This window comes from Malaclemys terrapin, chromosome 1, assembly GCF_027887155.1.
Source record: "Malaclemys terrapin pileata isolate rMalTer1 chromosome 1, rMalTer1.hap1, whole genome shotgun sequence".
NCBI classification, from domain to species: domain Eukaryota; kingdom Metazoa; phylum Chordata; order Testudines; family Emydidae; genus Malaclemys; species Malaclemys terrapin.
This window is the reverse complement of record NC_071505.1, coordinates 167,957,282-168,010,832: the sequence shown is the minus strand read 5'-3', so window position 1 is coordinate 168,010,832 and position 53,551 is coordinate 167,957,282. Positions and strand designations below refer to the sequence as shown.

The following is a 53,551-nucleotide window of genomic DNA, read 5'->3' as shown; positions in this document are numbered from 1 at the left end:
TCCAAGTAACTTAGCTCCTCTCTCTTCCCTCTCTTTATCTGATTACAAAGGGCGGGGCGGGGGAGGAAAGAGCAGAAAGCAAGCAAAAAAAACATAGGAAGAAGCCAGCAGCAAGGGAAAGGCCACTGCCCAATCCAGGCTGTTGGATGTCCCTCTGGAGCCTCTCTCCAACTACTTCAGCTTGTCTCTGCGTGCATGCACATTCCATTTAAGCTACATCAGTGACTTCATGATAGCGATTTACATTCCTCTAGTCTCTTTTGTTCGGAAGGATCATAAAGTACTTCACAAACTTTACGTAACAGTCACTTCAACTGCTACTCAAATGTAGCCACCTCTGAGGAGGAAAGGGGCAGTTATTTAGCAGTGTAGAGCATCACTGAGCAACTACTTTGGACAGGAAGCAAAGAGTACTGTAGCCAGTTGACAGGGGCATTGAGGAAGACAGAATGTAAGTACCTGTGATGGAAGTGGGGGATGATGCTTGGATTAACACTGTTACTCTTAAGAGAAGTGCCGTGGGAATTTTAAAGATCACAGGGTAGTCAGCATCTGGTGGAAATCCTGGGCTCTCTGATGTCAATGGCAAAACTCCCATTGTCTTTAATGAGACCTGGATTTCACCCCAGGCTTCGCTCCTCATGCATAACATGATCTCTCCCACAACAGTGCCCCTCTCACATCATCCCGGTATGTTCATTCTGTATGGATTCAGAGGAGTCAGTTTAGCCTGGTTTACCCTTAAGAAGCTGTGTCCTGATGGTGTCTGAGCAGCAGCCACATTAATGTGATCGGTCACCCAGAAATCCATAGACACACCAAATGGATCCTTCCATTTCACTTTGAGACAAGGACCCACTAGGTGCTATATCTCTCTGCACTTAGCCTCAGCCTGGAAGCCAAGGTTGTGATAGGACAGGGAAGGTCGTTAGATGAAAGTTTAGATCTCCCCAAGAAGAAGCCTACTTTTGTACTGGACCTTTAAACCTGAATCTCCTCCAGGATTAGTGGAGTGGTGAGGGAGAGTTCCCCCCCCACACCCCAGGCCATCATACTGGAAACAGTGTGAATGACTGCCCTTGTTTTCCAAGAGGTCTCAAAACTCTGCTTTCAAAGCAAGGATAAGACTAAAGAGTAAACTAGCATGACAGTCCAACCCGTGTTTAGGAATTTAAATACATCCACCCCACTGCTCTTGGGGAGGTTTCAAGGAACTCTCCTCTCGGAGTTCTTTGTGATTGTCTCTGTGTTACTGAGACCAGTCCTGAAAATATGGCCAAATGCCATTCACCTCCATCCAGTTCGACTCATTCATCTTTGCAGCTTTGGAACAGGTTAATGTGCTCTCACGCATCTTGCTCCTGCGTCATCTGTGCTAACCCCCTCTCCTCCCTACACAGGACAGCTGGCTTTGTTCTGACTCACAGGAAGCAAGTCACAGGGTCTTGAAGTGATTTCAGAGAGCTTTTCGGTAGGGGAGAGAAGGCTGCATCAGTTCGCCATGAACGTGAACATACTTAATTTATGCACAGAGCTCTCTAGTTAAGTTAGCCTCAGTGACTGAGGATTTGAGTCATTACTCTACTATATGTGAGATGCTTTCAGCTATTATCTTTGGTGTGGCTGGAAATCCTTTGGAAGAAGTGAATGGAGCATTGGAGAAAGCTCATTACAAATAAAGTTATTTGCTAAATGCTGACTATTAAACTTAAATGTGGGCCTGTGCTGACCTAACACAAAGCAGTGCACAGGTACGAATGCCTTTATGGGAAGCTGCAGTTAGGGTGAAGAGGTGAACTGGGGGATGAGGGAGTAATCCTGACTCGCATAACACAGGGCAAAGAACCTCACCGTTATGGACCGGGGTATAGACAGTCTGGTCTAGTGGTCAGAGCAGGAGTCAGGTCTAGCAGTCAGAGCAGGCGGCCAGGATGGGGAACGAAGCTGAGGGTCAGCACCAGAGTCAACTGCCGATTACAGGAGCCAGGAGCCAGAGCTTGTTCAGAAATCTCAGTCAGGCACTTCACGTAACTCAGGAAGCAACCAACTCAGAGAAACGTCTCATGAAATTGTTAGATGCCAGTCCCTGCCTAGCACAGAAAGAGCAGGGTAGGTAAGAGTTATTAGCTCAGTAGCAGTTGGGCTCAGGGAACAGATGACAAGCAAGCCTGCCCAGTAACCCTTAGAGCACCGAGAAGTGTATGCTCAGCCTCAACTTTCAAGGCCCTAACCCTTCCCCACACCTAGCTCCCTTACCCTTAAAAGCCCCCACCCCAATATCACCCCTATGCTGCCATTCTTCTCCCACTTTCTACTCCCTTCCCCACTGGTTTCACTGACACTTGATGCTGGCCAAATCACATACACACGCCCAGTACTGCCTTCCCACCTAATGGTCACAAGAACAGCTGGCAGCCGGGAGGCACATCACACAGGCAGAGGGTTTCCAACAGGAGAAAGGCGAGGCATGCTGGGAATCAACACAGGGAAGAGTTCTGCCCTGCCCCAGCTTCCCACTGCTGGAAATCCTTGCTGATCCCAACAGGTCTCTGCAAAACCCTTACATGCAATCTATTGGCTGGTGTCATTCGCTGTAATTTGCTGCACCCCCAAACACCAACACCTCATGCAAATAGGTGGGAGGAAAGAAATTTACATGACATCACGCTCAATCCTTCATGCCTGGGTAATGCACAGTCTAGTGCTAGTGTGTCATTAAATGCAAACCCAGAATGCTCAGGCAGGCCTAGGCAAGCTGGTTGTAGTAATGCAGCCACCCAGTGTTTGTGAGGAAGAGTGTTTGCTAGAGCTATTCAGAAAATACCAATATTTCCTCATAGGTTTTTCATCGCAAACTGTCAAGAGTCAAAATATTTTTCTTGGCCAAACTGTTCTGAAAAAAAAAAAAATCAATCAGATTCAGAACCATCCAAAGGAAAAGGTTCAACATTTTCTAAACAAAAACATTCTGAGTGGATTCCTGCTCCCTCCATCTAAAAATTGGAAATTTTCATTGAACGTATTTTCTTGCAAGAAAAAAAAAATAAGGGAGTGGGGGAGGGAGTTCAGCTGTAGTTCACCTGAAAAGCCTTTTTGGTCAGACACATTCAGCCAGCTCTATTGTTCACGAAGATTCAGTTGTAACTAACAACCTGAAAGAGAGGGAGGGGCAAGGAACAGGGAAATAGGGAGAAAAAAAAACAGAAGAGGTCAAAGAACAGGGCATAGCCACAAAGGCTTGTCTGTTCAGGAGAAGGTATGTGTATGTGCTATGGGAACGTGACGTGTGCACCTGTAGGAGAGCTGCTGTTTGTACAGTGTTCATGGTGTGAATTTATGCTAGAGCAGTGTCTGTGCGCATGTGTGTTGTGGGGAGAAAAGGTGCACGAGCCTGGAGAAGGTGTGAATGGGTGTATTTATGATGTACAGGCAGGCTAGTGTGGTTTATATAATGTATCATACATATGGTGCAAGGGCAGCTGTATACAGGATGGAAGTGTGCCTGCGAGATGCATGTGTGCATATTGGGCAATGGAAAGGTGTGTTTGCCTGTATGGAGGGAGATGCAGACACAGTTAACGCGTGCATACATGGGGAAGTGCCAGGGGGAGTGTGTGTTGGTCCATGCGGGCATGTTGGGGAGAGTGCACGGGCCCACAGCAGTATGGGGACAAGGGCATGAGGTGGTGCACGTAAATGTGAGTGGTATGTGCAAATGTATGTGTTTGAGACGTACACGTGAGTGCATGAATTAAGTAAAGAAACAAGGGAGGTTCAAGTATGCGGGAAGTGTATTGTGTGACAGTTGTACGTATGTGTATGTTGAGGGGCTGCCTATATGCTATGAATGGCACGATTGGTAGTGGCCAAACCCCCACAATTTCAGAGTCTGAATTAGATTCGAATAATGTACGTCTATTCTGCACTACATGAGCTTCCTGTGCCTGCTAATTTAGCTTTGAAAGCTCATGTGCTACAGCCTCTTCCCCAGCATTTTAGCTCTTTCAGGTCTAGTCCTGGCCAGAGCTCAGTAGAAAATGCAAGCTTTTCCAACGGTGTCATCAGTTCTGTTTGAACACAAGTCTAGGAAGCCTGAGGTGGTGCCTGGCAGAGGCGGCCAAAACCAGGGCTGCTGGTGGGTTGAAAATACTGGCCAGCTGGAGTTGTGCTTTTGTGAAACCAGAAGCTGTTTGAATCCAGATCCCGTTTTATTCAAATTGCAGGCAGCATTTCAGCTAAATGGTTTTTGTTTTGGGCCGTATCTAGTTGTGCTCACAATTGCCACCATGCATGGTGTGTTTCAGCTGTATAGGTGCCCATGTATCTACAGGGTGTTTTTATACCAGGTGTATATTTGTAGATGAAGTGTTAGTCCATGCAGGTATAAGTGCACTTGTGTTTAGACCGTATGTGTGTGTGTCTCCCAGTTAGGGTGACCAGACGTCTCTATTTTATAGGGACAGTCCCAATATTTGGGGCTTTTTCTTCTGTAGGCACCTATTACCTCCCACCCCCGTCCCGATTTTTCACACTTGCTGTCTGGTCACCCTACTCCCAGTTGTGCACGTGGGATAGAAGTGAGTGGAGGGGACAGGGAGAGATGCATGTGTATGTTTGATGGAAGTAGTTGAGAGAGTATAAAACAGGGGGTTGTAGCGGCACAGTAAGTACATGTCAGTATTTTCCTTTACAAAAGTGTCAAAGCAGGACATTCCCAGGCTAGATAGAAACTGCTCAGAATTTGACTCCAGGCTGCTCAATAGGCCATAGTAACGGTTTTCAGAAAGAACAGGTGTTACACACCCTCTTCTGGCCTCATGGCTGCACCGCATCTGGGAGCAAGCCTCCTAGCCCACATCCATGAGCCCCTCCCAGCCCCATGAGATAGACTCATGGTAGCAGGGCTTGTGCTGGGGCAGTGGTTCTCAACCAGGGGTACACGTATCTCTGGGGGTACTCAGAGGTCTTCCAGGGATACATCAACTCATCTAGATATTTGCCTAGTTTTACAACAAAGCTACATAAAAAGCACTAGCGAAGTCCGTACAAACTTGTTTATACTGCTCTATATACAGTACATTGAAATGCAAGTATAATATTTATATTCCAATTGAGTTATTTTATAAATCTATGGTAAAAATGAGAAAGTGAGCAATTTTTCCGTAATAGTTGCTGTGGCACTTTTGTATTTTGATGTCTGATTTTGTAAACAAGTCGTTTTTAAGTGAGGTGAAACTTGGGGGTAGGCAAGACAAATCAGCCTCCTGAAAGGAGTACAGTAGTCTGGAAAGGTTGAAAGACACTGTTCTAGGGCACTAAAAATTGCTGTAGAGACTTAGGGTCTTGGGCTAGTTCTCAGACTCTGAAGCCTGGGGGTGGGAGGAGCCCAAGCACCAGCCTGAGCCACATCAACGCACTGTCTATACAGCTATTTAGAGTGCACTAGCTTGAGGGCCTGGGGACCTGGGCTGAGAGGCTTGCTTCCAAATCCAGTGTAGACACAGGCAAGGGGGTTTAATCATCAGGCTGCTATAAACTCCACAAGAGCAGCTATGAAAAGGGAACACCACACGTTGCCTTCTGCCCGTAAACAGGCTTGGGATGACAGGGATGCTGCCACTCATTATACAGCTCTATAAGGAACACCAGTCCCCATTGCCTGCAACACTGTCACCTCACTATTTCTTCTTGGCTCTGTGTCAGCCAAGCTGCTGGGCTTTTTTAGCCTCACTGTCCAGGTTTCCACTGCATCACGGTACTTGGAGCATAACCAAAAGCTCTCCCCAAGGCATCTGGGCTGTAGACTTCCCTGTGCACAATTGGGCCACATATTGTGTGTGGGAGCATTCAGTACAGACGATTTCATTCTGGCTAAGCTCGTCCTCTGATGGGTGTTGACTGAGTCCATTCTTGGAGCGCTGCTTTGTGAGCATCCTAGAGCGACCAGATGTCCCGATTTTATAGGGACAGTCCCGATTTTGGGGGCTTTTTCTTTATAGGCTCCTATTATCCCCCACCCCGATTTTTCACACTTGCTGTCTGGTCACCCTAGAGCAACCTTGTGTTTGAGGGGAGAGACTAGCACTGCTGCTTTGTCTGCGTCAAGTCTGGGCCACTCGCCTGCTCATGGTGCACCTTCCATATGTGCTGCAGAAAAGGATGCATGAGTATGTTTGATGGAAGTAGATCAGAGCATGTAAAACAGGGGGTTGTGGCGGCAGAGTAAGTACATGTCTGTATTTTCCATATGTGCACCTTCTATATGTGCGCAGCAAGAGCTATTAGTTCCCAGTGAGATCAGTTTCCTGTACCCTTAGATGGATTATAGCCACTGGTAGCCAATGCCTCTTAAGAACATGAGTAGAAGCTCAAAATCTAGTTAAACAGGTCCAGAACAAGTCTCCCCCCCATCACATGGAGACTGCCTTTATGTGCGTGAGCATGGCTGCATAGGTTTCCCAACATGCATGTAAGCTTGAGAAATACTTCAGTTACCCTATGGAGGAGATTGCAGCCTTGCCAAGGACCAGTTTTGCGACTGTGCTCTTCAAGCACTCTTTAGATGTACATCTTAAAGAGTGGGCCAGCTTCTTCTCCATGCTGGTGTAGCCCCATTGACTCCCTTGCAGTTGTATTGGTCTTAATTGAGCAGGGAATTTAGCCATTAACTTAATGGTAGCACCTGTTAGCTGTAAGAGCGGTCTTCTATGGACTCACCATTAGTCAGCGGCAGATTTAGAGTTATAGGGGCCCTGTGCTCAGCTTCATTTTGGGGGCCCCTCCTTGGGATCCAGCCAAGAAAAAGAACATTCTCGCTTATCTCCCCCTCCCCACCCCCGTTTTTCCATTCTTTTTTTCATCCTCCTCCTCCTCCTAGAAGTAATAGGAAGTACATGAAAATAAAGTGAGGTACCTTGATTGTTTTTGTAGTCTAACTTATTTTTCCCACAGACCACTTGAAAAATCGCTGAGGGTCTCGGCGGATCACTTAATGATTTCCAAATATTGTTTGTACCATTAGCTAACTATTGCAAAGCACTTTGGATAAGAGCGCTTTATAAAAAAAATGTAAAAAAAACATTGGAGTGCAGAGTCTGACCAGGATTTAGGGTGCAGGAGGGGGCTCAGGGCTGGGGTAGGGGTATGGAGCACTTACCTGAGGCAGCTCCCATTTGGTGCGAGGGGTGCAAGTGAGGATGTGTGTGGGGGGAGTAGGAGTTAGGGTGGGTAGGGGTGTGGGGGGCAGGGTGTGTGTGAGGCGTTGCAAGAATCAGGGAGAGCAGGGGGCTGGGGGTGCATGAGGGGGTGCAGGAGTCAAGACTGGGGCTGCAGGGTCTGGGAGGGAGTTAGGGTGCAGGAGCAGGCTGGGGGTTGGGGTGCAGGGTCTGATTAGGAGTTAGGATGCAGGAGGGGGCTCAGGGTTTGGGCTGGAGATTGGGGTGTGGAGTGCTTACCTGGGGCAGCTCCCATTTGGTGCAAAGGGTGCAGGTGGGAATGTGGAGAGTGTTTGCAGGAGCTCCCATTTGCTGCTCAGGGTGGGGATGTGTGGGGGTGCAGGAGTCAGGGCTGGGGTTGTGGGGGTGCTCCGCCCTGCCCCCGATTCCACCCCCTTCCCCACCTCCTGCCCCGGAGCGCGCTGTGGCCCAGCTCCTCCAATGCCCTGGACACCGGCAAACAGCTGTTCGGTGGCAGGGGCAGTGCTGGGAAAGAGCGGGAGAGGCGAGAACGCAGCACGCTTGGGGGAGGAGGCGGGGGGAGGAGGTGCTTGGCTGCTGGTGGGAGCGGAGCCTGCAGCAAGAGCCCCAGGACCAAGCTTCTACCCATTCAATTGCCCATCACTGGGGCCCCCTGTTGTTGGGGGGCCCCATGCCAGGGCCCCCTGTGTTTCACTGTAAATCTGCCTCTGCCATTAGTGAGTATTAGAAGGCTGCTGGGAACCATCGATAGCTCCTGCTGACTCATTGCCGTAGCAAGGGTGTAGTTATAGCCAGGATGGTGGTGGGCGTGGCTCTCTGGACAGAGAGGATCTTGCCTGAACAGTCCCCGGGGAGAAATCCCAGGTACACTCAAGCTTGGGGAGCAGGCTCAAGCTGGAATTTATGTTCCAATGCCATGGCCCCTAAACTTTTTCAGTCGCACCCCCCAAAAGCCAGAGCAGGACAGGGGAGGAGGAGCTGCGCTTGGGGCAGGACAGGGGAGCTGCTGGTACCTCTCACTGAAGCCATCCCCGAGTGCTCCTCCAGGCTCCAGCCGCAGCTGCTTCTCTTCCCGTCCCCCAGTGGCGGAGGCCATTTATTGCGGGTAACTTGACCTTCAGTGTCTGCTCAGCAGTGCTGAGCAGACACTGCCATGTCCCCTTTCCGACCGGACTTTCTGGTTAAAAAAAAAAAAAAAAAAAAGGCACCTGGCAACCCCGGGGCCAGGAACCATGGCTAGGAGCCAGGATCAGAGCCGGGACTGGAGCCAGAGCAGAACTGGGGGGCGCTCCCTCCCCACCCCCTGGGGGGCTGGCCCCAGCTACACCCCCCCAACATTCCTCTATGCCCCCCGGGGGGCATGCCCCACAATTTGGGGACCACTGTTCTAAAGTTTTTCATTTCTCATTATGTTAACCAAACTCCTGTGATGAGAAGCCACACCGTATGAGGTTGAGGTTTAGAACAAGGTGTGAAAGCCACCAGCTCACAGTGAGCTGTGTGAAGTGGGCTCTCTCCAGTTCCTAATGGCTCAGTGTCCACATCTCATATATTTCTCCCCCAGATGGCAGTAATTGGTTCCTTTGTTAATAGCCTCAGCAGACAGGGCAAGGAATGACTAGGCCATGAACACTGAGCCCTGGTCTACACGACAGCGTTAGGTCGATTCAAGGCAGTTTACTGACTTTTGTCATTCAGGGTGGTTTAATTATGCCAACAGGAGAGCTCTGCCATCAGCACAGAGCGGCTACATGGGAGACTTTACTGTGGTCAGCTGTGCCTCTGTAAGGTCTGTAGTGTAGACATAGCCTAAGTGTCTACACTAAAATTTCACTCCCACTGATGTAACTCACCCGCTATACCCACTTAACTCCATCTCCATGAGAGGCATAGAGTCAAGGTTAGTTGCGTAGTTAGATCGTCACAGTGGACACTGTCACTTGCATCGACTATTACTGTCTTTCACAAGCCATCCCACAATGCCCCACACTGAAGTTCAATTGGTGCAAGCGCTCCTGGTGAGAATGTGCACCGCCGACACAAGGAGCAAAGCATAGACATGCACAAGCAAAGTATTTATTGCAGTGGCTGTATGCCAACCCAAGGTAGGTCGATTTAATTTTGCAATGTAGACATGCCCTAAGCTACCCTCTCACCACTAGCTCTTTTCCCTGAGTGAAGATTAGGTACTTTGGCCGGTGGCTGTGGGTGTGAATATTTACTACCTGGGCTCTGCTTAACCACACAACGCGTAGAGGTCTTCTGCCTGAGATATTTCAAAAGCATATAGGAGATCCAAGATGCCTAATTGCCCTTAGCATTTAAAGGGAATTTGGTAGCCCTATCTCAAGTGGCTTTGACAATATCAGCCTGTGTCAAGAGCGGTCACTGCAGCACCTTTTGTGCTCAGTTTACTTAAAGCTAAATATTTAACTAAGCCAGACGCAGACTTCCCCATAAGTACACAGACCCACTGTCTCTGCCCGAAATGGATGAGCTGCCCAGTATACACCATCATCCAGGAGGGTGTGTGTGAGAGATGGAAAAACACATTCATTGAGCCCACCATCCATGAGTGAGTTTTTAGGCTCTCCCTGCCTGAACACATTCACACTATCCAGCAAGCTAAATCTAACTGCATTGATGAGCAGGAGGTTTTGGCAGCTGGGGCTAAGGCACCCAGAGAAGCATAGGAGGCCACCTTGGATTTGGCAACCAGGAGGCAGTTGAGACTCTTGAGGGTACGTGTCTCCACTTTGGCACCAGCTTTTGGGTAGGGACTTTAAATGTAGGAAGCAGAGAAGGGGACAAGGAGGGATTTTGAATTCCCCCTTTCCTGCCCCAGCTTTAACAGGAGTCTAACATAGAAGTGCTGTTAAGAAACTTGAGATTCTTACCTGTCTCCACTCACATGATCTAGGTCAGGGTGACAAATTACAAAACCCCATCACATGAAAGGGCTGCATCCACTATCTATTGGCTAATGTTTCATCCACAACCCTTGACAGCAACTTGCTGCACCTAACACAGGATAAGCATATTAGCTCAACATTTTTGCTCAAATAACCGGCAGTGAAATAGTTAATTTTGGCACATTGGGTGTTATGCTCCAGAGTTAACATCCTACTGAGATGATGCCGTTTTCCCTTCTCAGAGCTATTGAGTTTAGACTCTCTGCAGACATCACTGTTTCTGTTATTTCATTCAGGGTTTAAAGGTTCTTGTCCAAATTGTAAGAGTCTAGAAACCAGTTCTTTTTTGAAAGGTAAGCTTAGATTCTGGAGCAAGCTTTCAAAAAGCAATTGCATTGCTGGGATACTTGCTCTGTACACAAAGCCTTGGCTAGGAGGCATTCTTCACTGCTTTGTCCGTTCTAATTGTGAGCATTCTAGGGCAGTGGTTCTCAAACTAGGACCGCCGCTTGTTCAGGGAAAGCCCCTGGCGGGCCGGGCCAGTTTGTTTACCTGACACGTTCGCAGGTTTGGCCGATCGCAGCTCCCAGTGGCCACGGTTCGCTGCTCCAGGCCAATGGGGGCAGCGGGAACCGACAGTCAGCACATTTCCCTGAACAAGCGGCAGCCCTAGTTTGAGAACCACTGTTCTAGGGGATGAGGACCTAGTGGATCACATTGTCAAGGAGTATCCCATTTCTAATCCCATCACTCCTAGGGTAGTAGAGGGTGGAAAATAAGAAACTTTTTCTCCCTCCTGTTATAATCTGCCTGATCCACACACACACCCAGCATACAGATTTCTTTGGGTGCCTCACACAGGGGTTTCTCCCTGTCAGCTGTAGAACAATGATTATTTCAGTTTGAAAGACCTTCAGCCTGTGTCCAGCATCCACTGCTGCCTCCCCTAGAGTGGCTGGCACCATAGGCTGGCATAGGTGCAGGAACTAGGGATGTGGGGGGGGGGGGAGGGCGCCGCCAGCTCTGCACCCCCAGCCCCACACTCCTAGCTCTGGGATGGGGTGGAGTGGACTGGACAGGAGTAAGGGGTCTGACTTACAGCACCCCCACTATTAAAAATGTTCCAGCGCCACTGTAGGCTGACCTGGCTACAGGGTGGAATGAGCCTTCTTCATAGAACCAAGAACAAAAGGAGATAGTTAAGTGAGGGTCTGTGACCCTGGGGGACAACTGGCAGAGGGCACAAGTGGATGCACAGGGTTTTACAGGGATGCCCTGGGTCTGGTATCTACATAATAGTTCTCCAGAGTGGCGTGTGAGGTCTCCACCAGGAACCAGTAGACCACTGGTCATCGTAATCATTGCAAGAGGGTTCTATGGGATATAGTTAAGAGATATTCATAGTGGAAAATATTAGGTTCCAAAATTATTGATGTAAATCTTGTCACTTGAGGCAAGGCGAGCCTCAGGGCTAAGTCAATCAGCATGCAGAACAATGGGCATCCATGGATACAGGCTATGTTTGCTGTCTGGGCCAGGTGCAGGCCTAAGGATAATTTACAAAGACAAAAGAACCCCAAGATACCCCAGGAGGTCCCCTAGCCAGAACTGAAACTATAGTCTGTACCTGCATTAAAAGGGGTGGGGGGTAAAAAGGAGGGGCCAAGATTTTATCCTTCACTGAGGAGGCCGGCCGGCCATGTGTCACATCTCATGAAAGAGGAATCACAGATAGCCTGGCCATAAAGCTCTGCTGAGCAATCCTCTACGACAGTGGTGCACCAACGTTTCCAGTCATGCCCCGCCCATTGCTTGTAATCAAACTGTTTTTCACACCGGAAACACAGATGAGCCTGTTCAGTCATTCAGGTTAGTGGTAGAGGGTCTGACTCACTCCAGAGGTCCTGGGCTCTCAACTATTGTTATACATGTTGCCGGTTTATGCCTTAAATATCAGTTATTAAATGAGTTTTAAAATTAATTAGTATAAACATTAATTTTTAAAGGCATAGTAGTCCTACTGTAGGTATGAAACTTACCAATTGTTGACAATAAGCCAGCCTGTGCTTTTATTTGGATGTTTGGTTTTTTTAAAGTGCAAAAGGCTGAAGTGTCTTTGCAGCTTGCCCCCGAGAACCTCTTATGCGCGTGCGCGCGCGCACACACACACCCCAGGGGGGGAGGGGGGCAGGGCACACTGCCAGTTTGCACACCACTGCTCTACAAGGGGGGAGGGATAGCTCAGTGGTTCGAGCATTGGTCTGCTAAACCCAGGGTTGTGAGTTCAATCCTTGAGGGGGCCACTTAGGGATCTGGGGCAAACATCAGTACTTGGTCCTGCTAGTGAAGGCAGGGGGCTGGACTCAATGACCTTTCAGGGTCTCTTCCAGTTCTATGAGATAGGTATATCTCCATATGTTATATTATATTAAGACATGAGTGAATCCTGTTAATGAAGTCCAAGCTCCAAAATTTATGTTATGATTTTATGATATGTAACCATTTGTTTCCATTACTTCTACTTGCTTGAATCTCTACGCTTTGTCAGATAAACTTATACTTGATTTCACTAAAAACATCTCTAAGTGCTGTGTGTAAAGTGGAGCGGTGACCTGAGGGGGAACTGGTAAGCTGGAGTGTACTGCTTCTTTGGAAGAAGCAAATCTGTGAATACTGAGAGTGTCCAGTGGACCAGGAGGTGGGCACGCCAGGGAGATGCTGGGAGGGCTTGGGCTTGGAGTGTGCCTATTGCGAACCTGTAGAGTGACAGCGGGGTCTGTTCAGGCTGAGAGGGGAGTGGTTGTGGTTGCTCATGCCCGGTGGAGTTGGGGAGCTGATCCCCGGGCTGGCAGACACAGACAAGGCTTCCTCACGCTAAGGGCTGGTGGTAGCGAGGTGCCTCACAGCCCAGGATGCCCCGGGTAGCGTCACCGAGTCCTTTAAGGATCAGAGATTTGCTTTTAAACCACAGACAAAGGTCAGCCTCTGATCCAGGCCCTCGACATCTACACAATAAAGGCCAGTGGAATAAAGAGTTCAAAGTTTAAGCAAGCCAATTAATCTCCCAAGTCAGAGACTCTCAGCAGCCTTAAACAGTACAAATAGTTACGTCAAAACATTGCATTTAATCAGTTCATTCTACCTGGCAGGGTTTGTTTCATAGTCTGTTTCCCCTGCAGGAGACAATGGCATTAGTGCCTAAAGAGGAACGCTTTCCGACACTCCCTGTGCTACTTTAGGGTTGAGAGACAGCATATGTAGTGGTCAGAGGTAGAGACTGGATTTCAGGACTTCTGGGTTCTATTCTAACTTGCCATGCAACCTTGGACAAAAATCACAACTTCCCTTTCTCCATCTGTAAGATGGGGACAACAATACTGACCTACCCTAAAAGGGAGGTGGAGACAATTAATTAATGGGGGCTTGCAAAGTGCTGTGCAAGAGCAAAGTAGTAGCAGTATCATAACTGCTACAGGAGTTCAGACACCCGAACCCAGATTCTGGCAGGTGAGTGAAAGAAACTGATGATCAAATATTATGTTTTAAAATGCTGGGTCCAGTATTCTAAAGTCGCTTCTAGCTTTGTATCTATACATTTTTACACCTGCAAAACCTGAATTTGAGCAATTATAGAACTAAATTATGCCTGCAAATCAGTAGGTTAGTTATCTGCTACCTTACTTGTGTGTTCATTTCCTTTTTTGTGCGCGTGCAAAAATTGCTTTTGCAGACAAAAAAAAATGTAGGGTCTCAGAACTGCATTTGCTAGTTAATCTGATTGGGCCAATTTGTAAATTTAGCTCATAACATACAAGTCTTAAATAATTTATAAAGTGGTTTTTACAATAGCTTTTCCATCCCCTCTCCTAAGAAAGGGCTCATCATTCAGGGGTCCTTGTATGCTTACAGCTCTTATCAGTTTATAAATAAATCTGAGGGAATAGAAACAGATGAGAAAAACAAAAATCCTGCAATGTGCTAGTTATGAATGAAAAGGGACATCTCTTGCATTTGCTTTGTTCCACTAGATGGCAGCATGAACATTCTTTTGCACCAGTGAATGAGCAGCAGGAAGGTGAAACATGATGTGATTGGAGCGCAAGTCCCGAATTAATGACAGTGAGCTCAGAACTTAACCATACCATCATGTAGAAAATGCAGTTGTTGTCAGCAAGGTCTTGGCACTGTTAAATGAACTATTCTGGCCAAACTGTTACTATGGCAGACCCCATAAGTAGTCCAGAGCATGGCAGTACCAAATGGCTCTCAGACTAAGTGTCTCTGGGCAGAGACCATACTGGGCCTCGAACCCTGCTAACAGTGGCTGTAGAGAGACTGGTTCAGATTACAATCAGAGCCTAGTGAGGCCTCAAAAGCTCACCCAGGCAGATGGGTAATCAGTGATCAGCTAAGGCACTGAACAGCACCAGGCAGGACAGGTGCTTGTTAATTGTGTTCCAGTCTTAATTCTTGGTTCCTTCTGCAGCTCACCACTGCTGTACACAAAAGCATGGTAGCAGCTTTCTAGAAGACAGTGAGTAGAGCCAGCCTTAGAGGTTAGCAACCAAGCTACAAAAAACTAAGGGCTATTTCTATAGGCAAGTGTCTTCAATGGGGACTGTTATAAGGGCGAGCAGTACATTATGGCTTCCGCTCTAGGGGATGTTAGACCAAAGACCAGCCCTGAAGGTGGCTGCTGACTAGTATCAAGTCTTATTGTGACTGCCAGCAGATTATCAGGCACGAGAGCAAAGATATCCCGTTAGCCAGATCCTAGTTGTGGCACAGCCATCAACTACTAATCTGTAAACTAAGTCTCCTTCCAGGGCACACTGGCATTGGAATGGCATAGCTTTCTATTGCCCTTCATATAACCACATACCAAGCAGCAGGGAATGAGAAGCTTTGAGGTGAGAGAATGCAGAACCATCAGCAAGGAGCTCTGGGCAAGGAGAAGGCATTGAAGCAGACCTCAATATGGATGTCTAAGTCCCATCCAGTCCATGTCTATCATTCAGCCAATACAGGATTTTTGTCTATAGTGCATTCTCCAGTGCTCTGCTCAGCCTAGTTTTTAGAGTCCCAAGTGAAAGGGTCACTTCCAGTTCTATCAATTGCATCCCAGCCCTCTTGTTTATACCAAACCACCTTGTGCCAGTCAACAATCCCCCTCTTGCGTTTACACCCTTACTCTTGTCCTCCCTTAGTTCCTTCTTACCCCAGCTAGACCTATGTAGATCTGTAAATGGTTCCTCTTGATCAATTCATTGAGAAGATTCCTAGGTTTTTTAGGACAAACAAGTCTTACAACTATTTCACATCTAAATGTATGTCAGGGTCAGTATGGACAGCTGCAATGCTCCTCAGTCACACTAATGTGAGCAGTAAGAGCAGTCATATGAAGCTAAAACTAGAATATTGGGGGGCAAAAGCAGCCCTATCATTCCTGTCTGCTCACTTCTGGCAGAGAGACTCAGGGAGAGAGGAGATGTGCTGGAAATTCTCTTCTCTATTTTAAAGAGACAAACATCCTTTCTGTGCTAGTCGGTTAATGCACCCTCCAGTCCTTTGTTATTCTTTTCTGAATTGACTCTTGTCCTCTTTCTGGAAATGAGGTTTCCAAAATTAAACAATGATTCCTAATGGGATCTCGCCATAGCAACAGAGCAGGATAACCATCTCCCTACTTTGATGTGCTCTCTCAGCATACACAGCCCAAAAAAACCCTACATTTGTTTTTCCCCCGCACCTGCAAGTGGCTTTTTTTTTTTAAGTCCAAGATTAATAGAGTCAGCAGCTCCCTCTTCCAGCTTTCTATCTCTCCCCATCTTTGGCCATCAAGCCCCATACATTTCTTTCCAAATAAACCTATATCAAGGCAATCTTTAACAAATACATCTCCATGACATTTTTTTGATCCTATCCCAGACCTGCCTGACAGCTTCTTCTCAGAGATTCTCTTCTCACACATACATCCAACACCCTCTCTCCTCTGTAATGATATGTTCACTTGAAATATATTATCCAGCCACTCCCTGTCTGTGTGCAGCATGAAGTTCTAGGCAAGATGCACTGTCTGGTAACCAGAGACACAAAGCTGGAACTTGAGCTGTGTGGAAACCTGTATTTTTACTTTTTACCATTGTGCTTGCATAATAAATGTCTGCTGTTAAATAAGGGATGGGGGTGTCATGACATGTGAAATCACCTCAAACATGAGGTATCTGGATTCCACTCAACATGCATCTGATGGTTGCCTCTTAAAGACCCCTTCACTCCCATCCTCCATGCAAAATCGGTTTCCCTCCTTGAGCCTTTAATTTTTTTTTTTTTTTTACTTTGTCCTATTAATTCCTCCACTTTTGGTGGTAGCTTTCACATTGAGCTCTTCCCCTTTCAAAAGGAAAGAAAACTGAATTACTGAATTGTAAACTCAGCAAAAAAGGAGTTAATAAAAATAACTTCCCCATAGAGTTAGGAATCAACTCTTCTGTCTGTCTGTCACATGCCATTGCCTAGTCATCCAACTTCTCCCTCAGAGATAACAGTGCTGAGTACTAGTATCTCCAGTGGGACCTACACAGTTACCCTAATAACAACGCTGAGCATTGCTGTCATGCTAACATCCCCGATAGTGGATACACCTTGTTTAGTAATGAGCCACATGAGGAAGCTTCATCAGTAAAAGACGCAGGATGGCACAGAATACAGCAACAATAGGAAGCATAGACACCGGGTTAGTCAGATACCGAACAGGGAAATACTCATCCATATGAAAAAATATCCCAGCCACTCCCCTCCCACCTGTTAGTTCTTAATCACTGTGCCCATTACTAGTAGTATTGAAATAGCGCCTAGAGCTTTCAGCATCCTAAGAGACAATTCCTTCCTAAGAGCTTCCCAGCTAAACAAACAGAAGGGTTAGAGGGAGGAAAAAAAGAACCACAGGTGGTGAAGGGACTTAGACACGGCACAGAACTCAGGTCTCTAGACCCACAGTCTATTGCTCCATCTACTAGGCCATAGCATGGCAGAGCTAAGATTTCACCCAGTACAGAGTGCAGTAGTCTAGCTTTCCTGAGGTCTAAAGCTAGCTCCCGAATGAGAGCGAACTGGCTGAAGTTCAATCCAGAGTCAATGCTGGTGAGTTGGATGGACACATGAAGAAGTCAATAACTGACATCTTTCTTAAGGAGTTCATTCATGTTAGTGTAGTTTGTAGTATAGACATCCTTCTAGTTTCTCTTTGGAAAACTCAGCTGCACTTTTAAGTAGCTATCTGCTTAGTAAATAGCAATACCTCTCACATGGAGCATGTGGCTGCTTCATGGACAGAACTGCGCTGACTTCATGACTACCCTGTAGACTGTCATGGCTTCATGTTTGTTTATTGTAAATCCAGTGCATTGAGTCAAGTCATGTATAGTTTGGCTTTAGAGGCTGCATTTCTCCTGAAACTTGCTATCAGCAAAGGAGACCAGCTAGGACAATCTTCCTGACAATCCTGCAAGCACACCCCTGCTTCCTCTCACTAACAGAGGCACCAGCCCTCTTGGTTAACAAATACCTTGGGTGCTTCTTTTAGTTGAAGGCTCTTAACAGAGCAGAATAAATCATAAGACCCACCTTGGCTGTCAGGCATACTTCTTCTTTTACAGACTAACAACAGTAATGTTAGTTATGTCATCTGATAGCAGATACCCTCCCTTTCCAAACTGGAGTTAGCTGCTAGCGCTGCTCAGCGGCCTAGATCATGCCTAGTAATTGGCAGGTTAACAAGGCCCTCCTGCTAAACAAACTCTGTTGTTTAACCCCAGCTGCTCCTGGATTAAGGGAGACAGCTGTAATGGGGTTGTTTCCCAGGTGGGGTATTGTTGATCCAGAAGGGTTCCTCCTCTGAAACCCAGAAAGTGAGTTCAGCCCATCACTAGTATCCAGATATGAACTCTGGGGACTGGAGAAAGGGCACTGTACTGTTTGCAGGACCCTCAGCTCTGGAGTTCCTGTCCACCATTAGTCAGACAGGGCCCAATTTTGTTATCTTTCCAGGCACATTGCAAGCCCTATCTGTCTCAAAGCTTTATGGTGCCACCCAACACCATAGTTTCTGAGACCCAGATCCTCAAAGGGTTTAGGTGCCTGACTCATATTGACTTAAATGGGAGTTAGGTGCCTGCATGCCTTCCACTTATAAGCAATAGCAAAGGCACTAGTGGGTTTCACAGAGTCTCTGGCACTTCTCCCTTTGCAGGGTCAAAACTGTGTTTAGGGTAAGTTTTAGGGGGGGGGGGGGTTGGGGAGGAGTTGGGAAGGGATTCGGAATAGATATGGGAGGTCATGTTGTCAGCATCACATATGGGGGAAAGGCTCTCTCAAAGTGGAAGGTTTTGTAATGATTCCTAAAGATGGTCAGGCTCTGGGTTCACCTGATCTCCCCTGTCAGTTTGTTCCATAGCTAGATCCCCTTGACTAAAAATGCTCTGTCCCCGGCTCTCACCTGTTTCGTTCAGGGCTTTGTGATCTGCATTGCCCCAGAGGAGTGCAGCTGTTAAGTGGTTCATACATTGAAATACAGGCTTTGATATAGCTGGGAACTGGTCCATTAGTTGCTTTGAAGATTAGTACCAAAGCCTTCAACTGGCATCAGAAACTGTCTGGGAGCCAGTGGAGAGACTTAAACACTGGCCTGGTGTGCTCACAGCAGCCTGAGCCATGGAGAAGACAAACAACTGCATTCTGTACCAGCTGGAGCCTGTGCATTTTCTCTGGGTTTTATTTGAGGGGGTGGTTACAATAAGATCAGCCAGTTTTGTGGGAATTTTTACTGTATTCACTTTTTTGCCAGATTGTTTATTTTTATATTGGTGATGCTTTAAAACTGATGTAAGTTACCCAACTTATGGAAGTTATGTAACTCTGATATGCAATCAGTCATACTACAGTTAGAGTATGTGCCTTTGCAGTTTGGTATCACTGCCAGCACCAACCTCCTCATTGGCAAAGAAGAGAGTAGTGTCCAGAAGTTTTGCGGGTATAGAACCAAATCGAATCAGGTGACTAACCAAATCACACTTTGAGAACAATATAAACCTACATTTCATTATGCTCATCACTCCAGACTGCTGGGAAACAAAGACAGGAAGCAAGTCTATAGGAGAACACACAGGTGTTGTAGTGCATCACTAGCAACTTGTCATGTGGTTGATTGGTTGGCAAGTGCCCGCCAGGTGTTGACATGTGCTAGTTTCCATGGGAAGGCCAGAAGCAGTTGTATCACATGTTATGATCTTTAGTAGCAGTGCAGAATGTGAACAGATGTCTTTTAGTTCAAGTTCCATATTTTCTTTTCAGAATAGTATTTCATTCAAAAGCCTCCCTAAATCACTAAAGGGCTTGAGAGCTCCAAATACTTGGGATCTTGGTGGACTGGGCCCACTGTGCACCTTATTCCTATTCTATTTGTGTTCTACCAGGAAAGTTTGGGAGAAGAAAAGCACCATCCACTCCAGTAGGATTCAGCATCTCAATCTTTGCCCCAGTTACTAGAGTCTTCTCCATAGTATCCATCCTATCCACTGACAAGGCCCACAGCTCTCACTGGGCATTCTCGCTGAACTGGCCAGTCCAAATCCCAAACTTCTGTCACTTGTAGGGGCTGTTCAGATCAATCCTGGTCCCAAGTGCCTCTTGAAGCATCTTTCAGCCTGCGTCTGCTTTTTGGGAATACAGGACCATAGTCTATTTCAGATTAGACTATTTTAAAGCCAGCTAGGCTGGCATCCTGGCTCTGGCAGTCGTCTATGCCTGGTGCTTCCAGAGAAAGTTTAAAAAATCCCATAATGCACCTAGTAGTTGTACATAGAGCGGGAGGGGGGAATTTCCTCCTGAGTCTTTCACATGATCATCATTGGGTATTCCTTTCTGTCTGTAGTTACCGATCAGAGATGGGATAAGACAGAGAGTTCAGATCCATATCCAAATTTTTCTTAATTTTAGGGTGCTCTTGAGGATCCAGGCTTCATCCCATTGTAGAGTTAGGGACTATCTGCAAAGCGTGGATCTAGATCTGAAAGTTCCCAAATTTCAGGGGTGTTTTCAAAGGGCTTTTGGCTCAGGCCCATCTCTACTCCATTTATTACATTACGGTCATCATGTTATCCAGCCCTCTACTTGCTCCCAACAATAGCAGTTGACTCTCTAATCTACTCCAGCCTTTTGGAGAAGACCAGAAAGTAAAAGCTAGAATTAGAAATGGGCAGCTCTGTGTTGGGGTGTCGACCCCATACAAGGCAGAGCAGGTTAAATTAGGATAATTAACCTGAATGAGAGAGAGAGCGTGCATGAGCGATGGCAGGGCATGCAGTGAGCAGCAGACTCCTGGGGCATTGGACTGAAGTAGAGCTAATCTTCAGTACCCTACCAGTCAGTGGGCCCTGTGACAAGCTCTGATATGAAAGCAGAAAACATCTCCCCTCTATTGTTCTGTAAGTCGAGAGGCGTGCGGAAAACAGAACCTACAAAAACTGCTGTGTGGAGGTTTTCTTATCTCTTCCTGCCATCTTGAACAATGCATTTCAGATAAAGGTGAGAAAGGCTGAGGCCTTAACAACAGCACCCAGAACCAGAGATGCAAAAGCACTGGAGGGGTGATGGGCTTGGTGCAGCTGATGAATGAGCAGGCAGAAACCTTGAGTTAACCACTTTCCTGACCCAGTTTCTCACTCCCCGGTCCCCTCTTCGCAACTTGTACCTCAAACGCAAACCACTTGCATATTAGTGATACATGTGACGGGGAAGTGAGAACTGGCCTGCAGTGCTGTGAGATGCTAAGAGCCTTTACCCACACTGATCACACTTAATGCTAATAAGGACTCAGTACTGGGTGATGAAAGAGAACTTGAAAGAAAAGAGAAGGGCTGAAACGGTAAGAGAGGTGGGCAGGACAGGGAGGTGCAGACATACAGCACAGGAGGGGGGAGAAAAGAAGAAACTAGGCAGAGGAGACACAAAGATCTTCCAAGACATAAGAGCAGATCCTCAGCTGATGTAATTCCTTGTAGCCCTTTCTTTTCAGTGATACAGACGCTAAAATGACTATCTATTGTGGGTACTTATCTGGGTCCCATTACCACAATATCTGAGCACCTCATAATCTTTAAGGTATTTACCCTCACAGCACCAATGTGAGGTAGGGCAGTGCTGTTATCAGTGCATGTTACACAGGAGGAACTGAGGTCTAGCGAGACTAAGGGACTTGCCCAGGATCCCACAGGAAGTCTGTAGCAGAGCAGATAATTGAACCCAAATTCCACATAGCCCAGACTAGTGCTCTAATCACTGGCCCATTCTTCCTCTGTACAAAAATACACGCCCCTCCCCTCAGCTTCAGTACCCTTAGGTAAGGCTGACTGCGTCGTTGACGAGAGCTGATTCTGTGGCATCTACGCTCAACAAAGGGATGGGGGTGGATTTTCTAAAGGACCTAGGTGGGCATTGTCAGTGGGACGTGTGCTTTGGAAATCCCCACCCATGGTCGGATTTGCTTGTGTAGGGCCCTGGGGACTGAGGCCCTGGTTTCAGTCCTGGTGTTCACTTAGGTGGAGGGAAGGGACGTCCCTACCCTAGAGGCATGATTAAAACAATGTTAGACAGAGTTTTGTTTGAAAGGAAAGTTAAAATGGGAAGTGTAGCTCCAAACAGGACCATGGGGGGGGGGGTGGCGGGGCTGTTCAGTTTCACTCTCTGACAGTCCTGCTGTGCCACTCTGGCAAGCAAGAGAGCGTGTGGGAACAGGAAAGGTGACCCAGGAATTACCCAGGAGGGTAAATTTGCCTTCTTTTCAAACACTCTGCCTGGAGAATTCAGAGACCTCAAGAGGAATTGTGGGGGACTGGTCATGGGTACTTGGCCCAGCTATGGGGATCCCATGGGAACATTGAGGGTCATGCATACATAGTTTGGTGGACTACAGGGATTGGCTGCAACTGTAAAGGAAGAAATCCCATCTTGGCTGTTCCTGCTGGCCTGTATAGGTGGGCTGCACACAAGGGAAGCCTGGGAAGGTGGCTCTAAGGGGGAAAACAGATTTCAGAACACACCACCAGTTACATTCTACCCCACAGATGCATTTGGTTGCTTGCCAATGTCCAGGTCTCCTTCCTTAGGTAATTGCTAAATACAGTACATGTCATAAGAAATCTCTCTGAACTTATGTCAACACTGCAGTCAGAAGTGGGACTGCACCGTATGTAGATGTACTCACCTTAGCTTTGAGCTAACTCACTCAACTAACGTCAGTGAAGCTGCAGTAGCACGGGCTATCCATTTACACACATACTCAGGGTCCTGTGTGGGCTTGTACAGCCTGTGCTGCCGTGGCTTCACTACAATGGTTAGCTAGCTGGGGTATGTCTACATGTGCTGCAGTCACACACCTCCGATTGCGGTGTAGACATGACCTAAGAGATGTAACAAATTGTTTAAGTGTGACCGTGATCAGAAAGTGACTCAGCATATGTGCTCCCTGCAGTCACACTGGCTGAGTTTACTGACCAAAACAAGAAACTCCACCCAGCCCTAGAGTCTATGCAACTTGGGCATTGAGATGGAGTACCCTCTGCCTCCCACAGCATCAGGAGAATCCCCAGTGTGATTCTCACTGCTGACTCTTTGCTAGTGCTGGTAGGGTCCAAAGCAGGTGGGGCACCACTTGGTGGTGTGGATGGCAGAGCAAGATTGCACTGCTGGCAGTTAGAAGTATCAGACCAGATTCCCCTCTCTGTAATACAAATTTTATGCCAGTGTGAATTCACTGAGGTCAATGGAGTTACAGTGGCATACGATTGGTGTCACTGAGTGGACAATCAGACCCATTCTTTTTTGACTTGTAAAGTGAGGTCATGGAATCCAGAACCACTAGATGGAAATACACCAGGTCACTTCACAGAGTCACTTGCCTGTCCATAGCCACAGTTTGACGGTTTTCAAGCTATTTGACAATTCAGTTCATGTGGCACAATGCATTTCAGCTGCAGATGCTGCGAGTGTGTGAGGTTCTTCAGCATCTGGCCCAAAGAGGTGTAGGTGGATGGGTAACACCCACAACGAGACATGCAGCAGTTCCCCCTCTCAGTGACAAAGCCCAGCTTCCCTCTGGAAAGTGACTCTACTAGCCAGATTCCTCAATGATCCAATGTGAATTAGGTGACCCAGTTCACTGGCTCATCCATGGCAAGCATGGGGAAACCTACAACCTCAACAAACAAATGACTCATTGATAGAGGAGCATGTCTTGTTGCCCCCTAAAGACACTGCAGCAAAAGCGGAACCAAGAAAGGCCCCAGGGACTTCCCAGATGCTAGGACTTTCTCATCTCTTTGTTATGGCTCAAAGCCAGCCAATAACTCAGATCTGAAATACCTTTGTGAGTATTGAAAGCTAAAATTCCTCAGGCATTTTGAGGGGTTCATTTCAAACTGTTCAGTTAATTTTTAAAACACAAGTAACACTCGATATAGAACTCAGGAATATTCAAATACCTAGGCAGTGAACAAAGAGAGATTTAAGATGGGTCCTGAAAGAACAATGTCCTGCCTGCTCTTCATAGATGTTACAGATGCCAAAACACTTTTTGCCCGGATCACCTTGACCAAAATTTCCCCTCCGCTATTGCCATGCAATGCGCTGTAGGCCAGTAGCTTTCTGTTCTCCAACCTAGAGGTGGCTGCATTTCAATGCAATCATATCTCTAGGACCAAATCCTGCACTCCTTGTTTAGCTCTTACTCGAGCATAAATCCCACTGGAGTCAACTGGAGTTTGGCCTAGTCCAGAAGCCTGAAGGCTGGAGCCCATAGTAAGTGTGAGGCTTTGGAATGAAAGGCACTATAGCAGAAACCTGTTAAACTCTTCGAACATCTTCAGTGGATTACACCGAGGGACAAAGGATGAGCCCTTTATCCTCCCCTCCAGTGACTCCACTCTCTCCCTGTCCAGTGCATTGGGCCCTATACAGCCTTGCACCACAGCACCTTTGCAGGAGATGTATCAAACCCCTATGCTGGCACCAGCGTAGGGATGGATCTAGCCCCCCTGCTTCCCCCTTTTCCCCCATTTTTTAGTGCTCCGTGTTATGAAGCTGTATGGATTTTCCAGTCAGCGAGGAGTGTCAGGCCAGGGCTGCATCTTGCCCTATGCCTAGGAGACTTGATGTGCAGCAATTTACAGGAAACCTCTGGTGCGCATGCAGCCTGTGGTTCTGTGCTTCCTGCCAAGTGTGAGCTAGTTTGTAGTTCTCTGCCTTTGCCGCTGGTGACAGGCAGCACTCGGAGGCTGGGGTGAGAACAGAGGCCCCGTAGACTGCTGTTTTAGAAAAACCAACTGCATCACAACTTGCTAACTTATTGGGAAACGTACTTCACCCAGAGGTTGAGCCCCAGCCCTCAGCAGCTCAGGAGAGGACACTGCAATCAAGCACAGATCTCCCATGTGGCAGCATGAAGAACTCACTGCTGGTAGGATAGTTGGCCAAACCCAACAGCACTCCTAGCCCCTGTACCAAGAGACCAGGGTATCAGACTCAGCTCTCCTGCACGGCCGAGCACTGAGAGCCACTGGGGTGGTTTTGCTTGCACACTTAGCATCATGCAACCCAGGGAGCGAGAGAGTCAGATTGGACTTGAAGCAGGCTCTTCCTCATGGTCGAGCACAGCACTAGCATTTTGTATACACAGGGCACTTCTATGGCACTCCCAGGTCCCATCTTCCCAGGCAGTAAGTATGTTAGTGGGGTCTCTCCCCATGGCAGTGGACAGCCTTCACCAGCCACTGGAGCCAACTCAAACCTCACCTTGCAATTACCTTGATTTTTTGGCAATCACCCCGAGAGAGAAGTGACAGGAGAGGGGAGATTGAGGGATAACATGCTCATAAAGCAAATGCTACAGCTACTTGTCATTTTGACCCCAAAATTGCACTAGGCATCAGGGATGGGCACAGAGGGTCCCCCCCCCCTTCCCCAATCACTGGGGATGTAGGATGGGCACAGAATGAACCTTTCACCCACCTTGTGGCCCAGTTCTCCCCATTCAAGATCTCCCCCACTGACATCACGTGATAAATGGCGATCAAGGATGAATGCAACATGGACCTTTCATTTACTCTGGTGGACAGGAACGGGCATAGCTAAACCTCTTGAGCTCCAGGACAGGAACAGTATGCCCCCTCAGGACACAGTCTGGGCCCACAATGGGGAGCTGGGTTGGACACAGAGTACCCCCACGCTGTCCCTGCTGGCCGTGGATACCCAAGGGGGCATAGAGTTGAGCATGACAGTGTCATTCTGTGCTGTGGCCACTGGGGCTCACACATCTTCTTTTGCCGCCTATTGATAAGTATGTGAAATCCAGATAGCCAAACGCCAGGAGCAGCACAAGCTAAAGCCCCATCATCCACTCTCTAATCTTTATTTATGCAGTACTAGGCTGATATCTCATATACAAAATAGAGTACAAGCCATTTAAAAAAATAAACCTTAAATTAGTCAAACCATTAGCACACACTGCAGAAAGCTGGGCCTGGCATGAGTAATATTTCCATCCAGATGGACCAGCTTCTGAGGAAAAAGCAAAGTACAACAACTGGCCCCTTGGCGGGACATGCAGGGGCCTCCTTCCCCACATGTCTCTTCCCTGCACCTGGCAGGTCATAAATGAGCACATTTGTGGAGAGAAATAAGGATACACCTTTTAACGCCACAGAAATACATTGGAGACTCGGAGCCTGAAAGAACTACCATACATTCATCTACCTTACGTGGCACCAGTAGCAAGCTCCAGCCAGTGCTATTGAGAATGGCTCTCACGTCTCCGTCCCTGCCCCTTGCTCAGTGTGCTGTCACCAGCACCAGAGGAGCTGCTTTAACTAGCCAGACAATACAGTGAATAAAATAGAAACATGGGGCCTCTGCTGACCCAGCTGATCAACCTGCGAATCAGAGAAGTCATGAGACTCGCCAAAGGTGAGAGGCACGGACAACTCGTGCCTCCTGATGCTGGGGGGCCACAATCTAAAGGGGAGGACACATGACAGCCCCACATGTCTCCTCTGCCCAGCGACCCCCCGGCCCTGCGCCCAGCCTGCAGTCGCCATGCTCTCCCTTCCCCACCACAGTTAGCTGGGAGTGGGTGGGCTCTGCCCTTCTCCTGCTGCACCTCCCCATGGCACATTTGGCCACTCTCCCTGGGGAGCGGGACAGAGCCACTTTGCGGGTCGCTGTTCTGTGTGGCAGGGCAGCTGCCGGAGAGAGAGCCCGGCTGGAGAGGTGACCGCGGCAGCAGCTCGCTCCCCGCCTGGGCCTGGCTACCGTGGACAGGGGCCGAGCAAGCCGGAAATGTGCCCCGGGCCGGGGGGGGGGGGGGGAAGGAGGGAACTCTGTCTCGCTTGGCCCCTGTCCCTGTCTGCTGGGCCCAGGTGGGGAATAGGCTGCCACCACCACCTCCCCAGCCAGGCTCTCTCTCTCCGGCAGTGGCTGTGCTGCACAGAGCAGTGACCCGGAGCAGTCGGTGTGAGAAGTGACTGGTCTCCTCCCCTTCCCTCCCCACCCAGTCCCGGCTGCCAGGGACAGAGGCAGAGCATGCCGGGGCGGCAGGCCCATCAGGAGAAGGACAAAGCCTCTCTCCCTCCTCCCTGCAGTCCAAGCAGAAATCTGTGGGGTGGGTGGCGGGGCACTTGCCCCTGCATGCCCCCCCATATGTTGCCTATGAATAAGCAAGAATGTCTTTCCTAGTACACCAGGGGTTCTCAAACTTTTGTACTGGTGACCCCTTTCACATAGCAAGCCTCTGAGTGCAACCCCCCCCCCCCCTTATAAATATATAAAAATGTGTTTTTAATGTAACACCGTTATAAATGCTGGAGGCAAAGTGGTGTTTGGGGTGAAGGCTGACAGCTCATTATCCCCCATGTAATAACCTTGCGACCCTCTAAGGGGTCCCGACCCCCAGTTTGAGAACCCCTGCACTACACCCAGTGTCCCAGAGACATGTGGTGCTGACTGCAGACCAGCCGAGCATGTCCTCCTTTGTCAAAGAAAGAATTACTGGAACCGCTGGGTCCCCTGGCCTGTGTCAATACAAGGCTATTTGCTTTCAGAATGCTGATGCAGGTGTCAGATGGATTACGTGGTGTTGCCCTAAACCAAGTCCTTCACAGAAATGGAGCAAACGAGGCCTCCTAAATCCCTCCGTGGGAGAGGAGCAGAAGACAGCACTGCAGCATTTCCAGACTTTCCTGGAAGCAAGTAGTATCATAGAAAAAGCAAGAGGGTGAATTCCTCCTCTCTGGTACACGTGACTGGCTCCAGGTGGCACACCAACTGTAATAGCTGCGCTGGCCACCACAGCTGGGCCTCTTTTGAGAGCACAAAGTGGCCATGGGATGAGAGAGCCAACAAGGTTCAGAGAAAGTAGTTATTAATTAGACTACTTGGTTTTGGTTGGTAGTACGTATTACTGTGCAGGAATCTCACACACCAATGGATACTGGCTCCTGTCACGTGACAAGTACATCTGCCTTGGGAACCCTGAACCAGGGCATGTCACTGTAGCCAAGAAATAAAGTTGCAGTTTCTTGCCAGCACTCCAATATGTCAGGCCTTCATTACAATTAACACAACTATTTTCCTCTCCGTGTGATCAAATGACTGGCTGCAACAGCTAGAGGGGTGTTTGGATGGGAGCGCAGGTAAAGGGAGAAAGAGATACACGTGATGAAAGTCATCTCAATAGAGTCTTAGGCCCGTCCTCCCCCCCGTCCCCTCTCCCCCCCCAAAAAATAAATTAGACCAGAAGTTGGCAAGGAGAGGTACAACCAAATGAAACAAAAAGGAAGCAGATTTCAGGACTAAATGTCCCACATTAGCATGGAGTCACTTGAAGAAAATGGCCAAGGTAGTGACCTGTGATCACCTCAAGTCTCCATCGTGGAACGCCTTTTCATCAGCCATTCAGTATAGACAGTGATCTTCCGCAACAAAAGCGGCCAATCTGGGGGATTGCTGGCTATTTGCAAGGTTATTTTTGTGGCTAGTCCCACCAGAGCAAGTAGTGAGACAGGTTCTGTTCCTCCAGGACAGATGCTTAAGGTCTCTCTTTCATGTGGCTTGGAGATTTCTGCTGAGTGCGTGGCCTGGGCCGGGGAGGCCCTGCCTGGTACTGAGTTTGAGACTGTGGAGGGGGTCTCTGCTGCTGGCGTGGCTGCTTCTGGGGAGCGTGAACTGGAGTTTTAGGAAGCTCCCGATATTTCGATTCGTCGCTCAATTGTCGAATTTGCATCGGTGTCTCTTCATCTGCAATTACAAAACCGCCAAGTAATTAGTTTATGACTCAGCATGAGTCATGTCACCAATACAAACAAACAGAAGATAATCCTGGCTGGTTACAGAAGGAGTCTGCAGGGCAGCCTGTGCCTCTCTTAGTTAAAGAAGCTGCTGAGATCTTTCCTAGGCCCTATTCCTCTAATGGGGTCCAAGGTTTTCACTGCGCTGGGGGTCAGTATTAGCAGAGGTATCACGCAGAAGCTAGTGTCTTTTAGTTATCTGGAGATTTTGGAAATAAACAGAATGGCAATAAGAAAAAATTAGTCAAAAAGGAATGTGGCATTGTTATTTATGGTGAACAGCTACTACCTAGGGAAAGAGAGACTCGGACACTGGCAAACAGTCAAATGCTTGCATAGTTTAAGTGGTCTGGCGTTGGGGACCCTGTTTATTTCAATGAAATAATAAAACCTGGATTTGCCATCTACTCCCAGACTACCCCATGGCCCGTCTGTTGGCTGGTAGGGGTCACGGTGCTCATAGGGTATTTCAGTCAGTTCCATCCCCGCCTATCTCAGGGAGCCTGCTCTGCTGGGCAGCTACAACAGCTTACCAGCCAGGAGGAAATATGCCAAGGAGACTGAACTCCTCTTTCATCTTTGGAGGTGATCCATTGAATACAGGGCTGAGACACATCAGTAGGGGGCAGTGTAAAAAAAGTTTGCCCTGCCTCTGTCTGTGCTGTAACTGTTCTGCAGGTAGATAGAGGACTCCACACACAAGGGCAATCAATCTTGTACCTTTTAACCATATTAAATGTACTTCACATAGATGAAGTAGACTTTATCCACTATTACCATTTCTGAAAGGCCAGTGACCATGTATGATTTGATTTAGGGACTGAGTGACCCACTGGCTCAGAGACTGAACTGATCCTAAACTTCTGTTGAACCATTCCAAAGGACCTAGTTACCTTGATGGTAACTAACACAGAGTTAAATGCACCTTAACACTCAGTGAGGACAGGGACAAGCCAATTTTAACATTGTGTCAATGGATCATAGGTAAATCTTTGGTTCCAGTAAGGTTACCCATGACCAGCTGGCAAGATGTTAAACACAACAGTCCCTGTCTACACTAACTGCTAGGGCACAAAGTTAATGAAATATGGTAACTAAAACAAACTGTTTGCCAGAAGCTGGAAGTGAGCAACAGGGGATGGATCACTTATAGATTCTAGGACTGGAAGGGACCTCGAGAGGTCATAGAGTCCAGTCCCCTGCCCGCATGGTAGGACCAAATACTGTCTAGACCATCCCTGATAGACATTTATCTAACCTACTCTTAAATATCTCCAGAGACGGAGATTCCACAACCTCCCTAGGCAATTTGTTCCAGTGTTTAACCACCCTGACAGTTAGGAACTTTTTCCTAATGTCCAACCTAGACCTCCCTTGCTGCAGTTTAAACCCATTGCTTCTTGTTCTATCCTTAGAGGCTAAGATGAACAGGTTTTCTCCCTCCTCCTTATGACACCCTTTTAAATACCTGAAAACTGCTATCATGTCCCCTCTCAGTCTTCTCTTTTCCAAACTAAACAAACCCAATTCTTTCACCCTTTCTTCATAGGTCATGTTCTCAAGATCTTTAATCATTCTTGTTGCTCTTCTCTGGACCCTTTCCAATTTCTCCACATCTTTTTTAAAATGCGGTGCCCAGAACTGGACACAATACTCCAGCTGAGGCCTAACCAGAGCAGAGTAGAGCGGAAGAATGACTTCTCGTGTCTTGCTCACAACACACCTGTTAATACATCCCAGAATCATGTTTGCTTTTTTTGCAACAGCATCACACTGTTGACTCATATTTAGCTTGTGGTCCACTATAACCCCTAGATCCCTTTCTGCCGTACTCCTTCCTAGACAGTCTCTTCCTATTCTGTATGTGTGAAATTGATTTTTCCTTCCTAAGTGGAGCACTTTGCATTTGTCATTGTTAAACTTCATCCTGTTTAACTCAGACCATTTCTCCAATTTGTCCAGATCATTTTGAATTATGACCCTGGCCTCCAAAGCAGTTGCAATCCCTCCCAGTTTGGTATCATCCGCAAACTTAATAAGCGTACTTTCTATGCCAATATCTAAGTCGTTGATGAAGATATTGAACAGAGCTGGTCCCAAAACAGACCCCTGCGGTACCCCACTCGTTATGCCTTTCCAGCAGGATTGGGAACCATTAATAACAACTCTCGGAGTACGGTTATCCAGCCAGTTATGCACCCACCTTATAGTAGCCCCATCTAAATTGTATTTGCCTAGTTTATCAATAAGAATATCATGTGAGACTGTATCAAATGCCTTACTAAAGTCTAGGTATACCACATCCACCCTTATCCACAAGGCTCGTTATCCTATCAAAGAAAGCTATCAGATTAGTTTGACTCTGATGATTGCCTTGATCACTTGATGATTGCCTATTCTGTTCATCCTCTCTGGGGCACCTGGCATTGGCCACGGTCGGAAGACAGGATATTTGGCTAGATGGACCATTGGTCTGACCCAGTATGGCCGTTCTTAATGTTCATGACTCCTCAAGGTCATGTTCTAACATGTCTTAGTTTTCTAGTGAAGACAAGTGTAACAGGGCTGGAGTTTGGGTTTGGTTCAGATGAGCAACCAAAAGTTCAGTTGTGGAACTGTCCAAACCTCTCAGGTCTGCAAAGTCAGACTGTATATATTCCAAGGAAAGGCTATTGGGAGATTTATGGTCCTCCCTGTTGCTGGTCAAGCCAATCACACCATGAAAACATCTCATGAGCATGTACGACCTAGTTAAACCCTGTTCACCCTAATGATGTGATTTACCTGTAATGATGATTTCATTGTTAATTATTTATAGCCAATATTTCTGTTATATTCTTGAATTCAATTTCTCTCATTACATACCTTTTCTTCTTTTTCTGTGACCACCAAAACTAAAACTCAGTCTAAATTTTCAAAAATGACCAGTGATTTTTACATACCTCTATGTTCAGGTGTCCAAGTTGAGACACTTTAATGGGGCCTGATTTTTAGAGGATGAATAAATAACAACAAAACCGCTCTCTTATGCTCTGTACTTTCTGAAAATCTGGTCTCCTTACAGTGACTCAGGTTGTATAGCCAAAAAAATGGAGGCACCCCAAATCACTCTCTAGGCATACCTACATTTCAAATGCAATTAGTGGTGTTGATTGCCTTTACGTACATAGAAGTTAATGAGAAAGTGTGTTGGTGAGATTCTCAAGCTTATCTCTAGATGAAGGATGTTCAAATAATCATGGATGCTTCTCTGAGACAAGCTTTTGGACGGTCTGTCCTCCCCTCACTGGTAAATAATAGCCCTTGAAAATAGCACTGTCTTGTTAAAAACCACCATCAGAAACCAAGATTAAAACTGGCAATTGAAGTGTAGAATTGCAGTGTGACAAAACTCAGTTTTTTCTCTCTCACTATCTCTGAGCAGTTTGTGGAAAGAACTAGGAGATTTTAAGTGGTCATACAGCAACATGAAAGTTTCAAGTGCTTACCCTCTTCTTCATATCTTTCTGCTCTCTTCTTCCTGATACAGTAAATCAGCAGAGCCAAAAAGATGACAAAGACAACTGCACCTCCTGCAATGCTCCCGATGAGAATAATGTCCAGCGGCCCTAGGTCAGAGAGAAGAAGGAGGAGATGTCACAGGGAGAGAATAAAACTCCAAAGTCTGGAATTTGGTCCCAGTGATCTGGAGGATGTACACATGTGAAGCTTAGGACATAGATAACGATGATGATATGAAAACCTTGTAGTTATATAGCATCTTTTGTCCCAGCATCTCAAAGCATTTTCACAAACAATAAATTAAGACTCATAACACCCCTCTGAGATAATGTTAAGTATTATTATCATCCCCATTTTACAAAGGGGGAAATTGAGGCACAAACAAAGTTAAACCACTAGCTTATGGTCACAGAAAACTTGGTGGGAAGGAGAATTTTTTCATGAAACAGAGTTATGAAATGTGTGTATGATGTGCTTTGTTTGATGGGAGTTCTCGGGAAAGTTTGAGGCAGAATTCACAGGAGTGCCAAGGAGTTTTACTTAAGAAACAATAGGTGTCAAACCTCAAAAGTCTTGTTCTAGATTGACACACAAAGATCTGAGTGCCCTTCTGGCCTTTTAAGGACTTTCAGAATGCTTTGACTGGGCAAAAGTAGGGCTCAGAGTCTGACAAAAAACACAAACTTTTTCAGGAGCCGGAAATACTGTGAGAACAGCTTGTCTTGTGGTATTTCAGAGCTTGCTCTTCTAGCCGTGGCGGAAACTCAAAACAAGTGCTACACAATAATTAACAATAGTGAAGAAACAGAAAAACTAACCAGCCGTGCCACCGGTGAGTGCTGGGGGGTGGTTCCCCCTACCCCCCCCAGTCAACCCCTCCCACGGAGGCTGGGACCAGCCCCCACCCCACCCCTGCAGAGGCCTGGGGCCCCTTACCCCTCTCCCCCCATGGGAGAAGGGGCTGCGTAGGGCCCCAGAGTAGCTAGGGACGGCCCTGGTGCTAAGCATTAATTATTATTATTATTATTATTATTGTCAATTTACACCCAGTGAGGACTGGCCCTGAGTGATGAGAGAATGAACTTCATGCAATAAGCTCCAAGTATTTAATATACACAAATGAATGTGACAGTAAGAAACAGCAACTCTACACTGCCTTGTGGTGACTCCATCTTTGGATCACCCACCCCATGCTTGCTTATCAATTTAACAGGCTTATCCCTGGCTATGTTTGAGAACTGCTTCTTGATTCTTATATCTGCACTCATACTCCTCTCGCTGTTTCAGGCTGCCACGACGCTGTCTAAAGTGGTGGTACAGCTAGGAGTGAAATTGGATGTGCCCCAGCTTATGGTGGACGGTCAATGACCTGTCAATGACCTGTCCCTGGGGCAAGTCTGGGGACTTGGAGACAGAACTTCCCTACTCCTGCATAAGGAGGCAGGACAGGTTTTTGTGTATGTCGCTGGAGGTGGGGGATGGGGCTGAGGCAGTGCCCCCACCCTCAGATCACTGAGCAGGGGCAGGGGCTGGTCAGTGCAGAGGGAGCCATTGCGGTGCAGGGCACATCTCCGGGCAGTTGCCTCCGGCTCTGTGCCAGAGGGCATGCCATCTCGGGCAGCTGGAAGGACTTGGCCTCCCACTGCAGGTGGCTGCACTCAGGCAAGTGCTGGGGCAGCATCAGGTCCTACATTTAGGCAGGATGTAGCGGAAGAGGAAACCACTGCAGTTGCGGAAGAAGCCGCCTTGGCTGTCCTGGGCAGCTGGCTCAACTGCTGCTGGGAGAACATGCACCAGAGCAGTGAGTCTTGCACCGACACGACAGTTCCATGCCACATCTCACACATGCCTCCCCGCCACCGTTCAGCTTCTGCTCTCCAGGAAGGTGGATGAGCCTGGACCCGCTGTGGCAGCACCCCCGCCCCAGTTCCTGCTGACAGCAACACTCCACCCCGGTTCAGTAACAGCCCAGCGCTGTCTGCCGGGGCCATCCCAGAGTGAGCCCACTGCAGCTGGGGAGAAGCCACCTCCTGCCCTTTATCCCATAAGTGCCTGGGAGCAGCCTCCCCTTCTCCTGCAGGTGATTGGAGCACCTCTCTCCCACTTTCACTAGCCTCTGCTCTACAGTGGCAGGGCCTCTTGCCGCTTCCGTCGCTCCAGGCACTGGCAGAGCTGCCACCTCTCAGGCTCAGATCGGGCTGGGCCTGGTGCTAAGTGGGTGAGCCATGGCCCTGCCACTGGTCTGAAGGGGGCAGACAATCAATCACCCTTTCACTGCAGTGAGCCCCACACTGTAGGATCCTTTCCTCACGCCCTTTGAAAGCTGACTGGTTTTATTTATTTGCAGGTTTTCAGTGGCACTTCTCACTGCAGCGTCTGGGGTAAAGGGGGGCGTGACCCTGAAAAGTTTGGGACCACTGATCTAGATTATAAACTCACTGGGGTAGGGTCAATGGGCCAAATTCTCTGCTTGGGTAACTTCATTGAAGCCAAAGGAGTTAATTCTGTAGAGAATTTGACTCCATATCTTCAACCGTGTACTATACAGCATGTCGTGCAGAGTCACTGGGCAACGGATATTAAATAGTATCTAATCTAATAATAGATTTAACCTTTGGGATCTCTCATTTAGATTATATGATTCTTTTGTAATAGCTGTAAATGCCCAGTTCTGCTGCTGGTAAAACTATGGGGGTAAAGCCTGCAGCACTGTTCCTGTTGTAATAAGTATGTAGGTTTCTACCACCTGATTGTCAATTTTACTTATGTTACTGTTAAACTGCTTGGTGTCTGAAGGTGCCAGATGCCCAGATTAATAGGTCAAAGGGAACATGTGAGTGTTAATTGCATAAATGGAGATTCCTACACTATAAAGCCAGCAGGGACCATTGTGATCATCTAGTCTGACTTCCTGAATAACACAGGCCACAGGACTTCACCGCAGATGGGAAGCCACCAAAGCTGTTCAGATATTACTTTTAAAAGACTAAAAATAACACATAGGTAATAAAATTTAGTTTTTAAACAATTTTTCTATTGACGCTGTAGATTATTAAAAGTGAAAGGATTTTGGAGATCTGATTAATTTTTCATTCGTTGACTTCTTGCATTTCACCCAAGTTGGACAATTAAAGAAAAGACTGGTCAGTTTCAGGGGTGTTTCACTGACTGCACACTAGCCTAGCGCTGCTGGGCTTGCCTCCCCAACACTGCAGGACACTGTTTCAATTCAAACAAAGAAACAAACAAAATTTCCAGTGACTTCTTCCCCCTCTAAAGTTTCATGAAAACATTTCTATGAATAGCAAATTTTATAAAACCTTTTTCCTTTAAGAAAATCTACACCTGAGGCCTAGCCTACTTGATTGTTCATTTAAGCTGATCAACTCCTAAAAGTTTCACAGCTAATTTCCCAAAAGCTCACTGCAATGGAAGCCCATGCTTTATATGCACATGTTAAATAGCACAATCATGACATCCAGGTTTTTAATCAAAAGAATCCATCCGCCAATGTGGCATCACTGACTTCTTAGATACAAAGGGTGGAAAAGATCAAGACTTCCTTGCATCTAATTCTCCTGTCACTTGGGGCGTGTCTACACTTGAAACGCTACAGCGGCAGAGCTCCACCACCGCAGTAGCGTTTCAGCGTGGGCACTACCTATGCTGAAGGGAAAGGTTTTCCCATTGGTATGGGTTGCTAGGTCGATGGAAGAATTCTTCCGTCAACCTAGCGCTGTCTACAGTGGGGGTTAAATCCTCTGAGTGACGTAGCTGGGGCAACCTAACTTTTTAAAAACGAGATTGACCTAAATATGTTGCTCGGGGTCATGAAAAGTTTTGTGACTTGAGCACTGTAGTTAAGTCAGCCTAACCTCCAGTGTAGACACGTCTAGGTCGATGGAAGAATTCTTTTGTCAACCTCACTACTGCCTCTCAGAGAGGTGGATTAAATATAGTGATGGAAAAACTCGTCTGTCACTGTAGGAAACATCTACACCATTGCACTACAGTGGCACAGCTGCAGCGCTACAGCTATGCCACTGTACCACCTGTAGTGTAGACACAGCCTTACACTGGTGTAAATCCAGAGCAATTCCATTGAAGTCAATGAAGCCACATAGGTGTACTATGTAAATCTGGATTAAGAGAGAGGAGAATCAGGCCCATTCTTGGGAAATGTAGGGTGTTAATGGACATCCTGACCAATTTTCAACTTGGGTAATTTTATTCTACCCAACTAAAATGACCCCTGACGTTGTAATGATCTATGCAGTGCAATGGATACTGTTGGTGCTGTAGAAATAATGAAGAAGAACAGCTGGGGGGAAAAAAGGGTTTTGTTTTTTGCTTCCTGCTGTGTAGCGCTGCCTAAAACCTACTGCATGTCTATTCCCTCAGTTATTTTATTGGGCTGACACTGGTTTTAGAATCAGCCCCCTGGAGACAGCTGCACATGTGTAACTCTTTGTGGGCTGTGATTAGGTAACCTTTTTGCAATATAGACTTTGTACCTGAACATTTGATTTCCTGATCAGTAGTTTTCATGCTAACGTCATTTTTAACTTCACATTGGAACTTTGCAGTACGGCTTTTGGCCTTGTGTTGATATTCAATCTTCCATATGCCATTTGCATCTGTTGGCTGTCTTTCAAAGAGTGTCTTGTTATTTTCAAGCAAACGTAAAGCAGGTTTGTTCTTCTGTTTCACCTCACATGTCACCGTTATGGACTTTTGTGAACACGTCCATTTGATTTCTGGTTTAGTGACCATTTCTGAAAGAGAATAGAAGAGGCAATCAGTCTGTGAAGATTTCTAATTTTAAAAAGTTCATTGTTAGAACAGGCAAGATCCACAGAATGATACAAAGGAACCTGGAGGGATTTTAGAGGCATGGGCAGAACATAACAAAATGATCCTGTGAAAGGATGTGGGACAAATTAATCTGAAACACAGATATTCAGTGAGAGAGAAAGTGGGAAAGTAGCAATGCCTGAAAAAATAAAGGGGAGAGCGAACAGCAAATTAGACCTGAGGGGGGATGGGATGTGGCAAAAACAAAGAAAAGGCCATCTGAACACTGGTCTGCATATTTGTTTTTTTATAAAAAGTTTAACACCTTTATGACTCATTGTCACGTTCCTCGCTGTTCCCTCCCTGCAGATCTGTAGAGTGTTTTTTCTTGAGATAACATTTCATTGTTTATTTACAGAGAGAGGATCCCAGTCCCTTCTCCTATGCGGTTTTGAAACACAGTGGGCCAGATCACTCTAGCTCAGGCTATGTCTACACTGCGCACCTTACAACGGCGGCTGCTGCCGTCGTGCTGTTGTACGGTGCGCTGTGTAGCTGCTCTCCAGGCGACAAAATAAAACCACCCCCAATGAGGGGTGGTAGCTTCAGTGCTGGGAGAGCAGCTCCAGCTGACGAAGCGCTGTCCACACCAGGGCTTTTTGTTGTTAAAACGTTTGCCATTGGAGGAGTGGGGGGTGTTCACACCCTTGAGCCACAACAGTTTTAACGACATTAATTAAGTGCCAGTATAGACAGAGCCTCAGTGGACTGCAGCTCAGGAGCTACAAATGGCTCTTTAATGCGTCTCCTGCGGCTCTTTGCAGCACATGATATTAAAACACTGATTTCAAATCTAAGTTATTAACCAATCAGGATGCTTTTACTGTGTTATTAACTAATTTAGTTATCAGCTTGCACTACCTTATTTGCTGTGAGAATACTACATATTATATTATATATACACAAACACACACACACTAAATATTTCCCATCATACTGTTTGAATATGAACAGTACTATAGTAAATGAAATAAGGAATTCACACTACTGTGGCTCTTTTGGGTAATGTTGATCACTAATTTGGCTCCTGAACCACTGAGGTCTGAAGATCACTGCTCTAGTTCATGGAGAACCCCCTCAGGCATGGCCGAAGGGAGGAGCAAACTACCAGTTTCCCCCTGCAAAATTTTTGTTGCATCATCCCATCTGGTAGGAGGAGTTAGGGGATCCTGCAGACTTGGGAGACTGCAAACCCTCCCAACGACTCTGCTCTCAGGGGTCCATGGACACAGGAACTCTATTCCATCCATACAGAACCTGGAGTCAACTTGCAGGCTCCACTAACCACCTCCCTCTCTGTTTCCGGAGCACAGTTGGCACTAGCTGAAATGGCTGCTCATTAGCAACCAGGGAGAGGACCCAGAGCTGTATCTATATTACCTTGCTCAAAGATGTAACATTTCCCGCCTAGATCTGTGTGTGGAAAACTGAGCTCAGAGCAAGGGGAAGAGCCAAGGAGAGCAAATCATCAACTGCTGTTCTATCTCCACCCACAAATACCTCAGATACTACGCAGGTTCTCAGACACCAAGGTGGTTGGTTGGCCTGTAGGGAGACCACAGTATTTCCTCTCTTCCATACAGGAGGCCATCAGTCCAATGTAAGCAAACACACATTGCAGTTACTATGGGAGAGAAGCTATGCTGTGCAGGGAGGACTTACACGAAGGCTTTACGTCATAGAGCAAAGAGGCAATAGTCTCCTTCTATGCAGCTCTGGCATGACTGCATCTGCAACTTTGCATTCAGCGTTGGGCACCAGAAAGACTGGAAAAGCTAGGTCAGTAAAAATAATAATAATAATAATAATAAAAATACATCCCTGTCTGCCATAGCTATGATGGTATAAATGTATAGCCCAGGTCTTCGCCACATTGCTTAACGCACTGCTGGAACGTGTTCAGATACAGCAGTGATGACTACAGTAGAAGAACATAGACTAGACTAGACATCGTCTTAGTACTACAGAGGCAATGAAGCTATGAATAAGCTGGTTTCGGTTTCCTATTATGCACAGTGAATTGGTAATGGAGCTCCCCTTGAGGAATCTCTATTACTGGCAATGGTACATGAGCCAGAAAGAGCCCACCCTGACTCTGAGTCCAGGTTGACGTTTCAGGCACATCAGTTGCGGGGGCGGGGGGGGGGGGGGGGGAAGAGCAAGAGAAGCAACTTTTTACTTTTACACTGAGCAAATCAGTCATTGCAAAAAGCCTGGAAACCCTCAGTGCTAGTTTACACTCAGTCATTTTTCAGAGTACTTCACTTCAACTATTGAGCAAACGCTGTAATCCATCTATTGAATACAGTGTATGTGCAAAGTATGGCCCTGGTCCTGCTAACACTGAAGCAATTGCTCAGGGCTGGATAAACACTATTCATCGATTTTAGGGCCAAAAGGGACCATAGTGATCATCTAGTCTGACCTCCTGTATAAATAGAATTTCACCCAGTAATTTCTGCATCAAGCCCATAAATTCTGTTTGAGCGAGCACATACACCGCTACCTCGATATAACGCAACCTGATATAACACGAATTCGGATAGAACGCGATAAAGCAGTGCTCCGGGGGCGCGGGGCTGTGCACTCCGGTGGATCAAAGCAAGTTCAATATAATGCATTTTCACCTATAACGCGGTAAGATTTTTTGGCTCCCAAGGACAGCGTTATACTGGGGTAGAGGTGTATTTCAGAAAGACATCCAGTCTTGAAACATTCTAGACACTATGGACAGATGCCTAGGGTCCTGATTTCTAGATTCACACGATGATGCTAAAAACTAAGCTTTTACTTTTAAAAAATAATTATGTTATCTATCTGACCCTAATGGCCATCATATCACTGCACCTCACATCACTAATGGATTTTATCCTCCCAATACTCCTAAGAGCTACATCCCCATTTCACAGTTGGGAAACTGAGGCACAGGATAGATTAAGTCACTTGACCAAGGTCACACAGGAAGCCAGTGGCTGAGCTAGAAATTCTACCCCAATCCAATGCCTTAACCTGTAAACCTTGAAAAACCATGACTCAAGTATAACAGGTTTCAGAGTAGCAGCCGTGTTAGTCTGGATCAGCAAAAACAACGAGGAGTCCTTGTGGCACATTAGAGACTAACAATTTTATTTGGGCATAAGCTTTCATGGGCTAGCACCCACTTCATCAGTATAACAGATATACTGATGCATCCCTGAGTCAGCAGGCAGTCTGTAACAATAGCTCAGAGGGGTGTTGATTTGAGAGTGGTCACCCCTTCAGGGCTTTGCTAGGGCAGTGGCAGCAGGTGTCCACACACAATTTGAGAGGGTGGATCTCCCCACCAGAGAGTTTGTCATTCATGCGGTCAAAGATATCTGAGTTGACACTGGTCACCTCCATCTAAATAGCAATTATCCCGATAAAGAAAAACTTTTAAAACATTAAAGATATCTGTATTTTTTTCCTTCGGCTTATAAGTCAAGTTAGTAGAAAATCAGGAATGAATGTCATAATTTTTTAAAATTCAGCTCGTGTTTCTTTTCTTTAAAATATTTTAAATGTCATCAAAATCTTGACATTCAGAAAATTCCAATCAGCTGTAATAATTGGTCAATAAACAAACAAAATTCCAAACAGTTCCCCTTTTTTTTTTAAATTCAAAATTTTGTCAGAATTTCTAAATACAAAAAAATTCAAACCAGCGCTGCTTATAAGGGATGGAACAGGTGAACAGGAGACCCAGTTAATTACAAATAAATAGGGGGCCAGTTACTGAATCATTTACTAATTGTCAGGCTTCAAATGCAGCAGTTCAACATTAATGCAGGATGTAAACATGCAAGCAAGCTGGTAGGCTCAAAAGCAAGTCATGAGAACCAAGTACTGTCGAAGGAAAATCTTCATGTTACAGAAATTTGTGCAAGATCTCAGGCTTTTTTCAGCAGCCTCCTGTTTTAGGAGACTGCCTAAGTATTCCAAATGTACCGAGCACGGTTCTGCTCCACATCACACTGGTCAAACCACCTAAAGGTACCAGTTCCTTGAATGGCTGCTTAAGAAAGGTTTCACTGTCTGTTGTGAAATCAGGGCTTGAACCGGGCAGGAGCACGCATACCAGCACTCTCCTGAGCTGTCTTTTTAGGCTCCAAAATGTGTGCCTTATGGAGAAGAACACAAGCTTAAGGAGCCTAGCGGAGCCCAGGGGTATATTTGAACCCCAGTTAGGGGAGCCGAGCCCAGCAGAGTGTGCAAACCGTTTAAAAATCTCCACAATCCATCGTGAATGGCATCTCATTTTGATGTCTCAAGTGGGTTATTAATTTGTGGGAGGAGTTTGGAAGGGTCCTACCACCATTTTTTCCCCCAAGTTAGACCCCAGCCTCCCAAATGTATATATAAACATTAGGGGTTCTGGATATTTTGAGTGGCAAAAGAAAAGGCTCAGTGTGACCTGAGATAACATCTTCCATTGTTCATCGATACCAGTGCAGGTTTGTTTGCTCGACAGATTTCATGGCTGATGTGAGAGAGAAGAAATCAGACAGCAGAGGGACTAAGCAGCAGGAATAGAGGGAAAGAAGGGAACAGGGACACTCACCTGGAAAGAAAGGAAAAGGAGGAACCCACCCAGGAACAGAGAAAGGGAATAGATGCAGAAGAGCTAACCTTTCAATGAAAAGGAGCCCACTCAGCAAAGTTAGAGACCACAAGGAAACGGAATGGAGACCCATTCAGCAGAAGAAGAGAATGGGAACAAGGGGGCTCACCCAGCTATGGTGGGAGGGACATGGAAGGTGACTCACCCTGAACGCTCAGAATTAAGTTGTTCTCCACTTGCAGACTTCCCGAGTCATTGTACACGGTCACTTTGTAATTTCCACTGTCCTCTTCCACCAGGTGGTCTATTTTCAGGGTTCCATTGGGGAACTGTTCATACTTTTCCTTATCCTTGTAATATTTCACGACAGAACCTTTGCCTTTCGTGAGAGGTAATATATTTTTGAGCCATGATACTTCCTGTTGCTGTTCCACTTTGAAACCAGGAATGTTCAAGAAAACAGAATCATTCCGAATACCATACACTTTAGGGGCTTTGTCTGTAGACCCTTCAAAACAGAGGAAGAACAATACAGCCCAATTAGTGTCTGTCCAAAGCATCTATGGATGAGAGTTAACAGTAGACACTGCAGCATTAAATAACTTGGTCACAAAGTTAATCTCCCACTTTTCCCTTATTTCCCAAACCACTCCTCATTGATAAGGGTGGGCATTTATATAGCGGCTTTCATCTCAGACCCTCAGCGATTTCTGAAAAATTAGCCTCCTTTGATGTGTCTTGAGTTGAACACTGAAAATCATTAGTCACTTTTCAAAATCTTGGCGTAAGCAACTTGCCTGAGGTCACACAGTGAGTGAGTGACAGAGGTGGGAGTAAGACCCAGAGGTCCTCCTTCCCGCATGGCTGTGACCACAGGATACACTCCCTCCCTCCCTCCCAGAGCTCTCTTTCATAGGTACTATCACCTGATAAACACAGGCCCAAAGGCAGGTTTTTCCCCTCTTTTCAGGTCACCTTTGACTTCAGTTCCCTTTGTGCAAAACGGATAATACCCAGTTCACAAGGGTGCTACTGCAAGTGGTTGTTCAGCACCTGAAGATGTTAGCGGTCACATAAGGGCTAAATATTGGTATTATTAAGAAAGGTAAAGGCTGTTTAGCCTTATTCATGTTGTTACATATAAAGAAGCATTTATCTTCCCATGGTATGTTCTGTCACAAGATCTCATGTCCATTTATCTCAAACTAAATCTAAATCTAAAAATCACAGCCTCTGAATAGTAATAGCAGATTGGGTTTTTAGAGCACAGATTTTGCCTGAAGGTGACTTCAAATGAGAAGCTGACTCCACACAAACATTTGTGTAGATTCTTAGTCCGTACCGCATAAGCAAGTTGATAAATAATATTGAAACTATCAGACAGGTTAAATACATGCTTGTAAGTTTCGAATAAAATAAATTAATTAACAGCAAAACTTTCAATCTTCCATTTGCTAAATTAATTCCACTCTAATCTATGGGATAAAGCTATACTGGTAGGCATGGTGAGCTATGCTGAATTATTTTTACACAGTGTAAGTTCTTTTCCCCATAGAGAGAAACTAGGTTTATAAATCTTTTATTATAATATATAATCCTTTATTATAAAATTTTCATTAGATCTAGGATACAATAAAATACATCACAGCGAGGAAAACTGAAAACTAATTGCTGCTTTGTGTAATAGTAATATTGGAGTCAAATCAAAAAAATTAGACACTCATGCTTGTGCAGCAAAATAATTATTCGAGAAATCAGAGAGAGACGGCCCATTAGAGCCTGTGAGAGGATGAAGAGTTTCATGCAATGCATTCACCAGCCCAAAGGGAAGCTATTATTGAGCTATCAAGTTTCTTAAAAAGCATTCAACATTTCTAAGGGAACATTCTGAAATCACTCACTCTTGGAAGTGTAACTATTTTAATAATATTCGTTCGCCCAGTAAGTGTTAACAGGAGCACCAAAGCCCTTTGTAAAACCTGTAGCATTTTTGACAAAGAAAAAAAATGTAATTCAGATACTTGCTACTCCTCAGAATTACTCCCAGATATTTAGAATTATTGCTACTCATTATTATTTGCATTGCATATTCTATCATTTATATTTTGCATGTGTAGATGAGGGAAAAGTTGATCAAAATCCTGAGGAAGGAAAGCTCAATAGTATTTTGACAGACAATCCTGATAGGTCTTTAAAAGTTTGCTTGGTCTCCCGAATCATTGGAACAGAAGTCTGAGCATCCCAAACAAACAACACTTAGTCCTCTGTATAGACAATGAAACAATATTTGTTGACAGTGCCAACTGAAATACTCTGCAAAGGACAGAGCGATCAGAGTTTAGCTACAAACTGCTCAGATTGCCGTCACAAAGAGGATGGGATGATTCATGTGTGGTGAACTAAAAGGAGCTACACTGATAATACTTTACCCATCTGAGAAAAAAAGTATTCACTTTTAAAGTTTCAAACATTTTAAATAAATAGACTCTTGATTTCCTTGAATGGCTCTGTTTTAAGTCCATAGCAAGAATATATTCCTTATTTATCTAGTCCTTGTACATAGAAAACATTAAACAACCATCATAAATGATCTACTGTTGGATTTATTCCAGTCATTCATGAATGGTTCTTGTTACTGAATCCACTACGACTTGTTCTAATCTATAAGCCAAAATTGCAACTAAATTTTTAGATCAAAGTTTTAAAAAATAATTGCTATAACTAGAAATAATAACAATATGTATGTACCTAATGTAACTTACAACCTAGACCGACCCCACCCTACCAGATGATCATTTGTATTTATCCCCCTTTCTGTTAATATTCCTGTGCAAAAAATACTTGCACTGTCAACAGTTCTGTTTCCCTTTAATAAAATGTTCGTTACTAGAAAAGAGCAATGGGTCTACACAGTGAAGTCGCTCTTGAAGAGGGTTACGAAAAAAATGCAACAGCTTCATTGAGGGCAGTAGGAAAAACTCCATGCTGACACTTACCTATATTAATACGTGTCAGATAAAGGATTGTTAACTTGAAGCTAAAACTGTTTACAAAGTATTATAAATATTTTAATAGCAAGCTCAGGTCATGGGCCTCCCCAGACTGAAAGCTAAATAAAATAATAATAGCCAAGAGATCTTACGGCACTTTGCAAAGTAAGGCAGATACCATTATCTCCATTTTACCAATGGGAAAAGTGAGGCCATGTGCTTAACAATGGGGGCTCGATTCTACAAGGAGCTGAGCACTCTGCCCCCAACAGCAAAGCATTTGAGTATGTGCTTCAATCTAAGCACGTGAATAGTTCTTTTGAAGTCAGTGGGACTACTCGCATGCTGAAAGTGAAGCATGTATTTAAGAGCTCTGCCTGGACTGGGGACAGAGTGCTGACAACTTTGCAGGATCAAACTCTAAGAGTTTTAGGGTGAAATCCTGACTCTATTAAGGTCAATGGCCAAGGATCGGGGCCAGGATTTTACCCTAAAAGGTCCCATTGCCAGTTCCTCAAATATCTGATCTTCGCAGCTTCATAAGGGCTCGCTACCATTCAGAGGGTTGTGTAACGCTCTTAAATGATTTATTTGCACTGCACTTGCTCTGGCAATAGCGATCGTTCTTCTAGAGACAAGAAGCCAAATTCATCTCTGATTTTAGTAGAGTTAAACCAGGGAAGAATGTGGCCCATGATATTTAAGAAAGATCCAAGGATTTTTATCAGATCATCCATCTTGCCCCAAGCTTCACTATTTAGCTTTAAGTAGAAGATGTGTGGCAGGGATGGGATCAGTCACATTTAATTTTGCTTACACATTTCTATATTAAAAGCACTATTAAAGGAATAATCTAAAACATACTGGTAATAACTTGCTCCTCAACTATAACTGAGTCAGGGGAGAGGCTTAAAATGTGCAGTGTGGACAAGACCACCCCAAATTCTCATAACTGGGTGAAACCTGGGACAGTGCAGTTATAGGTCCCATCCACCTTGAAAATTATAGCCTTATTGGAACTGGATCCCAGAGTCAATTATCATTGTGACATAGATGGGCCTAATTCAGCACCCCGTTAAGATATCCATCACCCTTGTCTGGGTACAAGAAATGGGTGTTACTCTACCACAGTTTTAAATGCTTTAAGTGCAATTTTAAGCAAAGCCAGCCTGAAAGAGCAAAAAGCTGGTGCAAACTCACCTTTTACACAGGAGAATAAAACCACCAGGCACTTGGCTAGAAAAATCCCCCTAAAGTTCATTTTCAAAATCGTATCTTCAAACTGTCCCAGCACGAAGAGAGCTCCTGGCCAGTGAGATGAAGTTCTACTTCTGATCAGCAGCCTTTTGGTGTGTCAGCACAGCCCTGGCACCTCTTGTCTCCTCCTCCTCTTGCTCACCGTAACATTTGCATTTCGGTCACACACACGAGCAGAGTGGAACTGCTTCTCGGACCATTGTTTTACCCAGGGTTGAGGAACAACTTGCAGGGATTTAGGAAAGTGCAAGCCTCAAATATCAGAATTTCCCCCCAATTTTGTCCCAACTTGAGAACAGAACCTGAGCCACATGTTTCTTTGATGTTCAGCTAAGGACCTTGACCTCTACATCCATGTCCCAGAAGAAGGGATGTGGGGAAGTCTTACTATTCTCCTGCTGCCACATTTAACCTGCCTTGGGAGGTCTTGTTGGGTGAGAAAGAAAGATCACCCTCCAGGGTCTTCAGGGACTAGCTGACAGGCTTAAGTAGCAGCTGAGGTCTGCTGAGAGGAGGTGTGTTATGTAGATAGCATAAACACCTCCTTTGAAAGCTTTAGATTAGCTTCACACAAACATTTGAACTTTGAGGGGCTTTTGAACTGAAACTGAACTCCAGGCTTAGTGAGGTTCACCCGTAATTAGCAGTACAGTGCAAACACACAGGTGTTTCAAACCCCTCTTGAGCATTTAGGAAGGAGTCTGCTGGGAAAGACACAAGGAGCCCTATGGAGCATGGGAAGAGTGCAGTGCCTCATTCTCCCCCAGGATTTGGTCTCCGGGGCTGCTATGTTGAAAAGAGGGTGTCTGGGGCCAACAGGGGATAAGACGTTAAGAAAGCTCCTGTTCCCTGTTACAGCATTAAACAGTTAGGTGTAGTGTGGGGTTTAGTGTCAAGTTGTTATTGGCTTATTCCCTTTGCATCAGCCACCATTACAAATTTTTGTAAAAGGCACAGAAAAAGGAAGGAAAAATCCATTAAAGCATTTCACATGTACAGTATGAGGGCAGGTCTACACTTGAAACGCTGCTTCGGCACAGTTAATCCACCTCCGCGGGAGGCGGTAGCTATGTTGAGGGGAGAAACTCTGCTGCTGACACAGCGCTGTCTGCACCAGCACTTACGTCAGCATAACTTCGTTGCTCAGGAGTGGGGATTTTTTATACCCCTGAGCAATGTATTTATACCAAAGTAATGCCGTAGTGTAGACCTGGCCTTATGTGAGGCTTTTGTTTTAACAGTATCCCTTATTCCCTTTCCCTTTAGCTGTACCTAGTTTTTATAAGGAAAACTCCCTGTCTGACAGTCTTTTAGATGGTGTCAATGATGGTAACAATGTCCTTTTGGGGAAAAGGAGGAAAAAAGTTAGTTGAAATGGGCTGGAGCTGCTGAAGGAATCTGATCCTGCTTCCTTCAAAACAAAACCAGACTAACACATACACACAAAAGGGGAGAGAAAAGAACAGAAAAATATAGAAAATGCGGCTTCTGTCTCGGGTGTTGACTTTCCCTTACAACATGGCTACTGGGGAAAAAATGGCACAGCACAGAGTCTTATCAGCTACTCGGGACCTGGCAGACTTGTACCAGTATCAGGCAGTTTAAAGCTTTGCCGCTAGCTACCTTTATGATCACAGGCTCACAGCAGTATTGCAAAGGGTGGAGCTGTCTTGGCTGATTAAGATAGGCAGTGTTATTAGCCAGAGGCAAAAGAGAGAGAGGAAAGAAGAAGTGTGCGGGAGTGGGGGGGGGGGGGGGGAAGAAGAAAAAAAGGACATGTGTGGGAGGGAGTATGACAGCAAGAACCAAAATCTCATATTCCAGGTAGCGTTTGGGATCTAGATGAAGTCGGGGTGTAAGGTCGGAGGCCTTTTTCTGCAGCCATATTAGGAGAGAAGCAGCCATGAGCCAAGAAGCAGAAAGTCACATCCTCACATTCCATCTACATTACATTGAAACAATGCAATATTGGGCTGTTAAGAAGGCCATCCTGTCCTAATAGCACCCACCATCACCAGATAAAGAATCAGATCTTAAGAGGTTTAAAGAAAACCTTGTTTGACATCATTCTGTCTGGCAAGGAATCACTTAGCAGTTATAGTTGTGAAATCTCTACTTCTTTATTGTTTTGCCTTTATATTCCCTGCTTCTCTATTGCTTATCTGTATGGTTTCTATCTGGTTCTTTGATTGTTTCTGTTTGCTACATAACCAATTTTTCAAGGTGTAAATCAACTAAGATGGTGGGGTATGATTGGGTGACGAATTGTTTTGCAATATGTTCGGATTGGTCAAAGAATTATTTTGTAATTCTTTAGTAAAATGATCAGTTAAGGTACAGCTAGGTAGGTCTCCAGTTTCACTATATAAACTAGGGTCCCAAAGGAAGTTCTTTGGAACAACTCCAGGACACAGCCCAAAATCAGAACTGCCAGACCTTAGCAACCTGCCAACTATAGCGTGAGAAGCGGGATTCCATGGAGGACCTGATCCTGACTGGCCAGCAGGAAAAGTTTGTCTGCCTTATTGGGAGTGGTGAGCATTGTATGCTTAGTGTGTGCATTCTATTTTGGTGATTGTTAATAAATAGAGGTTAGGGATATTACTGTGTAAGGCTCTTTCACTGGTAAAAGACCCCACAAACCCACAGAATGTAAGATTACACCTTGAGCCCACAGAAGGGTAAAGGCGGGTGCCCTAGAGTGTGCAGGGAACAATGGAGGTGGCGATGTCATGTGGTTCCTGCTTTCTGTCCTAGTTTGGTCAGAGCAGGGAGAGGAAGACCCAACAGTGTCACAGTAGACAAAGACCCAACAGGGTCCCAGGTGACAATGTGGCTGGCAGATATGATGGTGAAGCTCATTCCTTCCAGTTCACCTGTCCCCCTTCTTCCCCCAAATGGACAACATCCAAGAAGGGAGGGCAACTGCACACCATTAACGTTACCAATCAAAACAATTATAAATATTTCCTGCCATTATTAGACTCCTTTAGCTTATTGTCATGCCTACCTATGATTTTACCAGGAGCCTTGGAGACCCCTTAGGACAGCTGTTTTATCCTAAACAATCCAGTTTGGGCCAACTATTTCCCTTCAACTTTTGCTGATTTTCATAAACAATTTTATGTAACTGGCCGAGCTAAACTTATGTTACCTTGGACAACTTAGAGTACAGGCCTCTGCACTACAGGGCCCTGCTGGGTCTCAGAGCATCTCATCTTCTGGACATACCACCCACGAGAAAAACCACTTGCTGCTCCTGCAGCTCTAGCAGACAGGCGAGAGGGGGAAAAAAAAACAAATTAAAAAAACACCAAAACACTGCAGAAACGCTGCCCTGGCCTAAACCAAGCAGCACCTATGTAGTTTAGGCCAGCAGTCCCCAAACTTTTGAGGGTCGCACACCCTGCTTACCCTTGTCCATGCCACCCCCCCACCCCCATCCCGAGCTGAGGCCAGGAGTGGGGATGTGGCTCAGGGGGAGGGAGAGGGACGTGGAAAAGGGTAACGGGGCCAAGGCTGGGGCCGCAGCTAGGGGTGGGTCTGGGGTTAATGCTGCAGCCATGGGCCGTAGCTGGCGGCAGGGGCAGAGCCACAGCCGGGCTGCAGTGGGGGCTGGTAGCTGGCCCCATGGCCAGATGCAGCTCCACTCCTGGCCTTGTCCCCAGCCTCGGCCCTGGACTGGGAACAGAGCCGCGGCCAGGTGCGTGTGGGGCTGGGAGTCGGGGATGTGGCAGGGGGCCGGACTGGAGCAGAGCTGGGGGTGAGGAGAGCTGGATGGCACTCCTTTCCTGCCCCCATGGAGGCTGGCCAGGCCCTTCCGTGCCCCCTGGATGGTCCTCCATGCCCACCTATGGGGGCACACCCCACACTTTGGGGACCTCTGGTTTAGGCCATGTGTTTGAAGCTGACAGAAGCATTTTTTTCTTGTTGTATTGTTGGTCTCTCTCATGCTCTACCTAAGTCCCAGTCTGAAGAGCTCACAGCCACTCCCTTGGTTGTCACGGGGACACTTAGGGTATGTCTATGCTGCAATTGGAGTTGTGTTCTATAATTAGATGTTACCAGCCCAGTAACAAATGTGAACTCCTGGATCACTATTTACCATGGAGTCACAGACAGTCCCCTTAGGCTCTCCAGTATATCTTGCCACCCAGGCAAGCTGGACTTAGTGTTAAATGGTCACCTACACCAAAGATCACAAGATATTCAGGTTACTTCCAGCTCCAAGAGGCAGTCGTATACCTCAGATCAATTTGTATCTCAGATCTCACACCAAAGACAACGCCTGTAGCCAATTCTGTAATAAACTAACTAAAGGTTTATTACTTACCCACCTTAGTACATCTTACTACAGTAGTATGTTTTGTTTTATTTTCATTATTATCTACTCAGTATTGTTAACTACGTCCCATTGACCATGAGGGTGGGAGTACTGGATGCCAGGACAATAGCTTCTTGGAACCCAAAACTGAAGCGGCTTGGTTGCTGGTGGCTCTAGCACTGGTGAGAATACAGGGGAGCACTGACTCGGATAGTCAGGAAGCATGAGTGCAGTCTATAGTGCTACAACGCTTAGCCGGAGGATCTGGTAGACAGCACAGTGAGTCCTGTGCAGGCTCGAGCAGTTGGCTCAGCCCTGCTGACCCATTCTGGATGACCCAGTGGGTTTTGAATTGTTGGAGGACAGTGAGTCCTGCGGGCTAAGACCGGACAACCCGGTGGGCCTTTTGGTATTGGAAAAGACAGTGTCTCTTGGGAAGCTCATTCCGGATGACCTGGTGAGCTGTGATTAAGTAGGCGCTGGCTCCGATAGCTTGGTGAACCTGACTTAAGGAAAACAGACGCCAGCCCAAGAGGTTGTGGTGGGCCTGTGAGAGCTGGGAAGCTCTGAGCACACTCCAGTTCAGACAATTGGGTGCTGCTGATTGCTGACTCTGACAGTCAGTAGCGAGTGGGTCTCCCACTAAGGAACTTGGGCAGGCTGTGGTAGGTCAGACTAGTTCAAAAATGAGATAGAAAACATACAGAGCAGCTGCTTGGACACCAGAGTTAAATAAAAATTCTTTTGACTGTGGTGTAAATCATTTCGGAAAATTTAAAAAAACAACATGGTCAAAAGATTTATTTACCGGGGCAGATGTGAATGACACTATGTAAAAAATGGGAAGAGTTTGTAGTAGCTAGGCCTAGCCTGAGCCACAAGATGCAGAAGAGAATGTTAATTTATGGTTTAGCAATAGCAGGCAATGAATTAAGCAGGCACTGTAGGAAGCTAGGGCAGGAAAACTCCCAATTAAAAGATCGGTAAGCAGGAAAAGATCTGGAAATGGAAAAGCAGGGTAGTAACATGGATGCGTTAACAGCTCAGAATCTAAGCTATGTGACTCAAATCAGTGAACTGGAGCTGCAACTTCAAGAGCTAAGTGCCCCCCTAAACAAAAGGAAACAGAGAACTATGTATTAGCAATGAAGAACAAAGAATTGCAAGCAGCAGTCCAAGAACTGGTGAAGGAGTTGAAGAGCAGCCAAGGCAGTCACACTGCCTGTACTAGCAAGATTAATAGACTGCAAGAGAAGCTAAAACAAACTCAAGGGATGCTAGCAGCAGTGAGTTTGGACCCATTGAGAGGGTCGGCATCTGAGTCAGACTCGGATACCAAGTAATTTCAGCATCGCACAGCGTGGCCGCTTTAAAGGCATCTGAAAAGCTGATAATGCCAGAGTGGAGCCCAGAAGTAAGAGATTGCTATGAAACACCCCAGTGTATTCGTGACCAACAAGCTGCAGTGTGGCAAAATTGATAGAGATAATGACTGATGGCCCAGACCCTAAGCCATAACGTCAATACAGATACCCTTCCACGACAGAAGAAGGATTAGAAGAGACCATTGAGACATTGGTAAACCAGGGAGTGCTTGTCGAGACCTCAAGCACATGCAATTCTCCCATCTGGCCAGTCTTGAAGATGTGACGGCTAACAGTTGATTACCACAAGCTAAACAAAGTCACCCCTTGTTTAGCACCAGTGGTGGCAAAATTTAACAAGATCACAACAACCAAAGCCACAGGTGCAAGATGGGTCTCTGTTCTCAACCTGTCCAGTGCGTTTTTCTCTATTCCCCTCCACAGATCAGCATGGCATAAGTTTGCTTTTATCTTTAACAACCGGCAGCACACCTTCAGCAGAGTGCCACAAGGCTTCCATAACGCGCCCTCAGATGCCTGACAAAAATGTGGGGGACAGTGTATGAAAAAGACAAAGTTGAGAGTTACATAGATGACATCTTAATAGCCACAACACCCCAGGAAAACAACTTGAAAATTCTGGATATAATTTTTGGCAAAATAAAAAGATACTGGATTTTTATAAATCCAACAAAGACGCAGATGGCGTTACAGAAAGTCATGTATCTAGGCACTGAATTAGGAGTACATGGAAGAAGACTAGACATGCAGCGGGTCGAGCTAATATGTAAGCTCCCAGCACCAAGACATTTCTGCTCTTAGATTGTTTCTGGGACTTATTGGTTTTTCAAGAGAATTTGTGGAAAGCTACACAGAGATTGCTCGTCCTTTATACCAGCTTTTTAAAAAGGGACAAGAATGGGTGTGAGGCAAAGAGCAAAAGAAAGCCTTCAACAAACTGAAGCAAGTGCTCACCAAAGCTCCAGCTCTTGCCTACCCAAAACCAGACACCCCGTTTCTATTACAACTGGCGACCACCTAGAGAGGCTTGGGTGCTGTTCTGCTCCAAGACACCGGATGTAGGCCTAAACCCATTGCCTGTGGTTCAAAGGGGCTGAGTAACATTGAGAAACAGTACTCCACCTGTGAAAAGGAAGTCTTAGCCCTGACCTGGACTTTGAACCATTGGGGTACCTGATAGGCATGTCTCCTGTGGGTCTCAAGATGACTCTCACACCAGTAAAATATATCTTGACAGGCCACATAAAAGAAGAGAGGATATCCAACCCCAGACTGGCAGGGTGGACCCTCAGCTTACTAAACAAGAACATAAAAGTCAACAAAGCACCTCAGTTATTTATTGTTCCATATACCCTATTGACGCAAGGAGAGGAGCATGAGTGCCCTCTGCCAATGGAAGACCTGAAGCAAGTTATGTCGCCCTTCCAAATAGGCACCACTTATCAAGAAGCAAAGATAAAAGGACTAGATATTTGGGGAGTTGATGGAAGCTGCTTCTATAAGGATGGTAAGCCATGTGCCGGCTATGCAGCTCTGCAGATAAACACTCAGAACATCCTGCAAGGTACCGTAGTGCCTTATTCAGCACAAGCTGCCAAAGTGGTTGTGGTATTAGCAGTATTGGATGCAGCTGAACCAGAGGTTAATCTTGTCATGTGCTCCAATTCAGATTGGGTGGACTGAGCCCTAACTGGATGGATGCCCATCTGGCTTCAGAAAGCCATGACCTGAGCCAATGGAAAACCTGTGGAATACTCAAAATATCTGTTGCATGCATGGAAACTTGTGGAAACTCAAAAAGGTGACACACACCTGTGCAAAGTGAAGGCCCATAGAAAAGAGCAGGCCGAAATTTCAAAATTGAATAATCAGGTGGATGGGCTTTCTAAGCAAGTAGCCCAGATGGGCATGGAACATCTGTGGCCTAAACCGGATCAGAAAGCATATGAAGCCCAGCACAGAGATGAAGAAATAAAAAGCCAGCCAGATACTGTGGCGCTGCAAAAGCAAGGCAAGGACCTACAAGACTTGTTACAAAAAGAAGATCACCAAGGCTACAATATAGTCAGAAACAAAGTCGGGCTCATAATGGCCTTAAAGAAGGACAATGGTGACACAACACCAGTCTGAGTGGTGCACACATCTGAGAAAAGAATTG

The 53,551-nt window shown here is 46.2% G+C and overlaps 1 protein-coding gene across 1 annotated transcript; it reads right to left on the bottom strand.

Annotated features, from left to right (window-relative positions):
* Positions 1-26,517: 26,517 nt before the first annotated feature.
* Positions 26,518-46,066, bottom strand: CD2 (CD2 molecule). The gene is made up of 5 exons (XM_054016436.1): positions 45,628-46,066; positions 41,643-41,945; positions 36,519-36,779; positions 31,992-32,111; positions 26,518-28,453 (listed from the first exon to the last, which is right to left on the bottom strand). The coding sequence occupies exons 1-5, from the start codon at positions 45,686-45,688 to the stop codon at positions 28,245-28,247; spliced, it is 954 nt and encodes a 317-aa protein (XP_053872411.1). The 5' UTR covers positions 45,689-46,066; the 3' UTR covers positions 26,518-28,244.
* Positions 46,067-53,551: the final 7,485 nt, after the last annotated feature.

What these genes read in the sequence shown, in the direction of transcription:
- CD2 (XM_054016436.1), bottom strand. Translation starts at nt 45,688, where the DNA reads ATGAACTTTAGGGGGATTTTTCTAGCCAAGTGCCTGGTGGTTTTATTC. An exon ending in TTTATTCTCCTGTGTAAAAG is followed by an intron (nt 41,946 to 45,627) that starts GTGAGTTTGCAC and finishes TCTGTTTTGAAG; the next exon opens with GGTCTACAGACAAAGCCCCT. An exon ending in AGAAAGATATGAAGAAGAGG is followed by an intron (nt 28,454 to 31,991) that starts GTAAGCACTTGA and finishes TTGTAATTGCAG; the next exon opens with ATGAAGAGACACCGATGCAA.